This window comes from Ixodes scapularis, unplaced genomic scaffold (genome assembly GCF_016920785.2).
Source record: "Ixodes scapularis isolate PalLabHiFi unplaced genomic scaffold, ASM1692078v2 PGA_scaffold5__190_contigs__length_132052651, whole genome shotgun sequence".
Classification (NCBI taxonomy): domain Eukaryota; kingdom Metazoa; phylum Arthropoda; class Arachnida; order Ixodida; family Ixodidae; genus Ixodes; species Ixodes scapularis.
This window is the reverse complement of record NW_024609880.1, coordinates 121,709,764-121,781,852: the sequence shown is the minus strand read 5'-3', so window position 1 is coordinate 121,781,852 and position 72,089 is coordinate 121,709,764. Positions and strand designations below refer to the sequence as shown.

The 72,089-nt window shown below is 46.0% G+C and overlaps 2 protein-coding genes across 2 annotated transcripts; one reads left to right on the top strand and one right to left on the bottom strand.

The window, feature by feature from the left end:
* Positions 1-13,874: 13,874 nt before the first annotated feature.
* LOC121837970 lies at positions 13,875-40,734 on the top strand. The gene is made up of 6 exons (XM_042293912.1): positions 13,875-14,069; positions 20,666-20,823; positions 32,223-32,302; positions 36,145-36,246; positions 36,338-36,481; positions 40,403-40,734. Exons 1-6 carry the CDS (start codon positions 13,875-13,877, stop codon positions 40,732-40,734), a joined length of 1,011 nt encoding a protein of 336 aa, XP_042149846.1.
* A 23,478-nt stretch (positions 40,735-64,212) lies between these two features.
* Positions 64,213-67,551, bottom strand: LOC121838227. The gene is made up of 3 exons (XM_042294324.1): positions 67,356-67,551; positions 65,208-67,015; positions 64,213-64,707 (listed from the first exon to the last, which is right to left on the bottom strand). The coding sequence occupies exons 1-3, from the start codon at positions 67,549-67,551 to the stop codon at positions 64,213-64,215; spliced, it is 2,499 nt and encodes an 832-aa protein (XP_042150258.1).
* Positions 67,552-72,089: the final 4,538 nt, after the last annotated feature.

Sequence of the window (72,089 nt, the reverse complement as noted above, 5' to 3'; positions counted from 1 at the left end):
GTGCACCTTGTCGAATGACGAAGGTCGGCAGGGCTCTCGAGAAGACACGGGGGATAGTACCACCTCGTCCTTCGAGGTGCTCGATCAGCGCGCGCAACTCAGGATCATCGCTTTGACGTCGTGCCATGTCGTCGGTGTTCACTGCGCCTAGGAAGCAGTCGCCGTAATTGGCGTCGCTACTCCTGGGAGATGTCTCAACAGGAGCTCTGGACAGGCAATCGGCGTCGCTGTGCTTGCGGCCTGACTTGTAGACCGCAGCCATGTTGAACTCCTCCACACAGAGACTCCATCGAGGGAGATGTCCTGATGGGTCCCTTGGGCTCGCAAGCCAGCAGAGTGAGTGGTGGTCCGTGACAACCCGAGAAGGGCTGCCGTATAAGTACGGGCGAAACTTCGTGATTACCCAGACGACCGCAAGACATTCCTTTTCAATCGTGGAGTAATTTTTCTCCGCTTTGGACAGTGTTCGACTTGCGTAAACGATGACTCGCTCGGTGCCTTCTTGCACTTGAACCAGTACCGCGCCAAGTCCCTCGTTACTTGCGTCCGTATGAATCTCGGTTTCCGGTCGTTGCTTCAGCTCGTCGAATGCGTGCTGATGCTCCTCGGCCAATTCGAACTTCTCGGCGTCCTTCGTGAGCTTAGTGAGCGGTGCGGAAATCCTTGCAAAATCCCGCACGAAGCGTCGGTAGTAGGCTCAAAGTCTAAGGAATCTTCGCACTGCCTTCTTGTCTGTGGGCTTTGGAAATGCCGTGGCGGCACGAGTCTTCTCGGGGTCTGGAACGACGCCTTTGTTACTAACCACGTGACCGAGGAATTTCTGTTCGTAATAGGCGAACTGGCACTTTGATGGCTTGAGGGTGAGTCCGGCGGTCTTTATGGCTTAAAGGACAGCTCTAAGTCGTCGCAAGTGCTCTTTGAAATCACTTGAAAACACTACAATGTCCTCAATTTAGACGAGACAGCTCTGCCACTTCAGTCCTGCCAGTACAGTGCCCATGACACGCTGGAACGTTGCTGGCGCCGTGCATAGTCCGAAGGGCATCACCTTGAACTCGTGCAATCCGTTCGGCGTGACGAAAGCTGTCTTCCTCCGGTACGTTCGTCGACTACGATCTGCCAGTAGCCGCTCTTCAGGTACATCGATGATAAATATCGAGAGTGGCGTAGCCGGTCTAGCGTGTCATCGATACGGGGGTGTGGATAGACGTCTTTCTTCGTTACGGCGTTCAGCTGCTGGTAGTTCACGCAGAACCTAAGAGTTCCGTCCTTCTTCTTAACCAGCACGACCGGAGAGGCCCACGGACTGCTTGAAGGCTGGATTATGTTGTCATTCATTATTTCCTGCGCTTGCTCTTGGATGACCTTCCTTTCTTTTAAGGAGACTCGGTACGGCGATCGGTGCACAGGGAGTGCCTCGTCCTCGGTAACGATGCGATGTTTCGCTACGGCGGCTTGGCGCACCCTCAACGACGTCGCGAAGCAGTCGCTGTATTCGGCGGGGAGGTCACTCAGCTGGCGTCGTTTCGGGTTCGGAAGCTTGGGGTCAATGTCAATCTACGCTGGCGGCGTAGTGTCTTGCTGAGGTGGGGATGATTCTTCAGAAATCACGGCGATTTCGGCGGAGTTTCGAAGTTCCTACACTTGGCCCAAAGCGGCACCTTTTGTGAGATGCTGCGTTTCTTGTCAAAAGTTCGTCACGAGGACCACGGCGCGCCCATCCTGAAGTTCAGCCACTCCTCTTGCGATGCCTATTCCTCTTCCCAGGAGCAATTGAAGGTTGCCTTCCAGATCAACTTCCCCGCAGGTCGCTTCATCGGTCACGACGGGTGCGACAACACTTGATCGCGGCGGGAGGTTCACGCGGTCGGCAGCGACTCGAAATGCGGCTGACGCTAGTTGGGGTTTCTGTGAAGGCGGAACACTCTTGCGCAGAGTCAATCTGTTCTCACGAAGGTCGATGACGGCACCGTATTCACACAGAAGGTCTATGCCGAGGATGACATCTCTGGAACAGTGTTCTAGAATGACGAACTTCACAAGGCACGTCTCACCGTGAATCTCGACGCGAGCAGTGCATCTCCCGACTGGTGTAATGAGGTGTCCTCCGGCGGTTCGTACATCAGGTCCATCCCACGGCGTCGCGACTTTTCAAAGGCGGCGAGAGAACCCCCCACTCATGACTGAGTAGTCTGCTCCGGTGCCCACAAGTGCCGATGCGTCGTGGCCGTCGATGACGACGTTTTGGTTGTTGGACACTGTTGCAGGCGCGTCGTTGTGATGCGTGGTGTCGAGAGAGTGGGAGCGCTCCGGCGTTCTTGGAGGCTCTTTACTTCGGCGGTCTTCGGCAACGTCATCTTTAGGCGTTGCCGCACTTAGTTTTCCCGACAAGACAAGGGGGACAGGCTGTCACGGCGCGACCGGCGGAAAGGCGATGCGGAACGTCTGGGGGATGAAGAAAGAGAACCCCGTGGTGCCTTTGGCGCTGGTGACAGAGGGCGACGGAGGTATTCCTCGATGTCGCGAGGGCGTTCGCTGTACTTCGGGCGTGTGTTGTTCCGGTGGAACCCACGCAGGCCCATTTGTCGGTAGAGACAACGACGGTAGATATGGTCGGCCTCCCCACTGTGGTAGCAGATGGGTCGTCGATCCGCTGTCCTCCACACGTCGGTTTCCCTCGCCGCGGGCTGTTCTCGGCTGTCGTACTGACGTCCTTCGTCGTTGCGTCGGGGGTACGCCTGCGTTGGTGGGTCTCGTCGTGGCGCCATTGGGTAATGTGGAGCAGTTGGCGGCGGTCGTCGGGCCACTGCGGCGTAGGTCAGCGTCGGCTCATCGGCTGCAGCCAGGGTGACAGGGGCGTCCGGAAGGGAGGCCCGCTGAACCTCGTCCCGAAACACCTCAGCAATGGAGATTGAGGCCGGGCGCTCAGCAGTCGGCAGAAGTTTCTTAAGCTCCTCCCTGACGACCTCGCGAATGAGCCCGGGATGCCACGGGCAAGCTCGCAAGGGGACTGCGGAACCGCGCTAACGATTGGTAGCCTCTGGTAGTGGCTGGCTCGAACCTGCAGAGGACGTTCGATGTTCGTCGCCTCCGTGACAAATCTTTGAACGGACGTCGGTGGTGTCGTACGGTTCCACCAAAGATGTCTTCCTTCACGCCATGCATCAAAATGTGCAGTTTCTTTCCCTTGGTGGCCTAAGGGTCGGCACGTGAGCGCAGGCGAAGCACGTCTTTGCAGCAGGTCTTCGGTCCGCTCCCTTCGGTGTTGACTGGCGAATGTTCGCGTGCGCTCATCTTTGCAAAAGTCCCACGAGGTCAACGAAGCTTCATGGTTTTCGAACCAGCGCTTTGCATTTTCTTCAAGCGAGAAAGAGAACTGTTGCAGGAGCTGTTCGTCACGCCACCCGTGATGGCGAGCCACGAGTTCGTTCTGGCTGATCCAATCTTCGACGTCCTCGTAGATCTCGCCGAGGAAGGGAGCAGGTGTCCGCGAAGTGATCGGCCGGACGACGATGGGCGTGGTGGTCATGGTCGGGATCTTGTTCTTCGGTTCCGCGGGCAAGAGGCCAAGTTCGAGGGACTCACCTCTGGTCACTTCCCCGAACTTGGTCTTCTTTCGGCTTGGCGTCTTCGACGAAGGGTAGCCTTCCGGGGCTGAGCACGTCGCTTGGCCGGGATGTCTTCGGAGGGGTACGCTTAACGGGCATAGCATGCAGTACGCCGCACCTCCAATAAAATGTCGCGAATGACAACTGATGAGGCGATAATAACTGAAGAAATTAAACGTTTGATGGGGAGAACGTTTTCCCAAAAGTAATAAAAAGGGACAGAAGAAAGCAGAGCGTCGCGGGCGTCGAAGTCGGCGTGACAGCAGAGTCAGACCGCATCTCCTCAAGAGCTGCGGTCTAATTCGGCGTCACAGAAAATTGTAAACGTGTTTAATTCTTGTCTAAACATTTTACCGCCGTTATTGCCAAGCTTTCATTTTTTCATTAACTGGATGTCTTGGTTGCTCCCGCTCTTACGGTTCCGCGAATGATTCTGCGCCATAACCGATACAACTTGTATCAGCATAAAGTGTATACAATAGGGTACTTGCGTCTTGAAGGTTTTTTTAAACCTTTTATTCGAGGATTCCGTGTCGACAAGTGTGTGTTTTGTCGAGAACTAAAAAAGGCAAAGTCAAGAGGGGCCTATTGCCTGAGCGAGTCAATCAATCATTCAGCGTTTCAAAATCGATGCATGAGTGTGTGTCAACTTTCAGGAACAGAAATTTAAGGTTTTGTTCCAGCCACATTATGCACTAATTTTTTTTTATAAATAAGAAGAATCTAGTTGCGCGGACAAGGTCAACATTGGTTCACGGCTCTCTGGTATCACGCAGGAGATCGCGATTCAGGAAAACCGATAGAACTAACTTATCGACGAATTCCAGCCACAACCGTTGGCTGAAATTAGCCTTCAATTAGGTGTTGTAGATGATAAAATTGAGTCAGTGTCACCATTTCAAAATATCAATATTAAGATAAATTCCTTTACAAGAAGTTACAAGCTGAAAGAGCAGTTATCAAGAGAAAATTGGCACGCACCTTGCAAACGTACCCCATTTTCATCGGAAGTACAGCCTTAAGGGGTGTGCCCGCTCCATTCACAAAATGTTCCGGGCACAGTCAAGAGCGTGGCGATGGGGAAAAGTATTTTCCGTTTACGGAAGCAATCCATTGCAGCCGGAGATCGGGGTCATTTGCAAAGCAATAAAGGTCAAAGACATTGAAGCCGCACTCGCCTTGCCGGATTCCGTGCAAGCTACATAGGTCCTCAGACAGTATTCGACATTTTCTCTCGTTATTTGTGCACCTTATAACCGAGCAATGGTGTCTCGATGACCGGAGACTGTCGACATCCAAGCCCATGGCTCTAATTAAGTTTGGGAGTTTAAAACAGGGAAGAAAGCGCGAACGAATTCCTGGAAATGCATACACTACAGGGGCGAAGCCTCTCACCCGGGACTTCCAATTTTTTTAACGCCCCAGCAAGGGGCAAACCGCGGTAGCCCTTTCCTCTCTTCTCTCTCGCCCACTTTCAGTAAGACCATCTATAGCGTGACCTAGAGCCACACAATGAGCTGCGCTTAGAGTTTCGGCACTCTGTTCCCCGAGATTGTTGTGGGTGCCACCATTTTGGGTCGTATGCAGAGCAGACTCAGCTACCGATCGTCATGATTCGAAAGTTCGACCTCCTCAGCATTAGATTCGGTGTGAGGAAGCTCATGGAGCATTGCTTTGGTCTGTGGCGAACTGTTTAGACATTCCTGGAAGGTGGGAAATTGTGTCCTGAGATTTCAGATAACGCTTCAGATAATCGGCAACCAAGATTTTAAGCCACTATTTGGCCAAGTGTCGTAACTCTCAAGCGCACCTTATTTAGTGGCACTCACGTGACCGAAATTACCTTTATTTTCTTTGCGGCGCTCTCCTCTTTCTTTCTTTTGCACGCGCTAGAAGTCTGATTTTCTTGTGACCCCGCTTTTATTAATTGCAGCAATAGCATCAGACTCGCCTGGGCAGAATTGACTTCTTTTAGAGCATACTGACATCGGAGTAACGTACGTAATTCGAAATTGCCTTTTGCTTCTTCATTCTCAGACGATCTTAACGGGGATAGCCAACTCGCCTATTGGACAAAAGGGTTATAAGCAAGACATTCATGAAAAATGGGAATTGCGACAACCAAACGAATTGATTGATACAAACAGTGAAGTTGAAACATAGCTATGTACTGAAATTTTTGTACATTGCCATTTTAAATATACAGCGCGAAGGTACATTCGTGTATTGTCTGGCCTAGATACGTTGTGAAAAAGGGTTTTCTTCAAGAGAGCCCCAAAATTTCAACCTGAAAGCTCTAACACCTTTCCCTCGTGAAGAAAATGTGCTTCACTCATAAGGTGACACCTATTTTTTGACATTGAAAGCAGGGAATACCACGGACAGTTTCTTTGTTTTTTTTATTGGTCACCTCGCACAGAGTTAGGCAAAACGAATGCGCTGTGGAGAATTCGTCAGCTAGTGGAGACTCCGAGCTCGCCAGGGGCGCTGCGATCACTTTCCGCCCGCTCTCCGCGGGAGTTGCCAGTACTGGCTTACATGGTATTTGCTTGAAATCTCATCGAAGGTGACGGTCGTTCCACATATTCTTGTGAAAGTTTAAGTCATACCTCCCTTTGTGTATGTAAGATAATTGACAGTCACCTCTTTCTACAAATTCTTATTATACATGGAATAGGGTATTCGAAAAACGATCATTTAAATTTCCTTAGAACATATTAAACTGTCGTATTAGGGAATAAAGAGGGACCCATATATATTAATATATATTTTTTTTTTTTTCAATTTCCTCTCCGAGTTTGGCCGGTCAACTAAATTGGTTGTAGGTAACATGACGTCAATTTTCCCGCTAAATTCAGTGGGGAAAATGAAATGATCTGTGGGTCTCTTGAACTCAGGTCCCGTAAGCATCACATTTCCCGCTAAATTTAGCGGGGCATTTTCCGGGCATTTCCCGCTAAGTTTAGCGGGGAAACTTCAGTAACGTGACCTAAACACTAATTCAGATTGCCCGCTAAATTTAGCGGGAAAGGCGCGGACGAACGGACGGACGGCAAAAAAGAAATTGGGAATGGAAGTTTTCATTAAAAAGCACTTCATGCAATAAAATGATACTCCAATCTCTTCAAAGTCCAACGTTGGGCGACGACTCAAACAATCGAGTAAGTGGGAGTTCTGTCTATAGACGCGTCAATCAGACGACGCCATTGTCCGCATTCCACTGCTGCACCTTCCGTGCAGCAGTAAACACACGTGTGTGTTTACGCATGGAATTTCGTAAACAGGAGAAGTGCCTTCAATCTCCAGCTGCCGTGCGGAAGTGAAGATTGGGCGCGGCGGTCCTTGGTTAAATCCTGGTACGTTCCGGCATATCGGCGTGCCGTCGCGTACAACTACTGCGCGACGCACGTTAAAAACTCATCTAGCACGGGTACCGGACTGGGTAATTTTTTTTTTTTCATCTCCAGCAGGGCCGGCTTCCGATGCTGCGTTCCAGCTTAAAGGGGTTATGACACGTCAAAAATAAAATATGAGATAACGGTACTGCTAGGACCCATTGTATGTTCCTATAATCCTTCTAAATTTGTTTTGAAAAAGGCGCGATAATTTCGTGGATAAATCGATTTATATGCGGGCCCCTCGGAGGGGCAGATCCGGGCGGACCTGGAGGCTGATGACGTAGCCAGCCTCCAGCGCGGTGTCTCCTTGCACGCACTCACAGTCTTGGCTCTCTTGACGTATCGAGCAGCTTCCTCGTTTACCTTCCACGTTTCGAGCATGCGGTCCGTGACGATTACGTCCACGGCATCTCTCGCCTTGTCGAAGTGTTCGACATTGATCCCAGCAGCGATGAAAGTGGTTGCTATCAAGAGGTGTTGGAATTCTGACTGCGACCCACTGGCGACCAGCTCCAGCGACGACGAGTAACGGACGAACTCGCCGTGGTCACCGTCGTCCGGGAATATCTCGCAGGCGCATGCAGGGTGGAAGGTCAACGAGCTGGGGGGGAGAGCGAGAATAGCTTTCGGGTTACCGAGTTGTGTGAGCGGTTTTGATCGTACCGCGACGAGGAGAGCTTGAGCAATCATGGGGGCGCCTAGAATGAGAGAGTGTTCATGGTCACGTGTTTTATGGACACCATGGTGTGACTAACTTGGACAGTGTTGCCTGGTCGCCAGATGAAAATGATAAAAATTTGTAAATTGAATATTGCTATTACCAGAGCTCTAAAAATCGCGTAACTTGGTGTATATACTAAGTAGCCTATGAGCATTCTATTTCAAGAATAATCTATCCGTTTAATTTTCATGTCATAACCCCTTTAAGTCCAGATGCAGCCGATGAGACAAAGGCGAGCATGTGGTCTTAAACAGTGCGTGCGCTGCACGAGCGCGAGTGCTTGGCAGAGACGCTGAAAGCTCGGAGCTCGCTCTCGTAGCATCCGCTGCGCTCACACTGAAACAGACATCGAAACAAATAAGGGAAAAAAACATTTTTTTTTTTTTTTTTTTATAGAGGGCATAGATAAAACACTTACACTTTTTAGGGGCGAAGCTCCGTAGGGGCGAGCCATGTCCGTACGGTCCGTGCGCCGTCGGGTGCAAGTGCTCCTGCTCGTGAGCTCACGTGCTCCCGTGCTCGTGTAGGGCAAAAAAAAAAAAAAAAAGACACAACCACATCTCCACGTGGTGAAAGATGTTGAATTGGGGCGAAGCTCTGATGGTTCTTGCCTGCGTCGACTGCGAGCCGCAGCATGCCGAGCCTTTCGTTCGTTTTTATCCATGTCAGAAAGAGAATGTGTGGTATGGAACGTGGTTATACACGCATTTGAGCATTTGACCCCAGCGTGACATGGATGAAAACGAACGAAAGGCTCGGCATGCTGCGGCTCAGCGTCTGCGCAGACAAGTACCACCAGAGCTTCGCCCCAAGCAACATCATTCACCCCGTGGAGATGCGGTTGTCTTTTTTTTATAATTTTTTCACAAACACAAGAAAAAATCGCGCAATATTTATGTTGTTCAACGATATTTAGGTGGAAGACACGACACGCTCTAAGCCCCGCCCACAGATCAGTGGCCCCGCCCATTACAACTGGCCAGTGTGTCGAGCCGAAATTTTTATCGGTTCGGTTCCGGTTAGGGGTTCACGGCTTTCGGTTTAGCTCCGGTTCAGTTCCGGGGAGCGAAAATGACGGTTCGAACCGGTTTGAACTGGTTGGTACCGGCTCGAATTCCTGAATCAGGAATATATTTCCTGCGTTCTTTTGGCAATAGGCACAAAAGGGAGTTTTCGTAGAACGCGTTGCCCCCTCCGCTAAGCGTTCCGCAACGAAGAAGTTGCTACTGCGCCTGCGCGGCGATACCCTTGGCTGTGGAGTTCCCGCTAACGTAGCGGGTTGCGGAGGGCCTTGCGGGACGGCAAAAACGATCTACGAAAACTCCCTATTTTCTAAAGTAAAACGAGTAACTATATTGGCTTTTCGTCGTTCGTAGAATCCTCTTTTAATTTCACAGACCAAAAATAAATTGCGGTAATTAATTTCGATGAAACAGTCAAATAAAAGCTACATTACCGTATATAACTCAACATCTCTTTTTTTTTTTTACCGAAGTCGTATATATTTTACCTGAATCGGAAAATTCTGTCTGGTAGGTCGCCTAAAATACTCGTGATTGTTACAACTTTACGTCGCAATATTAAAAGTCGAATCCTATTGTGCTTTTGAACTTAGGAATTAATTACAGCACATAATGTTATAAAATGGGCACGTCCTCGCCACATATATTCTGAAATCTGGTTTACAAAATACGTTTCACAATTTATATTATGACGACGCAACTGAGTTAGAAGCAATAATATTTTCGAAGTGTTAGGAAAGCTTTAGAACAGACCCCTTTCCGTGTACCTTCTTTATAAACACTGAGCGTATATAACAACGCCTGCTTTCCTGGCCAATATTGTTTGCACTCAGCACCATGATGCAGGCGAATATTTCTGCAGAAAAGAGTGACCTTCGTACCCAGATCGGATCTAACCTAAAATAGCGCGTATCAAAATGAACATTTTCGACATGGCTTGGCGTTGCAGGTTTGTTCTTGACAAGATGCCGGTCAATTGAATTTTCAAACAAGCATCACCCTTGTTTGTTTGTTTTTTGTTAAATCGAGTAATAGTTGACATTGCAGCTGTTTAACTGGTCACTCTCTGAGGGCCTGCGTCCGCAATCGTCATATTTTTGACACGCGCCACTGTGTACTTTGTTTTTGTCCAGCCCACAGACACTAAAAATTGTTTTCCATCACATAAAAGAGGCAACATACTTCTATATGTTTCGGAAGTTGAATATGGGTCAGGGAACTCTCAGATCACTTATAGACGTGTCTATCAAGGATAAAAGTACCGTTAAAGATTTGCAGAGCATATTTCGGATAATTTGGGGGAGCATTTTCTTATGATGTATATCTTTAGGATGATCAGTCCTTTATTTATGTCGTCAAGTTTTCAGGCAGTAACAAAATATTTTTTATTGTCATTAATAAATATGACTGCATGAAGGTCATCCTCCCGTGTCGCTTATGGTCCTCCTGTGTCGCTTGTAACCGACACGGGAGGACGATACTCGAAAGTACGCCATCTCTTATGTCTGCGGAAATGTTTTTTTTTTGTTTTTTTTTTCGCTCTTTGATAGTGTGAAACACCGGGCCGCTGGGTACGCCCGAAAGGACTGTGTGCTCACATTATAGACCTGAAGGCCAATACACAAAGTGTGCAGAAAGAGAGATAATAAATGGTATTCTTCTCCAGAATCCGATACACGAAGCCTTACTGCAAAAAGAAATATATTGAGATGCATGTTCTAAACATAAACACGCTTGACGGAACTCTGTCTGGTTGGGCCGAAAATTTGAGAAATACAGACCTTCATCAACCAAGTCCTAAATATTTAGGAGCCCCTCCCTCCGCCCCCCCCCCCCCCCCCCCCCATCTCAGGGTCTACAAGATGTCGATTCATTACTAGCTCGCCCGCACTCCCTCACTGCTTACACGTCATTTTAATAGATCCGGCTTTATAAGTCGACAGGTACTTAAACACCGGCGTATGTCGACGGACTAGGGCACTTGAAGAGGAGAAAGTGAGTGAAGCACACGACACACCGTAGATGGAAAAGAAGGTGCTGCCCTCAACATGCAAATAGTTGACCCCGATGAAAAATACGAATTGGTTTTGAAACGTCGGGCTCTTAACTGTTAAGGACATGGTTGGTTATGGTCTGTATTTGTCTAATAGAGATGCGTGCATTCATTTGTCTAATTACAGATAAATAGCGCAAAGAAGAGGCAACATATTTCTAATTTTTATTACATTAGGACATCGGCTTGCACGAGCTCGAAACTTCGCAAAATACTGTCTCGGGAGGCTAAAGTTATATTCTATTCTACTTGCGCTGGTTCTGGAACTCAATTTACAACTCTGTGCTATATCAGTCATGCGCGCTCCAACAATTTATTGGGCTGCCGCAGTTCATTGCAACCCCAGCGCGTGGCCATGATTAAAATTGGCGGCATTAATCAGCTCCAGATCACGTGGCCGCTTGCTGTGGCTGCCAGTTGAGGGGGTGAAAGCTGCTCCTTTTTCTTTAATTCTTTTCCGGGATTTCTATAGCCAACCTGCAACGGCCAGGCGGCGCCAGCAGGGTGAGAGCGCGGGGTTATACCCTCTATCGTTATAACTTGGCAAAGGGTAAACAATAAGCCCCACATTGCATGCCGAAGGCTTCGAAATGCGCGACGTATACGAGCGCAACGCACGCATTTTGGAGCATGACGCAGCGAAAAGCCTGATACTTCTTCGGAGTTTAGGAGCGCTCCGGTGATACGCAGTCGCGTTCCGATTGGCCCGCCAGGGCCGTAGCGTCCGCTCCACTGGCACGTTACGCGATCACGGCTTCCTGGGATACCCAGTATTTCTTGCTTCAGACACTAGGCTAAGCGGCGCCACCAGAGTAAAAGCTCACGTTTGAACAATGCAGCCGCCACTCCCAGGGGTACCCACTATTTCTTGCTTCAGTCGCTAGATGGCGCCAAACCAAACAGCATTGCAGGTTGCCTATTGCGTGGGGTGAAAAACGAACGCGTGTTTCATAGGCAATTATCGTCAGGGATCCGTTTTAAGCGGTATTTCCGCAAAGTACAAAAATTGTTGCATCGTCCCTTTAAAGTATGCGTGAACCGGCCTATACGGCAGCTTGCAAACAGCAGTGCGTTAGCGTGTGCCAGCCGCCGAGCCTTTAAGCTCTGCTGCGGTGCGCAAGTGAACATTGAACACGTCTGTCAGCTTCTGTTGATTTGCGGTAAAAAGTGTCCGGGAGGAGTAAAAAAAAAGCAACGAAATAAATATGAAGTCATTGCATCTTTTCTGTTCTTGTTATTCTTTCTCGTGCACGCACCCGCGAGAAAAGTGATTGAGCGCCATGACCAACTAGATAGGGGGGCCTAGCGAGATAAACTGGCAGCTGAAAGTGACCCCCATCTGGCCGCAGCCGTGTTGCACATTTTGTGCCACTTGACACGTGACCTTGTAGTTTTACGTCTCGATTTTGAAAAAAGTACCACGCACAGATAATTACTTATTGATCTTTAATAACAGTACTGACGAGATAAGTCATGTTTTATTTATTTTAAGTCCGAAATATGCTTTTACGACAATACCTCGGGCAGCTTCGCCATGGCTCCGATAGACGCCGTCAGCCACGGTGCTGTATTTTAGGGTTTTTATCGGAGATGGACTCTGATATATGCGAACAAGTGTATTGAGAAATAGCTTCTGATGTTTTTTACGGTGATCACAATACAAATCTTGGCGGAGTTTTGCGTAAAAGCCTCAGGATTTGGTACAGTCACGTGTATAGTGGTCAAAATTGTACAACATGGCGGTTAGCAAGGGGGGGGGGGGGATACCTCTAAGCCCCTCTGCCTCGTAGGTCATGACGCACAATTAAAACACGGCCTAAAAATATTCTCTATGGCAGTCCAGGTGCACTGGAAATCTTTAGCTAATAGACTTTCGAAGCGAAATGACTGTAACATACCTGGGGAAACTTGATGCGTGCACGCATTTAAGTCTGCACAATAATTTCTTTTTGGTCAGTAAAAAGGATACCAGCTGTCTGGGCTAGATAATTAAGTCACGAATGTCCCCTCTTAAGTTCAGAATGTAAACATAAAGCCGGGGTTACACTGTTAATGCATCATAGAAAAAAAACTCTGCACCAAGATTTGAACACGAGCCATCGCGAGATCCCTGCTTCGAATGCCGAGTGGAAATGAGTTCAGGGAGGAAACTTGGGCAGGTGGCCTTCGAACCACGAACATTGCGGTGACTCGTGTTTGTATACTGTCGTTTGAGTGATGAATGAGCGGAGTGATACCGACCTTACGGATATCTTTAAAGCGTCGCCTAAATTCGTAGGGTAATTGACGTTATACCAGAGTTCCGAATTACGTTTTATTATTCTAGCGTTCACGAAATTTTTGCTTTATAAGCTAGATATATAGTAGTCACCGACGGCTTAAGAAATACGGGGCGTGTAACTTGTTACCTTAACTCCTCTCGTTTCGTGATTCGTTCTTGCGCGTGGTTATCAGAAATTGCCGAAATCTAATCGGTTTCGGAGCAATAATAAAACTATTGGGGTCCTGGCAAGCGCTGCGTTGTTTAGGACGTCAGTGACCATAATTACCACGTCATATTTCCTTTCCTTGTTTCTGATAATGATATACCCACGCCGGTGCAAGCTAGGAAGCGATAAAAACTGGGTGATTGTATTGATTTGGAAGACGCCCATCCATAGCAGAGTTACTGTTTTTTTTGTTTTTTTAAATCTTGTCAGCTTAGTTTTGAGTTCATTCCCAGGACGTAGTACGGCGAAATGTGACTTTGTTGATTCTGTCGCGTCAAGGCTGTTTCAGGCGTTTGTGTGAGCTGCAACCAGAGAAACCAAGGCGACGAGGGAATCGGAACAACAGAAATTTATAATTGCCTTCCGAAGCTACTTCTAGCATTTTTTTTTTACTTCGTTTTGTATTACGAACACTTGTCTCACATGTTAACGCAGCCTCTGTGAACAATGCTTTTCCCTCAAGAGAGTCTCGTCACAAACGTCAGCTTTGATCCGGTACAGCTGTATTTTGATATAACAACATAAAAAATAGGAACTTATTTAACACCTAGGCAGTGTTCAGTCAATTTCAAAAGAGGAGTGAATGCAGAAAAAATACGTTGTAATGGGACTCCGGTGCGCATTGTTGTTCGCATATTTCGCCGCGGCAGAGGTCTTGGCGCAGTACCACAGATGGACACCGAACTTTCATTGGACGGAAAAAATGACCATAAAAAACCCGGAAAACAACCCTACCTTCAACAACCCAGATCTTGGGTCTCTGCAAGATGCATGGAAGGTATGTGATTATGATAAGAGGAGGTGGGGGACGAAATAGAGGCTGTCTTCTTAAGGCTCTACAGATATGTTTTAGAAAAAAGACACGAAAGCTATGCTCATGCGGACTGAAAGACATAATATAAGTCGGTAAGCGTCACGATAAATCAGTTAATTAACAAAAATTTGATCATCAACATTTTTATTGATTGAAGAGAAAGATATGATTCCTATCAGAAACATTCTGGGTATCATCGAAAACTACTAAATGAGTAAATACCAGAATTATTTGGAGCGCGTAGGAAGCGCGCTAAAGTTACCATCTTTGAGGTGTTCTGGAGACGACATGAGGTCCGAAGTCTTCCGGTTTAGAGGGACACGCCCCCAACGATGACCGAAACCTAAAGACGGTATTGGACGGAAAGGACACCTGGTTTGGCACCAGCAGTGGCTTCGGTGTGGTTTTGGTCACCCTGGGGGCCGTTCCACCGACCGCGTCCTCCACTTCCGGCTTCACTTGGGATTTTCTCGTATGGCTGGCTTGAGTCGCTCTATCGCCTCTTCTTCTTCCTACCTCCATGGTTAGAATAGAACTTCAGTGTACTAGAGTACGAGGAAGTGTTGGGAGCGGAGCCATTCGCGTGAAGCGCGTGGTGTAGGAACCAAACCGGAACCAAACCGTTGTTTTCTTTTTGACGGAACCCAACGTTACTAAAACACTCAGTTGCGAAGCTCACCTTCGAAACCTCGACCGCTGGCGTTCACCGAGACCGAGATAAATACGATAACAGCGCCGCCCTTTAGAAAGGAGTTGAGACATAGAAGTTGCTTTATACCGCTAATAATAGAGTCAGTGAATGTTCCCAGAGCACCGAAACTCTCGGGCTCGAGGTGCCACAAAGGCTGTTCAACCCCTTTTTTTTTTTTTTTTTTTTACTGTGGTTAATATGTGCTTTTAGAAAGCATTTTTTTCTTTTTTTTTGCGTCAAAACAAACGGAAGAAGTTCTTTTCTAGGAGGATTTATCGGAGATTAGTACAGAATGTAAGGCACATGATGTTTTTTTTAAATCTTTACTTCACAAGGTTTTTGTTGCATAATTTATATTGTTTTTAACAACCATGTCTCACCGGTGATTTCAGGTAGCGCCTCCCAATCTGGGCGCGTCCTAGCTTGGGTAGTAGTTCGGGACGCGTCCGCTTGGAAGATTGGCGTGGCATCGCTGACGCCCCATCCACCGTATATATTTCGGCGCCAAAATGGCCGATTAAAACCAAAATACATGAGTAACAGTGGACGCTATCGAACGCGATACCCTTGAACCAATTCAAGCAGCCGTGCAGTTCCCCGAGTGGCCGCTGCGGGAGAAATGGTGGCGTTACGATCGCAATTAGCTCGGTTCTTGAGTACTGATCAGTGCCACCTTTTTCAGATGCAAAAATGTTCCAAAAGCCGGGATTCATGATTAAAAACAAATACCTCCGACTTGCATAACAATATCAACATTTATCAGACGTTTCGTCTCCTATACGGGAGACATCATCAGTGCGGCCTGGGAACACCCGACTAGCTACCAGAAATCCAACGCTTCTTCTTCCTTCTTTTCATCCGTGGCGCTGGTTCTGCCGACTTCTTCGTCATGGCATACGGGAGACATTATCATCGTCTGCCCTCGCTTCAACTTCTTTTTATGTCCGTCCTGGATGGTAAGTTAAATGACAAGTTATTTCAGGATGTCGGTGTATACGTCGGGGAGGGGGCCGCGGTTAGAATTGCAGGCATCTACGACCGATTGTGTCGTTTGTTGATTCCCCCACGTACAACCTATCTAAATATCTAGTAGAGCTGCTTTCTCCCATAACAGGGTATAACAACTTTACAGTTATAAACTTTCGAGAATTTGTTGACCTAATTCGAGGTCATGTTCCGGACAAGGGAGATGTAATGGTCTCGTTTGATGTCATATCTTTGTTCACTAATGTTCCGACCACTCTTGCAGTGGAAGTTGCCGAAACACGCCTACGTAATGACTCCACACTTTCGTCACGGACATCTCTGACAGTTGAGGATATTATTATTCTTTTGCGTTTTTGTCTAAATCAGTCGCATTTCACCTTTCGTGGACAATTCTATCGTCAGATTGAGGGTTGCCCAATGGGTAGTCCGGTATCTGTGACCTTGGCTAATCTGGTAATGGAACACATGCTTAGAGCATACCGCGTTAGAAGTAAAAGCATGCCCTGTCAAATTCTATCGACGTTACGTAGATGACACTTTCGTTATTTTAAATGAGGATCACGTCGATGACTTCCATGCAACCCTAAACAGCATTGAACCTTCAATACAGCTCACGCGAGAAGTTGAACAAAATAGCACGTTACCTTTTTTGGACGTAACTGTTTGCCGAAGTGACACCGGTCAGATTGAAACCACCGTGTATCGTAAACCTTGTGATACCGGTAATTTTTTTGAGTTTCAATTCTCACCACCCTGTAGAACATAAGCGAGCCGTTATAAAAACTTTAATTAGCCGATCAGAACATTTGCCTTCAAATTCAGATTTACGAGCATCGGAAGTTCAGACTGTTATCGGATCCCTTTTGAGGCGCGGGTATTCACAAGGTTTTATTGAAAACACACGTAAACAGATGCTGCAGGGAAGAACAAAAGCGACTAATAATTACAAAGCAGGCGTGGTGACTATCCCTTATGTAAAAGGCGTCTCAGAATCTATTCGTCGGTCCCTCCTGCCACTAGGTATACGAACAACTTTCAAACCCCATATAAAATTACGTGACCTCATTTCGAAGCCAAAAGATCCAACCCCTCCTGAATCTCAAAGTGGTGTTGTATACAAAGTGAACTGTCAGGACTGTGACAAGTGTTACATCGGAGAAACTGGCCGCAAACGGAGTACCCGCCTCAAAGAGCACAAAAGAGACGTGAAGAAGGCAACACATGCCACAAGATCAAAAACTGAACTGGTGGACCGTTGTTGGAAGACTGGTCACACTTTCGACCTGGCGAACGCTGTGACCCTGGCACGCGAACAACGGTGGGGCCCCAGAAGATTTCTGGAATCATGGTGTATTCGCAGTGACCCATCTGCCTGCAATTCTAACCGCGGCCCCCTCCCCGACGTATACACCGACATCCTGAAATCACTTGTCATTTAACTTACCATCCAGGACGGACATAAAAAGAAGTTGAAGCGAGGGCAGACGATGATAATGTCTCCCGTATGCCATGACGAAGAAGTCGGCAAAACCAGCGCCACGGATGAAGAGAAGGAAGAAGAAGCGTTGGATTTCTGGTAGCTAGTCGGGTGTTCCCAGGCCGCACTGATGATGTCTCCCGTATAGGAGACGAAACGTATGATAAATGTTTATATTGTTATGCAAGTCGGGGGTATTTGTTTTTAACCTTTTTCAGAGCAGGCTTTATGTCAGTTTCCCAACTGAGTTTTTCTAGTAATACTGGCCGAACCGAAATTTTCGCCGCGATCTTGAAACTGAACCGGCACTGCATAGGAAACACTATAACAGTAACCGGTTCAGAACGGTTCACGCTATTTTTTTGTATTACAAAATGAATATTTGAAAAATAAAAATTGGGAGCTGTATTCGTAAGTAGTGATCAAATTGTCATATTACAAATTGCAATTTATGAGAGCTTGTGGGTTTTCGTGGCGCTTTTGTATTGTCACAATGATTAATCATGTGTCGTGTGGTCACGTGGCGTCATGGTATCAAGGCATGCTGTCAAGTAATGTCAGGTCACGTGTCCTCGGGAAGTAGTCACGTGACAAATGTCGAGTTAAGTTCATAACTTCATTAGATTTATTAACGTTGTTGATACCGTGACGTCACATGGCGTTACGACCTTTCACCGCGAGTCACGTGGCACCTTGACTCACTCGAGTTTCATGAGGCCGAGCCGACTGCTCCGGTTCGTGACAATTAGCACCGCCAAACATTCGGGTAACGGTCCGTGTTCAATCAGAGGTGAGAATAGCCGAACTCTGGCAATATCTAAAGCTCAACCCATGCTTTATTCTTTGCCAACCCCAGCGCATGCCTTTAATGAAGACCTGTCCGCTCGTTCTGATTGCGAGTTGAGGAGGGGAAAGCTGTTTTTGTCCTTTATTTTTTCTGCGTCAGCCATTGAGCGGAGAAGATAACTAGTGGGTGTTTCTGGAAGTTACCAACGTCAGGAATTGACTCTTTTCGGTATATACTGAAACTACAAAAATTGCTGCAGGACCCATTTTACCTGTACACATCATTGGGGCACCATAACATGTTTTCGTTGTTGCTGAACTGTTTCAGAAAGTTGTCCCCGAGAAGAGAAGCATTGAAAGGGCTAAATTTTACTCTTTGATCCGACGGTAAATAGAACTGCAAGTGTGTACGGGAGAGATACCTGAAAAGAAAGACGACCCTAGTGGCCTCAGAGGTACAGCCGAACGTTGGCAGCCGCTCAAAAACTCACAGGAATGTCGTTCTCAAGTTCTTCCCAAAGCTTCGACCACCTCCATATGTTGTATATACTTCACAGTTTTGGGGAGTAAAATAAAAGAAATGGAGGATCCCTGTTAACAAATGAGACAAATATAATACAGAGGAGGGACTCCCTTAAGAATAAAAAGTATTCTCTGCAGGACCTCCGAAAAAAGAAGAAAAAATGAAAAAGGATTACAAATCTCTGTAATGCGAAATTAGAGCGCAGGTCTTGAGGAGGAGGAAAGAAGGGCACGGAGGGGAGGGCATGCCCTTCCTCCCTCTCCATACCCTCTCCTCCTCTCATCCTCCTCCTCCATTTCCTCCTCTCCTCTCCTCCTCCAATTCAGTTTCCTCGCTAAATTTAAAGGGAAAAATGACATCACATGACTTGGTGTCACATCACGTATGAACAAATTCAGTTTCTCCGCTAGATTTAGTGGGAAAATTAACATCACGTGCCCTCAACACCAATTCAATTTACTGTTAAATTTAGCGGAAAATTGAATTGGTGTTAACGGCACGTGAGGTCAATTTTCCCGTTAAATTTAGCGCGCTTACGCCGAGGCCGACAGCGACGCCTACGTCAATTAACCAGGAAACGAACGCTTAAGAGCTGCGCTCTAAAACAAAATGGAGGAAGGTAGTCTTAAAAACATACTTTGTTCTAAAGTTTTCTCTGTTGCGCATCTTCGGCACAGAGCAGAAAGCGCTATCCCGAAAACTATTTCGTTTGCAAAACCACTCCTTCAAGAAATGTCCGAAAGCGCGTGTTCGTGTTGCCAGACTCTCTCGCCGATTTTCACGACGCAGCGCCAAGCAAGAATAATTTGTGTATCTCGAATACATGATCTTGCACTGAGCGCGAACCTTCTGCAGCGTGCATTTCGCATTACTCTATCTTATTTTTTCAGCGAGAGCAAATCGCAATGACTACCAGCCTCTAGTGCGATGACGTCTGTATAATCAAAATTATAATTCATTTCATTTACTGTCTCTTCGAGATTGAAGATCGCAATGTTTTTTTAAATTTCAGAATAGAAGGTAATAGTACGAATAATAATAATAAAAAACGATATAGTTACTCGTTTCACGATTCAAACAGTGCCTATTGCTAAAATATATTCGCAATTTAGCGGTTCAAACCGGTTCGAACCGGTTCGAACTTTTATTTTTGCTCCCCGAAACTGAACCGGAATTGAAGCGAAAGAACTATGCACTAAGTGCGGACTATGCACTCGATGAGGACTATCTAAGCAAAATCTTTTATTCTGACCCCAAATTAACCCCTGCAGACTATACACCGGGTGCCGACTATAGACCGAAAAGAACGGCACATTATCGCCCGATCATTTTTAGAAACCATACTACTTTATTACAAAAAACGAAGAAAGCAGAAGTAACTAAATTATGATTAAGCATAAATCCAAGGAGCGGTAGAGAATCCTCAACTATCGTTACGTAAAAGCATGGAATGACCGTACGCAAATTAAATTTCTAAGTATGCATTTTAGTACTAAAACAAATATACCTACATATGTGCGTGATAGAGATGTCTACAATTCGCTGCGTCGTTTGCAGGTGTTACTTCTCTGTAATCATATAATTATGCTGTACGGCTACACAAATACGCTACTGCAAGTAATGTAATGGCACGCGCTCATTTATGTTGTAGTCGTGTTGAAGCCAGTGTCAGTGATAGAAGCGTTCGATTTGTTCTTTGTGTATGAGCTTTCATTGAAGGGTATGCATTCCTTATAGACGAACACCATTACTTTGTTGTGATTTAGAGTGGGCCAATGCCTGATTTTTACTGTCGACAGGATACGAATGCTTAAATGTGAGTAATACCCGTGCCCACACGGGCAACTCGAATTCCATTTACAACAAATGACATTTGAACGATCGGCCAATCAGCGCGCGACACCCCGAGCGCGGTGCGTTCCACGCGTCACAGATCGCGAACCCATTCGTCGATCACACGAATCCCATTCGTTGTGAAGGGCATTCGAGTTGCCCGTGTGGCACGCGTATAAGTGCCCTATTTAGTTGGCCCTGCCATGCGTCTTCCCGTAATATTTGGAAAAATAATAAGAAATGTTTCGTTTTGATGATTGCAGGTCCTAGAAGAAACGTCAGATAATACGTATTTTTTGTTGTTTCGCTCGGACGCTCCCGTTTTTGGGAAATGTATCTCTGCAACAGCAAATATTACAGACAAAACGAACAAAACCGCAAATTACACAATAATGAGTTACGATACGCAAGACCAGGAATAGTAAGTACTTCACTCATCAGCTAAATAATAATAATAATTTTATTATTATTCATTCTGCTTTCATGTTTGTTTTCGATATTTTCGGGCTCGTCAAAGCCAAAGTAGGCTTGTGGGACATGGCCCGGAAGAGGCAGTAAGTCCTTATATACATACTTAGTTAACAAACCAACACAAATAAACAATCATATTTTTTTCGGGGGTAGGGGGGGGGGGGGGGGGGGGCAGGAGCGGGAGCAGTCAGCCACTTTGTACATGGCACGCATAGAGATTGGCAATCACAGTGGACCGGTATAAACATTGTAGAGATATATGCCGGTAAAATAAAAAGGTTCCGACAAGGTTGCCAAAATAAAGGTAGGCAAACGAATAGTTAATCTAGGATCCAATCAATCAGGAATTTTTTTAGTTGCTTTTTTTGGTAAGTGTAAAAATGCCACCAGGAAGTGAATTAAAGATTTTCGGGACTTAAATATCACGAGTAGCTTGACCGTAGCGAGTATAAGAACGAGGCACAACATAGCGAGGACAAACTTTTTGAACTCGAAAAGACATGAATGTTTTTTTTTGTTTTTTTTTAAATCATTTATCAAAAAGTGGCGCAAAATTACTGAATACACGAACAACTTTTGGAAGGAAGGTAACCCAAGATACTCAAAATATTTCCGCATTCTGTCAAATCACAGTTATACGCCAAGCTCTTCAGTAAGTTCCGCAGAATATTATTGATCCGTACTTGCTATCTTATGGGGCAATTGGAAAAAAATACCGAATTCCATGTCTTAAAACGCCGTATGCAAAACTGCTGGCAATATCTCTGCGCACACAGATCGGCGCGAGATGTCTATTGGTGTACAGAAGCCAGGCAACACTTCTGAGTTTGCTACAAATATAGGACAGGTAGGTATTCCAAGCAAGATCGCTGTCAAAATGAACGCCAAGGTATTTCACTGAATTGACACAAGAAACCGCCATACAGGAACAAGAAGCACAATCGGAGGTGTGAAGTAACAGAGGAATTTTCGTCACAGTTTGTTTTAAAAAACTTCTAAAGCATACTAAACTAGTTTTTGAGGCGTTAACTTTGATACAGTTGTCAAGAAACCAGTGCATAGCAGTGAAAACAGCTCGTAGTATTCGTGCGGCCCTCCGCGGCGGCGGACCTATTGGCACTCACGGGCGGCGCAGGTTCAGGTTCTGCCGCGCCCTACCTCCTATATCATGTCACCATCAGGGTTGTAGGCTGACCTGTTAGTAAAGTCGCGCCGGTTGCTTCCTTGACGCCGCGTAGACGGCAAAGACCGATCCGCGGGCTTGACGTCACGGAGCTGCGGCGGCGCTGCGATCGCGCCGGAGCCGGGTAGTGTAGGCAAAAGCGCGCACGTTTCGCATGGGCGTCATAGCATTTCTGCATGCCGCGAAGCTGTGTTGCCGTTCATTGCACCGAAATGTGCAAGAAATGCAGCGGAATGAGTTTCCCCAACTTCCCGGCAGACTCTGAAAGTCATAGAAGTTTGATAACCGTGAATCGAAAAAAATGGTCGCCTCGCTGGAAAGACCGTTTGTGCGGCAAGCACTTTCTTGAAGGCAAGTGCGGCTTTCATTTCAATCTCCGTCCCGAGGCTTGCTTATGTGCAGGAAAACCGTTGTCTGTTCGAGATCACCCAGATTTTGTTCCCATGGTGTTCGCGCACAAAGCACCGGCCAAGCGCTCGTCGGAGGCTCGCTTGCCCGTGCTACCCAGCAGAGGGGGATCGGCGACAGAACGGCAGTGTTGTAGGGGTTACCGAAAAAAAAGTAACGAAATACGTTACTTGTTACTTGCAACCAAAAGGTACGCGTTACTCAGCTTCGTTACCTAAAAATAAAAGGAACGCGTTACCGTTACCGATAAAAAGTAACACACGTTACTTCGCGTTACCTTCTTTTAAATTATGATTTAACACATTTTATGGTTTTGACGATACAGGTCATATATCAAGAAACATTATGTTCATGCAGAAACTGAATATAATTACTTTATCTCTTTTTACGGTTTCACCTAAATACTCATGAGAGAAAACGTAAAGAAAAACATGGCTTGACGCCTAAAACACGGAAAAAAATGAAGTGTAATTTCTTTAAGACTTGGAAAGTAGTAACGAGTAACGTAGCTTGGCAATCACAGTAGGGAGTTGTAGTAGACCGTTTTTCTCCTCCGCTACGGTACCCGTGAAGAGAACGCCACAGCTGCGCATGCGCGCCGCCACCCTTGTCTGCATAGTTCAAGGTGTCGTGGCGGATTACGGACTTCTATCCGGGTGCTTAGCGGCCTGCGTAAACGGTCTTCTACAATTCCCCAGTAACGTAAATACGTTACCCGTTACTGTGTCGAAAACGTAACGAGTAGGTTACTAAGTTACTGAAAAAAGTAAAGCGTTACCGGCAACGCCGTTACTTGTAACGTGTTACCGCCAAGACTGCAGAACGGACAAAGCGCTACTGCTTGTCATGCATTGTGGTCATGAGGGTAAAAAAAATATCATAACTTGACTTGAGGACGCTGTGTGTATTTATTTGACTATTAAATACACTTCCGCAGTCCCACAGTCTGCTGATCCCGCCGGCAGTGCGGAAACCGACTCAAAGTAATCGTAGGCCTCGAGAGACTTGTACGCCTGCTCCGTGTCGGCCATGAACTGGCTTGGTGAAAAAACTAAATAAACGACAACGGGAGCAGTTCACGTCGGTGGCAGGAACTTTACGTCGAAAGTCCAGCAGGCCTTGTTTACGGCGCACGGATCCTCGTAGACAACGCCGTCCACGCACAGTTTGTTTCGATACCGCTGCCGTTCAGGCTCGGGCAGCGAGCTCAAATAGTCGGGCATAGCCTACGACATACTTTGTCAAGAAACACGACGGACAAATAAAGATGCAAGCGTCCCTGCAACGTCAACAACGAGCGCACGCCATAGAACACAATGGCGAAAACAAGGAGAGCCGGGCTGCTTTTGCCCACATAGCTACCGCACATGCGCGGCCTTCCGGCCGTTTTGGTAAACAGAGTCGTTCCGCGTGTCGGTCATCTTGCACCGCGAAGCATGTTACAGGGTGGCGTACCTCGATCGCTCCGGCCCATGGGCATTTTTGGGTCGGTTGTACGAAAACGCATACGAAATTTTCTCTACAAACTACCGTCCACCTCTGTGCTGTTAATTTGTCTTTTCCTGACCACCCCGTAGCAGTTTTACGCTTTTTAATAATAATGAAATTGTGAGGAACGGGAAAAGGAAGTTGGCGTTTATATTAAAACAGTGATGTCATCCAGCGCCTTGTGCTGGTTTGCTACACTGTGTAATGAACGGAAAAACAAAGAAAAAATAGAAAGGAGTAGAGAAAGGTAAGAAAACAAAATTGATATAAAGGAAATATGAGACAATATAAAAAAGTAATACAAGGTAAAAATTAAAAATAATTGTAGATGTGAGTGTTTCAATGGCAAGCGCCATTTATCACTTCAAATCACTTTAGAACAACACAGCCTATGTTGTAAACGAGTATTCTTCAAAAACTTCAGGAGAGCTTCTGTGGCCTTATAACCGTCAGAAGATGTCATCCAGGGACGAAACACGATGTCGATGCTTATTTGTTTTTCCTCTTTGATGTTGAGGTGTTTTTTCATTAACTGCCTTTCATGGCTGTACTCCTCGCATTCGCAGACTACGTGTTGGATGTTATGGACGCCGCCGCACGATGCACATTCAGGAGACTGAGCTTTTCCGATTTTGTGAAGGTAGCTGTTGGTATACGCAACTTTAAGCCGCAAGCGGTGTAGCACGGTCTCCGTTTGTCTTGGTAAACCTCGTGGAGCCCGAAACTGTAGCTTGGGATCAATATTGTAAAGATATCTGTAGTGGTATTGAGGGTTTTCCCAAAGAGACGATTTTTTGCTTGGCCAATGTTTCTTATCATGTTATTTGAATCTGGTCTCGAGAATGGAATAAAGACAATAATAATGCTTTCGTGCGAATCTCTAGCAGCTCTGTCGGCAAGAACATTTCCGGTTATACCGGAGTGGACAGGAACCCACTGTAGAATAAAATGGTGTCCCTGGCACGAAGCTTGGCAAGCTGCTTCCAAAATATCTTGCGCAAGCTGTAGATATGGGCTACCTGTTTTCATCGAGGAGAGGGTGTAGAGAGCGGGCTTCGAGTCAACATATATTGCCCGAAATTTAGGCTTTTCAGTTCCCGCTTGTGTCACTGTTGCTCGAATTGCTGCGAGCTCTGTCGCCGTTGATGAGGTGACGTGGCTCAGCTTTGCTTTTATGGATGTTCTCATAGAAGGAATGTAGACTCCCAGAGCCGATGAAGACGTCATTGTAGAGCCATCAGTGAAGATGTGGCGGAATGAGTTGTATGATTTATTGATGTATTCAAGAGCAACCTGGGTGATCATCGGCGCAGGCATCTTTGTTTTCGAAGTGATCCCTGGGATACTTGTTCTGATCTCTAATTGGGGGTACTTGCACGGTGGATATCTTGGAATTGTAGCCGCTTCAAATGATCTGGGAATATAATCCTCCAAAAGCGTGACTACTTGGGAAAATCCCGAGGATGGTCTCTCTTTTGAGATATTTGCTAGATGATGTTTATGTATTCGAGTTTTGTGACGAAGATGAGCTCGCAACGTTTCTTGTGTCCTTAAAATGGCGGGTGAAACTGCTCGTGGTTCGGCCAGTGTTCCCACATTCGATGTGCATTTCGGCAATCCTAAGCAAGCTCGAAGAGCTTGTGCTTAAGCACTTTCGAAATCTTTAGGAAGACACCGTGATACATTATGCATAACAGGAAGACTGTAGCGCATAAGGCCGAGAAACAGAGTATTGTATCGGGCCCTTAGCGCAGAGGCAGAAGATCCCCATTTAGTTCCACTAATCATTCTGATTATATCGATAAACGAGGTCAGCTTTTTCTTTAGGCGCTTTATGTGGGGGCTCCATGTCAGTTGCCTGTCGAGAGTGACACCCAAAAATGTGTGTTCAGTGACCTAAGGAATTGGTTTTCCATCGATCACGATTGGGTATTTGTCCGTGTGTTTTCTGCTGAATGCCATCACCGCTGATTTGTCCGGTCATATATGCAGACCCCGCTCGTGGATTTAGCGTGCTGTGATGATTATTGCTCTCTGTAGTCTTGCTTTGTTTATGTAGACAGACCTACTGCACGGCCAGGAACAGATATCAACAGCGTATATAGATACGTGAACGGTTTTAGGAAGTATATTAAGAAGGCCTATTAGAGAAATGCTAAAAAGCATGGGGCTAAGAACCCCCCCCCCCCCCCCCCATTGCGGTGCTCCCCTCTTGATTTCACGAAAACCAGTGTTGCCCTCCGGCGTCGATATGTACACTTGTCTTTCTTTAAGGTAACTTGCAATCTACGTATATATGCGTCCTCCATAGCAAATGGCCCCCAGATCGTGAAGAATGGCCCCGTCTTCTACAGTATCGAATGCCGATTTTATGTCCACAAATACAGCTTTTGTTATCTTGTTGACAGTCTTCGTTTGTTCAATGCTTGTCACTAAATCAATAACATTGTCGATGCTGCTTCTTCCGCGTCGACATCAATTCATGGACGAGGGATATAATCCTCTATTTTCTAGATCCCATTTCATGCGGGCTAGCAACCATCCATTACTTTGCTCATGCAACTTGTTAATGCAGTTGGACGATACGACTTAATATCTAGGGGAAACTTTCCAGGTTTGAGGATTGGCAACACACGAGCAATTTTCCATTGCCTCGGTATAATTCCTGTTTCCCATGAGGAGTTAAAGGCCTTTAACAAGAAGGTTCTAGCCGCTTCCCCAAGGTGACGTAAGGCTGAGTATCGTATTCCATCCGTGCCCGGGGACGACTTGACGTTAGATGCATAGAGTGCCATATCAAGTTCTTTTAAAGTAAAATATGCCTCAACAGCATTGAATACACTTACGGATGAGTGGTCATTTGTCGTATTCACTCTGCAGTCGATAAGAGTAGAGCAGGAGGGGATCTTGACACAGAATTCCTCGGCTATGGTTACTGCTGAGACTTGGCGGCTCAAAGCGATGGCCCGGAAGGGACAAACTTGCTGTGGCCTAACACGCAAGCTTCGCATCATGGGCTATATGCGAGTAACTGGCTTTCTGGGATCAAGGCCGGCACTAAGAGACCTCCAACGTTTTTTGGAAGGCTTGTCCAAGTGTTGTATAACGCGCTTTTGTGCTCTCCTAGAAGCCCTGACATCCTCAGCACTCTTAGTTTTTCTTGCCCTGCGCTCAGCCCGCCGGCGGATGGCCACGCAGTCGTTCGTATTCTCTATGAATAGCTGTCGGGGGGTTTGTCATATTGACGGTTTAGGTCGCTTCGGAGGTTGAAGAGTTGATGGCCGCAACAAATCCTTCTGTCTCAGTTAGTGTAGTACAGGCGGACTCCAGTTTTGTTTTGAAGATATCCCAGCCAGTATAATGCATTGTGGTACGCCACTTCAAGCAATGCTATCCTTGAAACGTAGTGTAAGTGGGCACGTGATCACTCCCATGAGTTTCAATATCAGCGAACCACCTGGCTCCCTCAGCGAGACATGAAGACACGATTGATAAATCTAGAGAGCTACTCGTAGATGCACGTCTGAAATACGTCGACTACCTTCATTAAGAATCGCAAGGTCATATTTTAGTGTAACGTCAAATAAGGCTTGTCCTCGAGCATTAATTTTTCTGCTTCCCCATAATGAGTGGTGGCTATTGAAATCTCATGTCAGAAAATGGGGTGATAGGATTTGCTGTAAAATTGTATCCAGGCTCTGAATGTCCAAGGCTGCTCGAGGAGGTATATAGCTAGCAATAAATTTGAATGAAATGTCTTCTATCTTAACAGTCGCTGCAATATACTCATTTGTAGGGTGCGACGGAATAACGTGTTGAATATAGGCCAGGTCCTTTTGAATGCCGACCAAAACTCGGCTAAGACCAGTTGTTCTGTGGGAATGAAAAAACTCGTACCCTGATAGTCTGATACTGTGCGTCACTCGCGACTCTGATATTGCGATAATAGAAACAGGATATTTTAATATGAATTGTCTAAAATCCGAGAGCCGATGTCGAAGGCCTGTCGCATTCCACTGAAGGACGGTGGCATCTCTACGAAGCTTGTCTAATGACACCAGATCATAACAAGCGGAAGTATGGCATCTAGCATGGTTAATAGTGCTTGGGCTATAGGAGAATCCCATGAACGAAGAAGCTTACGGACAACGTTGGTGATGGTTTGGAGACTGACCCTGGACATAGGTGGTTGCTCCCTGGTTGATGCCCTTGACTGGTCCCTCCTGGGCTGCCTATTTTCTTTATCTTCGACACGCGAAGTTGATGCAGATCCAGGAAGTGCTGGAAATTTTTTGTCATCCTTTAGCTGCAAAGTAGGAGCTGTAGCTTCTATGGATTTTGAATAGGTCTTGCCTTTTTTCACGATGGATTGCTGCGTTGACGGGGAATCTCGTTGAGCACGAAAATCGTGAGGTGCGACGTCGTGTCTTGCTTCGTTGACTGCTGTCTTTTCATGGCCAGTGGATATCTGATCTTGTGTAGACCGTAGAGCCTCTTTTGCTGAGGTATAACCAACCTTAGCTTCGCTCTTGTACCTGCATATTTTCTGCTCTCTTTTGTATGCCGGGCACAAACGAGATGTAGAGTCGTGTGCTTTGTGGCAGCTCATGCAGAGTGGGTCTTACGCTTCGCACTTGGAGCGATCATGGGGTCCCCCGCAGCGAGCGCATCGCGATTCCCTTGTACAGGCGGTTCGAACGTGCCAAAAACGGTTACATTTGGAGCATTGACGTGGTTTCTCGATGTACGGTTGTGTTTTGTATTATGTGTATCCAACTGTAACGTACTCTGGTAGAGTGTCCGTGCTAAAGACGAGCTTGACGGTCTCGGATTTACCCAGTCGTCGGATGGAGATAACAGGTGCAGTAGTGCGAACTGCCAGTTGAAGTTCGACCTTGGTGAGGTCTGCTGGTACTTCGTAGATCACCCCGCCTGCCGATTCTCGTGGGAGCGGTTCGTAAGCCAGGACAGCGATCCCGTCTAGTGTGGTGAGTGCAAAGAGAGCTTTCGTAGCGTCTTTATTTCTGGTGTCAATTGCCAGGACGTTGAGTCTTCGGTTTGGCCTCACCAGGATCACCCCGTCTGGAGCAGTCATGTCCAGTTTTTCTTGAATTTTCTTCGGGTTAATGGTTGCGATCACTTTGTCTGGATCTTTGGGTCTGGCTACCACCGTGAGGTGGGGATCAGTATGATTCATAGTCTTGACGGTCTTGTCGCTTGACTCCGAACTAGATGAGGCTTTGCGTCTCTTTCGGTACTGAACGAGCTGAAAAGGTGTCGAGTTGGCGTCCAGCTCGTCAGAGATGCTCTCATGGTGAGAGACTGTGCTTGAAGCGCTTGACATACCCAATGATGGCCGCTCAGCCTGTCCATCCAGTTCCATTTCGATCGATGGTGAGCCTTGGCCGGCGGGATGACCCGCCTCAGCCATGGTCGGTGACCGTTGCGTCAATAGCGAGGATCGTATCGTCTTTACCTTGAATTACCAGCGAAAATCTTGAATAAAGACACCATATAGCAGGAAAACCTCGATAGCAACCAAGGTAAATCCGACTTGTTCTTTCCTTGAGTCGCGAATCGAAGAACGGGTAAGTGCACGCCCCACTTATGGCAACCACGTTCGCGTCAATTCGGCCATATTTCTTAAAAGCCACAAAATATTGCATTACGTTCTTGCAGGCTCTGTTCGTACGTATTATAAACGTAAATTTCAGAGAGTTTAAATGATATCAAATATGGCATTTTCTAAATTAATTTAAAATAATGCATTTTTAATTAAATGCCTCTGTGTGAGCAATTCTTGTGAATTCCTCCCGCTAACCAGGAAAACAATATTTCACGCAAAGCTTAACTATATTCAGAGCAGCACACTGGCAAAGGTTTAGGACCTTAGCTTTTTTAGATACGGAGAAAAATATTCTTCAATCCAGAGCGTTACTGCCGGAATTGTTTTTCTCAAAATAACTACCCTAATACTCGGTGATTAATGCTTTTTGTCAATCCTTCTTATGCCTAAATTATCAGTGAATATTTCTAGACCGGTAGCAAGAACAGTAATTTGGGAAATGCCGCCCGAAATGTCAACATCGGGCAATACGCAAAATGCGCACGTGACTGAGAGGGGGTACTTACAAATTTTTTTTCGCCAAGACAAAGACTTTTTTTCTGAAAGCAAGGATTGGTTTTATTGTTCTGGGCATGAAGCCAGCAAAATATAATTTTTTCATCAAATTTAAAAATGGCCACCGGAGACGTTTGTTCGATCTTTTCTGAAAACGCCCAGTAGTTAAAAAAGAAAAAAAAAAGTCCCGAAGACCAAGATAAGCAATTTATGCAGAAAATTTGAATGGTTAACGGTATGCACACACACACACAGACACACACACACACACAAAAAAAAAAAAAAAAAGAAAACAGTATCCTGAAACGCTGCGTTCAAATAATCGGTATTGTCCTCTAAGAGAAGTTGCCTGGCCTTCTCAGGTACACAACCGTATTGCGATTTGGATATCATGAGGTGTCTGCCCAAAATACTGCTCATCACAAAAATAGGTGTTTCTCTAACAGGTTTACTAAGACGGGAAATATTGATATGGAGCGGTAATTCTTTATCACATTTGGTTTTCGCCCTTAAAAATGGGTCAAGCAATAGCCACTTTGATCTCTTTCTTAATTTTACGTGTCCTTATGAAACCGTTGGTCATAAAAAGAAGCACGTGTTTTAAAGAGGCAAAGTTAATTTGGAGAAAACCAACGGTAATTCCATCGGCTCCAAATCATCTAGCCCACTTCATACTAACCAGAGCCGACTTTCAAAGCTTCTTCATCCATATCATGAAGAAAAGCAGACGAGTTCTTTGTATCTTTCAATGATACTTCCTAAACACAGCCACTAGGGGATTTGTCTGAAGAAGTGGCGAAGAACGTGTTAAGCTTTTCCGCGTTCTCCTTACTATTGTCGAAAAAAATTTGAATATGACGTCACCAATTGAACGCTAACTGTAGTGATCTCTAAGACCTCTCACAAGGGACGAAGTTTGTGAAATATTAGAACGATTTTCTGCCAACCTTTTTTTTTAAATGAATTCACTTAGAGAAGCGTACGTGGGCATTGACATTGTTCCTGGCGGCATGAAATTCCGCGCGCAATGGGACATTTTGAGACCCAGCAAAAAAAATGGGGTCGGCCATTTTTTGCGAAATTACTGCCGATTTCAGTGTTGCTTCTAACGTCCCGACACAAATATGGTAAGTACACGAGGACACCAGTCTACCGCCCACCATCTCTTATATGGTTGGTGCACTGAAACCGCTTTCAAAACCTACGCCAGCAAGTGTTAGGGTAGTCACAAACATCGGATGTTTAATCTTTCAGCAAATCTATGTTGATACATCGTACGATGCAAAATAATACTCGACAGCAGCTCGCGCCAAATGTCGCTGTGAGCTCATGAAGACATTGCCCGTATCTTTTCGAAGGAGGTCTATAGCGAACTAAAAGACTAAAATAGTGGAAGGAGGTGTCAATTTTCAAGAAAATACATTCTGCGTAACAGAAAGTTACTTCCTGACTTCAGACATAGTTATTCCCTTTTCGAATTTACTAGCATTCCCCCTTCAATTGAATACTCACGAGAAAACTAAAAGGAATTGTAACCCAATAACTGGTAAAGATCCCACAAAGCTTCCAGTTCGTTGGATTCCGTTAAAACAAGAGCGTTAATGCGAGGCATAACTTCAATAACCATCACTTTAAGACACTCCCAGTACTTTTTCAAACTTCAAATGTTAACGTACAGAACAGAAATTGAGTGGTAGGGTGCAGCGAGCAACCGCTTCAACTTATCGAAGTCCTTTCACGTATTGAAAGCTACTGCTGCTAACTAACACAGTTCTTTCTCTCCAGCTCCTGAACATTGTTGATACGGACGATGTGCACATTTTCGATTTTCTTCGTAAATTCCTCCCGACTTTACCCACAGAAACTACTACTGCATTCCCTTCCCCTTTACTCTAGCATTCCAGAAAAGTTCCCTGCATGACAAATGCGGGTGTTCGTTAAAAAGTACTCTTGAAAGAGCGTCCGAAGAAGGCAGCTTCGGCAGTCTACTGCGTTAGACAAAGGCAGCTTGCTTAAGGTGTACCCACTAATCTTTCTAATCAGAACTCGGCGTTCTGTCGTCCCCGTACGGTCTCGTCCACTTTTCTCACTTATTTTCTCGGCACATATGTTCTAACATTAACTTGCTCGTAAATTATTTTTATTTCAGCGAGAATATCACACTGCAAATGAGAGCTCTGAATCAAACTGACTACCAGCTTGAAAACGTTATAAGGGCAAACTTCAAAGGTATGTATATACTCCAACCATGCTTTAAAAAAGAGGGGGGGGGGGGTGGATATAGCCTGAAAGGGTAACCTTTCAAGGCTTCATTCAAATTTATTCAGATTTTAGAACGAATTAGTCCAATTGGGAATTATAAATTCCGAAGTTTCAGCCTTACCGATTATACAGCATCCTACGCTTCTCAAGTTATAGAAAAGACGTGACTTCATTAGGAAATGTTTAAAAAATTAATTTTGTAGAAATTAGTACAAGTTGAAGTTCAAATTGTAGCAAAGGCAATTCTAGAAAAGAAAAAGGAAACAAAAACACCCAGAAATTAAAACAAAAGTCACAGAAGTTTTATCATAAAAGATAGAGTTTTTTAGTTTTTTTAGACTGAGTATTTTAATTGGTTTTTGTTTTTTATGAAATTTTAGTTCAAGACATTCCTGCATTTAGTTTTTACGCTATCAGAACGTCAAATGATGCATTTCATCCTAACATATTTCCTGCTAAAAAGTGGAACTGAGAAAAATGCATTTGAAGTTTCAACTTCAGGTTTCTCTATTTTTTGAGTCTGCGGCATACAAAATTCACCTGAAGCATCGAAAGCACCTTCCTTTTTGAAACTTCATTGTCCCCATGGAATTAACTACCAGCTTGCGTCGTTTGTGAGCAAGCTATTTTTGGTAGCAGGCATTCCTCGACAGATAAACTGCCGAGAACCATGAGGCAAATGATACCAAAAAGCAGGAAAGTAGCAATCTGATCTGGTTTGGGAGATACTGTCAAAAGGTCACTGCTGAAGATAACAAACTATCACGTCACGGGGCAGGACCAATTGTAAGGCCCTATCTTGGGTCTCAACCAGTAAGATTGCTCATACAATATGTTTTACATTTTGTCTGTTTGTATTTATGGGGTTGTCCTGGCCACTGATTCTTTTAATCTTGGGAAGCTGCGACAAGAGAGATTTAAAGGAGAGGCGCTTTAAAGGAGGGTTAGATGATCTGGCTATGTTACACGAGAACGAAACAGGCCTAATTACAAAAGTGCGAATTTTCTTCTTGCTGCTCAAATAAAACTCAGCTGTGTTTGGACATTCGTGTTGTCCTATACCTCTGCTTTCCCACTCTACAGGGTTAAACGTGTCAGTTCTTCAAGAGCTCGCCTGCATCCTTGCATTAAAATTTGTTCAGACCCGTTACATTTGTGTCGAGATACTCTGTCATTTTGTTATGCGCTGGAGGACACATTCAGTGAAAAAGTTTTAGCAGGTTTCATTCACCATCATCGTACTGGCAGTATTTACTACATTGCGGTCATATGTTAGCCTGTTTCAGACGATCGTCTCATGACTTTAACTACCAAAAGTGGTAACCGTTTGCTTCAATTCCAAAAGTGCTGCTCTTGCATCTCCTCAATCTTGATCTATTAGCATTTTCAATCAAGTCAGGCTCAATATTAACACATTCTAGTGTCATGAAAAGCCAACCCAGTAATGATTCAAACAATTTTGTCCACAGGTGCTTCCAGTAAATTAAAGTGCTCGGAGATGATGCTCAGAAGTGAAAATTCGGAAAGTAACTGTAACAAAGCCAAGTTATCAGTCACACAAAAATTACTAAGTTCCATTTATACCGTATGTAAACTAACGCGTTCAATGCACTTCAGACGTACCGAAAAATCAGTTTATCAATTCATCAAACAGTGATTTACTAGAAAGGTGCAAACAAGTAGTGAAAGGCAGTAAAAAAAAATCAAGGAACGAGCTTACCTCATTCAAAAGAAGAGAAACAAAAAATGAAAGACGTTTACAAATCTCTAATGCGAAATTGGAGCGCAGCTCTTGAAAGGGCGGACGAAAGGGTACGAAGCGCAGGGTATGCCCCTCCTTCTCCTACGTACCCTCCACTCCTCCTTTCCTACTCCCGTCCTCCTCCTCTTCTTTTCCTCCTCCCCTCCTCCTCTATACCCTTCCCCCTCCCACAGTTTTTTCGCTAAATTTAGCTGGAAAAATGGCGTCACATGACTTCTTGTCACGTCACCCATAAACAAATTCAGTTTCTCTGCTAGATTTAGCGGGAAAACTGACATTACATGACCTCAACCCCAATTCAATTTCCAGCTAAATTTAGCGGGGCTGTTACGCCGACGGTGACACCGACGGCGCCTCCACTATACGGGGAACGGGCGCCTAAGAGCTGCGCTCTAAAACCTGTCCTGGCCAATCTACGCCGACTCTTCAGAGACAATGCACGCGTAGAGAGAAGATCTGCTCACAGATGTCGTATACGCCGCGTCGAGAGAGCGCTTACCGTTGATTGATAGCAGACGATCGCACAAAAGAACTGGAATCGGCCGGTGCTCCCTAGGCGCTACGTACGCCATCTGTTCGCCGCACTTCTCACTACGCGTGCATCGTCTGCTAAGTGACAGCTTATGGCCTATTCGTAGGGTGTGCATTTTCCGGTTTTAACAGAAAAACACCGATAAACATCCGTCGGTGACGAAAATATAAAATCGGTTAAAACCGAAAAACACCGGTGGTTGTATATTTACGCCCTGGTTAAAACCGAAAAACACCGGTCGTTGCTAGTTTCCGACCTAGCGAACCCTTTCCCCGTAGAGGTTCGTCAAACGTGTTATCTCGTGGATACTGCATTCTTCCAGTGTTTATACATGGCTTACAGGTGGCGTCAGTGCGCCCTCCTTTCTGGGGGTCAAAAGCGTCTAGTGAACCCAGTGGAAGCTAAGCTCTCATACGCCTTTCCTCTATTGTGTCTCCCATGGCCCCCTTTTGTGGAAAAATTAACACAGTGGAGGGTAGGCTCTCACGTGCCTTTTCCTCATTGTCTCTGGCCAAGTGATGTCGGTGCAAGCCATGTATTCAGAGGTTGCTGTGGTTTTACTGGAAGACACTGCCAACGTACGTTGTCGTACAGGAGTGTGCGTTTTCATAATTGCGGGTTGCGAACCGCAAGGAACGTGCTGCCATGACGGCAGCACGTTCCTTGCGTGTAGATGCAAGCATGAAAGTATGCTTGCATCTACTATGATAACCAAGTGTGAGAAATAGTTGCTTCCTAGAGAAGTGTATGAACTATGTGAATAAAATCGGAACTCTCTGTATGTGATCAATCGCTTTTTTTCACCGTTATTCACCGATTTTAGCCTTGTCGTGAGACGTTCCGCCGAAATACACCGGTGTTTTGAAAACAAATAAACACCGAAAAACATCCGCCGATTTTTCTCACAAATAAACACCGGAAAGTACACACCCTACCGGCTATTCGTCCGGGGGCACGCCGCACCCGTCCAGTGCAGTAAACACTTTCAACTTTAGTACACGAAAGAATGGCGGGGAGAGAAGGTAGCTCCCCTCTCCCATCTAGCCTTCCGTGTACCACGAACCGCACTGCACCGGTGCCATGCGTTCCCAGACGAATTGGCCATTAGATTGCCCAGTAAATATTTTTATTTTCTTTTTAAACGACTAAAGATCATTTCTGAGTTTTTTTTTTGTTGTTGTTGATGTTTTTCGCTGTAAAATGTCACCTCTTGTTTGCACCTCTGTAGAAAGTCGCAGCGCGATACGTTGAGTAACCGATTTTTGCAGGCAGTCTAAAGTTCCTTAGAAGCGATAGTTTACATGATGCTGTTACTAAAATGTTATTGTAAGTTGAGAAGTATTTAGTTAGAGAAATGTAACTAGCTACAGTAACTCAAATAGTTGTAATTACTTTCTTTATTGCTTCGCTTCACTGTCAGGTCAGGATTAGCCTGCAACCTGGGAGGATTTCAGTTGCCTAATCGTCTAAACGATATCAAAAGTGCGTTTAATTGCTTTTGTACCCCAAAATCAGGAACACTCCCAAATGCTACTCCAGTTCCCCCAGGAAGCTACACGTACGCTGAAAATGATAATTCCACCTGCTATTCCAGAAGTACTCCCTTTCCTGATAGGGGTAAGTTCAGGTTTTATGCTCGACAAGCGTAGACCTTGTTTCTGTTGGTGGTGTATCTAATTTGAATCACGAAAATTATTTTCTCACCCAGGAAATGCTCGAGACTATAGTGGTTCTACGGGGAATGTTCTAGATGAATTGTTCCCCTATCCGAAAAGTGCTGACGATTTTGACATGTATGTCGTATACAACGAGCCGCAATGTTATATCCTTAGGAATCCCGCAGCCTCACTAGGTAAGGTCATTAAAGCTTCAGCGAAATTAATGTCACATCGTGTTGTATTTCGCTAATTTAGATCAGTATAGCAGCTACAGTTTGCTTTATAACAGACGAAAAAAACAACCAAATTAAGGTTGCTTAGCGCACGAATCTTGAAGAAAACGAGTTGTCCATAAGGTATATTACGAAGGATTTATTTTGCGATGTTTTTATTCAGATTTGCGCGTAGACGCGTCCTACGTGCGTAAGACACATTTTACGTTTTGTGGTATGTTCAGTTTACATAGGTCGTGTCTAAACCCGTTGGTAATCATCAATGCCTCAAAGGTTCATGTTAACCAGAACAGGGGTACTCTTGGTACCAAAGTTTTGTTTCAACTAAAAACGAGTGCACCAAACATTGCCCAGTATCGCCCACAATCAACATTTGTTCAATTACGATTGCAGACGATGACTTCGCGGGACTGCAGTGAAATGTCTTATACTGCTGGTGTCGTGTGTGATTTCAAATACATTCAGAATGCTAGTGGAACTTAATTTCAACCTAAGTTCGTGCTAAGTGGGAAACTTGCAAGATAATTGAGAACGAGAGGTGGGCCCTAGTACAAAACAACAACAACATAATAGATGTTTTATGTATCTCTTGTGCAACAAGAGATGCATATGAAGATTTAATTTAGGAAGAGAACACCATCTGCCATCTAAGCTTCCCTGCGACCAAAACATCTGCGTCTATTCTTTTCTCACCATAGCTTGGCAAACGGCTAAGGCTACTGCCCGAGTGCACCAATCAGCGCGTAAAAACAAGACACGTGACTATACTCTATTTCACTATTTGAACGCAGTCCTGTCAAAGCCATGAGTAAGAGAGAGGGAAAGCCACTTTTGTACTAATTTTTTTTTTTTTTTTGTGAAGGGCTAATCTTCGAATGGGAGATTAACAACGTATGGGACACACAAAAGAGGGTTCGGGTTAAGAGGGAAGTTCCTTCGTCCTTTCCTCTCCAATTTCTCGGGTTGCGCTCTCTCTCTCTCTCTTCTGTCCTTGTTAAGGGCTGTCGGGTGCTTCACCGCCGTCACTTTGATTGGCTCGAGCGGGCCGTAGTTTTCGCTGTTTGCCGAGCAAACGTGAAACAATATATACAAAAGTTGGTTCCTGGGCTTCGCGGATGGTAGTCATCCACGTTTTGTACCGCCAGCCTTGTGTCTGTTGCACGAGGGCTAACTTTAGCGCACCTCCACACTTTACATGTGCATTAAATCCTTCAATTTTATAATGTAGTAGTATTTTATGACCCACAGCAAGTTTCCAATGGAACCATAAGTTTATTTTCACTGACTAAAAAGCTACCAAGCAAGTTTTAGTTTTTCGGTTTTTTTTTTTTGTTTTTAGTCCTACTTATCGTGACGATTAGCCCACTATAATATGACCCCCCGATTTTAGAACTCATCTGCACAAACAGGATAAGTGTACCTTTCATGTATTTTGGTATATGATCAGATTAAAATGAAACATCCTGCATATTTAACACATTCTCAAAACTGTCTGAGAGCGTGGTAGAAGTGCAGATTTCTACTTTTTTTTTAAAATAAATATTAAATTAATTGCAACAAGGTTTAGTCAAGTCTGAAACTGTTGAAATTAATTTAGCAGACTGAGTGGCGTTGGCCCTTTTAGTTGCAAACTATGGGCAGGTCGATGCCATTTCTTTTGACTTAACCAAAGCATTTGGCCTTGTGCACCATGATCTATGTGTGCACAAGCTATCGGAATATGAGGTGTGTTTGAGGTTTATTCAAATCTTTCCTGGTTCATTCGTGGTTTCATCAAATCTTTCCTGGCGCATCAACAACGCTCGTGTTAAGAGTGTGTTATCGAGATCATACATATAATCTGGCGTTTCCCAGGCTCTATTCTAGGACCCTTGCCGTTGAACATTTTCCCAACGATGTTTCTCTTTGTGTAAAACATTCTAATTTGCTTAAGTTCTCTGATTATATTAAGACTTTACACGAGCCAAATCACATGTTGATTGTGAACTGCTGCAGGACATATCTGCTACCTCATCATGGTGCGCAACAAAAATTACGTCTAAACAGTAAAAAAACACTTATTTTTTTATCACGCAAAAAAGCGTTTAAATTTTTGTATAAACAAGAGAATCAACCGTTGCGACGTGAATATTGCGTGCATGACTTAGTTGTTTATGTTGATCCATCCCTTAGTTATATGTCAAATGTGCTTAGTTTTTTATTGTGACTTTTAGGTTCGTGTTCGATATAACCCGTCATTTTAAAGAGACTTCATGTCTCGTCAGGCTTTATGCATCTGTTGTTCAATCGAAACTAGAGTTTGTCTCTGTAGTTTCGAACTGTCTGAGACAGACCAGAGGCTGCTAGTCTAGGACGTGTGCAGAGAAAGTTGGCACATATAGAATACGACTGTTATTACGGCACCCGGTTCTTTTGTAGCTTCGAGTCAATGTTACTTCGGCTAAACTTGCCGTTACTGGCGCCGGAATTTTCGAGATTATGTACTTTTGTTTAAAACTGCACATAGCAGAATACGTTGCCCCAGACTTGTTTCTTTGCTTTTTTTAGATGTACAGTCGGGGACAAAAGTCCCCAGGACGCGGGAGCTGCGACTGAAACGCATTTCTCTGCCATCTGCCGGCGGGTCGCCTGGTTTCGAGATAACACAAATGCGCATGCGCGTCCTACTGCGCCTGCGAACGGCTGACGAGCGTCTGCTACACATCCAGAAACTGGAGCTACCACCTGCGGCAATGCGCCGCATTTCGCCGTATCAGCGCACCTTGCTTTATAACTAGTTGAGCGTATCACTCGGTTGAGCTGCCGTGACTCCTTGCTTTACAGATGCCATGTCAGTAAGCGCTATCTCCGAGGCGGTACCACGCGCCCGATTCCGAGTTAGGCGCCCGCCGCAGAAGAGCGGGAAAACATACATGTTTGTAGGCACAGTAGGACGCGCATCCGCTTTTGTGTGATCTCGAAACCAGGCGACCCGCCGGCAGGTGGCAGAGCAATGCGCTTCAGTCGCAGCTCGAGCGTCCCGGGGACGTTTGTCCCCGATTGTACCTCCTGTGAATTGTCGTCACCACAACATTATCTACGTACAAGACATGTGTTAATTACCCACATTTTACAAATTTAAAGATATTTTATTGGACTGAGTGCGGTGGTTGACATTTTCGGGAAAGAGTTAGATCTGAAAAGTATAGAAATCATCCACATTTGATAACATCAGTGACCGGAATTTCTTTCTGATTTGTTATCTTCGGTTTTTTTTTTTTCTTTTTTTTCATGAACGTGTATGTGTGGGTATGAGTGTGTACCAGTACTAAGGCGTCGGTTGTTTCTGGACACAACACAAATAAATATCTAACGAATACCTAAAAATATAACGTTTAAAAATATAACAGGGACAGTTACGGTACCCTGTGTCAGAATAATCGGCTGAGTTTTAACAATCAAAAAAAAATATTCAAAGTTTACTCTTGCATCTCTCTTTCAAGAAAAAATTTATACCCATTCAATGAGATATTCGTATTTTATTACTTTATTGGCGGGTGGTAAATCGGCTTGGGTCTGGCGTTTAAAGATATGACAGAAAACACTATGCTTATCTAAGCTTTGTTTAACTTAGTAGCGGTTTGTGTGACGACGTGATTAACGAAAAAAAAACTAAAAAAACGTAACAAAAACCGACAGACAGAAGAGTAGTACACACGACAAAGGCTGACTGACAACTGACATTTTTATTTTATTGTGGGAAATTACACCGGCTCTCCACGCCGCAACTGATCTACGTTTTCATTTAGAGTCACTTGCTTTCGCACGTTTAAGTGCTTTCACAGTAGCCCAAAACTGTCTGTACGATGTTCGTGAATAATTGGTATCTCGTCGATTTTATAGGATGCGACTTGTGGCTGCGAAAAACCGAGTTGAAAACAATAGTGGATGACCTGGAAGAGGAAATTTTAAAACAAAAAGAAGATCTCTATAAGGAGAATAAGGAAACATTTGGAATCTATGAAAACTGCACTGCGAGAGAAGATCAAATAGCAGACCTAGAACTTTACGTAGAAGATGGCATTGAAAGATGGTTTCAAGACATCGCATGGAAAAAGATTTCCCTCGAATGCGTTCTCGCCTACATGATAACCTGCGGAGAGCCAGTATTTAGAGTTTACAATCCGATAACCTGTAATACCACACTAACAGGGCAATACCTGTCAATGTCTTAGAATTAACAGGCGCGTTTCTCAAGTGCACGTCGGTGGTGAGGAAAAGCAGTGTGTATGCAAAATTGACATTAAAAAAGCGTCTGCCACTGTGTAGTGTCTTGCATCCTTGGAAATAAAATGAGTTGGAAAAAGCACCGCTTTCATTCCGTTCTCACTGCAAAAGAAAAAGAAAAAGACACGCACGGTGTTTTGGCTAACTTGCGCCAAGACTTTAAAAACATGGTGCGCACTCCACGTTTCAAACAAACGCAGTATTGTTCAGTTGAGCGAGTCAAGTTACTTTTTTTAATCGGCCAAACTGGCTATGAACGGAGATAAACAAGCGAACTTTTTCAAACATTATTTTGTGCGCATCCTTTCAATACGAACGTTGTAGGACGCCTTGAAAACCTGTCCAAAGTGTCGTTTTTACTAAGGTAGCCTTTTTGTGTCTAATATTTTCAAGCGGTAAAAAAGAAACAAAAAAAGTGAAAGCCGTTTACAACTCCCTGTAACGCCGAATTAGAGCGCAGCTCTTGAGGAGGAGGAGGGAAGGGTACTGGGGGGGTCAAGTGACCTTGGGTGGGGGTCACGTGACCTAGAGGGGTCACGTGACGATGACGATGACGATGACGTCATCAGTAACGATGACGATGCGGATACCGATGACGTCATCAGTGATGATAACAATGACGATGCGGATGCCGGTGACGTCATCAGTGATGATGACGATGACGTCATAAGCGATGATGACGATGACGATGCGGATGCCGGTGACGCCATCAATGTCGTCACAGATGACGTCATCAGCGATGATGACGATGACGATGCGGATGCCGGTGACGTCATCAGTGACGTCACTGATGACGTCATCAGTGATGATGACAATGACGATGCGGATGCCGGTGACGTCATCAGTGATGATGACGATGACGATGCGGATGCCGGTGACGTTATCAGTGACGTTACTGATGACGTCATCGGGGGTCACGTGACCCCGGGGGTCACGTGACTTGGGGAGCCACGTGACTTTGGGTGTCACGTGACCTTGGGGGTCACGTGACCCTGAGGAAGGGGTCACGTGACCTTGGGGTGACGTTGGGGAGTCACGTGACCCCCATGACCCTTGGGGAGGGGTCACGTGACCTTGGGGTACCTTGGGGTCACGTGACCTTGGGATGACCTTGGGGGTCAAGTGACCTTGGGATGACCTTGGTTACGCCGACGCCGACGGCGACGGCGACACCGCTCAAGCCGGGAACGGGCCCCTAAGAGCTGCGCTCTAAAACTACATGGGCGATTTTTAGAGCGCAGCTCTTAGGGGCCCGTTTCCGGCTTGAGCGGCGTCGCCGTCGGCGTCGGCGTCGGCGTCGGCGTCGGCGTAACCGCGCGGTGCATCATGGGAAATGTCCCATAATGCACCGCGCGAGCCCCCCACCAAGGTCACGTGACCTCGTGGGGGGTCACGTGACCCCCCGAAGTCACGTGACTCCCCTGAGGTCACGTGGCCCCCTCCTCGAGGTCACGTGACCCCCGCCGATGTCGCGTGACCCCCCGATGACGTCATCGTCACTGATGACGTCACCGGCATCCACATCGTCATCGTCATCATCACTGATGACGTCACCGGCATCCACATCGTCATCGTCATCACTGATGACGTCACCGGCATCCGCATCGTCATCATCACTGATGACGTCACCGGCATCCACATCGTCATCGTCATCATCACTGATGACGTCACCGGCATCCACATCGTCATCGTCATCATCACTGATGACGTCACCGGCATCCGCATCGTCATCGTCATCATCACTGATGACGTCACCGGCATCCACATCGTCATCGTCATCATCACTGATGACGTCACCGGCATCCACATCGTCATCGTCATCATCACTGATGACGTCACCGGCATCCACATCGTCATCGTCATCATCACTGATGACGTCACCGACATCCGCATTGTCATCGTCATCATCACTGATGACGTCATCAGTGACGTCACTGATGTCGTCACCGGCATCCGCATCGTCATCGTCATCATCACTGATGACGTCATCAGCGACGTCACTGATGACGTCACCGACATTCGCATCGTCATCGTCATCATCACTGGTGAAGTCATCAGTGACGTCACTAATGACGTCATCGGTACCCGCATCGTCATCGTCACTGATGACGTCATCAGTGACGTCAGTGATGACATCATCGGCATTGGGGGTCACGTGACCCCCAAGGTAACGTGACCCCCCCTGGTTAGTTTAACCCCCCCCCCCAGTGCCCTTGCCTCCTCCTCCTCAAGAGCTGCGCTCTAATTCGGCGTTACAGGGAGTTGTAAGCGGCTTTCATTTTTTTTATTTAACTTTTATTTTACGGAATTAACGCCATAACCAACGTTACTAGAGCACTCATTTGGGAAACTCGCCGTCCAAACCTGGGCCGTTGGCGTCCACCGAGACCGAGCTAAATACGACAACGGCGCCACTCTTTATCATTTGTGTGCACTGTGGTCACATTGAGGTTTTTGAAAGTCGAGTGGCCGCTGCGGGAGAAATGGCGGCGTTGTGTTCGCCATTAGCTCGCTTCTGGAGGACAGATCGGGGCCACTTTTTTAGAGCGGTGCCTATGGCAGTTTCCACACTGAGTGGTTATAGTAACGTTGGTCATAACCATTGCAGTTCGCCAGCCGGTAATTACCGAGGACTATTCCTTTTTAAAAGTTCAAGTCTTACGCTGTGCGGACTATACAAGGTTTTGCATTTTAGAGCGCAGCTCTTAGGGGCCCGTTTCCGGCTTGAGCGGCGTCGCCGTCGCCGTCGCCGTCGGCGTAACCGCGCGGTGCATCATGCGAAATGTCCCATAATGCACCGCGCGAGCCCCCCACCGGGTTCACGTGACCTCGTGGGGGGTCACGTGACCCCCCCCCCCCGAGGTCACGTGACCCCCCGAAGTCACGTGACTCCCCTGAGGTCACGTGACCCCCTCCTCGAGGTCACGTGACCCCCTCCTTGAGGTCACGTGACCCCCCAGATCACGTGACCCCCGCCGATGTCGCGTGACCCCCCGATGACGTCATCGTCACTGATGACGTCACCGGCATCCACATCGTCATCGTCATCATCACTGATGACGTCACCGGCATCCACATCGTCATCATCACTGATGACGTCACCGGCATCCACATCGTCATCGTCATCACTGATGACGTCACCGGCATCCGCATCGTCATCGTCATCATCACTGATGACGTCACCGGCATCCGCATCGTCATCGTCATCATCACTGATGACGTCACCGGCATCCACATCGTCATCGTCATCATCACTGATGACGTCACCGGCATCCACATCGTCATCGTCATCATCGCTGAGGACGTCACCGGCATCCACATCGTCATCGTCATCATCACTGATGACGTCACCGGCATCCACATCGTCACCGTCATCATCACTGATGACGTCACCGGCATCCACATCGTCATCGTCATCATCACTGATGACGTCACCGGCATCCACATCGTCATCGTCATCATTCCTGATGACGTCACCGGCATCCACATCGTCATCGTCATAATCACTGATGACGTCACCGGCATCCGCATCGTCATCGTCATCATCACTGATGACGTCATCAGCGACGTCACTGATGACGTCACCGACATTCGCATCGTCATCGTCATCATCACTGGTGAAGTCATCAGTGACGTCACTAATGCCGCGACGTCATCGGTACCCGCATCGTCATCGTCACTGATGACGTCATCAGTGACGTCAGTGATGACATCATCGGCATTGGGGGTCACGTGACCCCCAAGGTCACGTGACCCCCCTGGTTAGTTTAACCCCCCCCAGTGCCCTTCCCTCCTCCTCCTCAAGAGCTGCGCTCTAATTCGGCGTTACAGGGAGTTGTAAGCGGCTTTCATTTTTTCTACATCGTCCACTGTGACAAGACGCGAAGGATTTTATGAGTAACAGAATCTAATATTAGTGATTTATATGTGATGCAAACTTCTTTGCCAGCTAATGCAGCAGGCAATTGTCAAGGTGTGCTCTGTGTGATCATTTTTACGTTCGGATTAGGCATGCGGATTATATGCAGCGTGCGGACTATAGTTTGGAAAATACGGTACATGGAACGTTTTAAATCTAGCAAAAAATCTTTGAACTTTCTTTTTTAACACTAAAAATATTATACACACGAAGGCTACCTTTATTTATGGAAATGACAGGATGGGATGTTGCTCATCTCACTCTAAAACTTTCGTATAGCGGGGTTTGCGTACAAATTAAGAGTTTAAAAGTTAGCTAGTATTAATCAGCGATCTTAGCATATCACAAGAAAAATCGGGAGTTGCACGAGAGGACTATGAACAATCCTGCATTGGTTCAACAAGCGAAGCTTGCGCCACCTTTCGTTTAAGTCTCGGCACAAGTGAACTGAAACATACTTTATTATACCGCGTTGCTTATCCCTCCACACCAAACCGCACGCCTTCCTCCCGCAACGTGTACAGGAGGCAGCAAGGGCCTTGCTGCGTCCAGGACTACAACACTAAATCGGTTTGAGACCCCGGGCTTTACTCTGTCTCCTTTGCTCATTGGCCTTCGCTACTGCAATTGAAACATTTTTCGTTTTTTCTTGTTGCTTTTTTTGTGAAAAACAAGAAAGAAGACGTGTCAATATTTTGTTTCATCTTGCATTGGATTCTTTACCTTGCCCAGTCTTGGCATAGTATGTTGATTCGGGGGTGGGGTGACATGGTCCTTTCCTTTTGGAATTAGGCACGATCTTTTCGTCTGGCTGCTTGCGTCCTTTGCGATGGTGCGTTTTCACTTGCGTTAGAATTCCTGACACCTAAGGAAAATCGACAGATCGAAAACCCGGATGTTATTGCGGTTTTTGCGCCACCGGCGGCAGTTCTCTAAATTGCTTTCGGAGTGTCGCGTCTGCAGCAAGGAGAGGCGAGATTTGTTTCTACGACGGCAGCCAGCCCTTCTTATTGCTCAGCTTAGATCAGGGGTCAGGCAACACCTCCTCAGCGCTCTTTCCGCATGGCCGAAAGAGAAGTCCATCGGGGCCACTCTAAAGTGAGGAAGAGAAGGAATACGCGAGGGGTTACCGTCATAGCAACGAGTTATTACTGATGGAAGCGTGTTCATTGCCTTGAATGCCAACTCAGCACGACCTTTGTGTTAGGAAGCTGGTTTTCTTAAACTGGCAAATTATTGTTTCGTAAAATCAATAATGTAAAATACAATAATGCTGTAGGTGTATAATTCTCGAGATAGGGTTAAATTTTAAGCCCGAAATTGTGCATGATGTAATTATCCCCACAAAATTGATTATTTATGAAGAATACTTGCCAAGAATTACAGGATGAAAAACGATTGAAAACGGCATTTTACATCACATCATCAATAAAGTTGACTGAGTAAGCGAATGTAGAAACTGCATTCTTGATTGAAGCTAAACGGTTCCGAGAGCTTCTTGTCAAGAGCTACTTGCATCTACACCACAAGTTAAGCTGAAATTATGACAGTGCACCGTAGCCTAGGCGGGAATGCTTCAACGGAACGATGACCTGTGACCCTGTAGCATCATCCGCGTGACGTCTCTCGAAGGCATCACTCTCCGTGAAGTAAAGCTCGCGCACTTGAAAAACAAATTTGCCTTCGTATAAATGACAACAATTTATGAGTACCTTGTATTTGGTTCCCACGTGTCACACGAAGCACGAATGATCCCGATAAATATATTCGTGCACGAACACGCGAGTCAACATATTTTCACGTGCACGTATACACGGAGAGATGTGACTTTTTACACGCGCCTTATCTTTTTTTTAAATGCTTTACAGCATAAGCAAAACTGAGGAAACTTTGCAATTGCTCAGTCGGAGTAACAGAATAAATTGTTCAATAAATGAGCCGTTAACCTGGCCACCTGGCACCGCACTCAACGTCATACCCGACCGCACGAGGAATTACACTGGTTCTGTATAAACAGGCTGTTAAAGTATAGGTAGCTTCTCAAGTCCTTGACATAAGCTGTCGAACTTAAACGAATGCTGACGTACTTTGAGCATTATGAGTCTTTTTTTGTTTTCTAATGACGCCCGACATGACGCCAACCGATGTAAGTCATTTGACGAAAGCTTAGAAGGCTTAGGAAGCGAAAACTGTACAAGAGACCTGACAAATGAAAACAAGAAGCAGTTCTTCTTTTGGTGTGTTGAGACACAAGATTCTCCCTTCGAATGGCTCTTACAATTGAAAACGAGCGTGTAGGTTAATAGATACAAGACTTGAAAGTATGAAAGAGCGAGGACGAGGACGGGAACAGGACATCTTTCATAGCTCCTGCACACGCATGCCGGTTACCGTCTTGAGGGAACTTAAGCACATTTGAAGTGTTTTGAAGTGGCTGTAGCTCAAGACTTGTTCGGCATGCTTATCCGACGAACAAAGACATGCGCGCGCATAAGTTATCAAACGAGGGATGGAGAAAAACAAAAAAACAGTGCGAACAGCTCCGTCGGCTACTCCCCATTTGAATAGTTATAGCGTAGAAATCTGGGCAAGAAGGTGATGCATCGGAAGGAGAATACAGCGCAAACAAATGACGGACCAGTAGAAGAGTATACACACAGACAAGGCTCTGACTTACAATTAAAATTTAATAGAAAAAAAACAACATGAAGGCCACGAAAAAACCCGAACAATCCACCACACCCACGCCACCACACATCATGCTCCATTGGCTGAGATATTCTATTTCTTTTTGATAGAGGCCTACAGAGGGGACACTCACCCTATATCGTGATATTGTCACGGATGGTGACCAAAGAAACATAAATAAACAGGAAGAAATAAACGTTTAATGTGGCGAACTTGTGCCAAAAATAAAAGGGTACAAAAGGTAATAATAGAGCGTGGCGGGCGTCGAAGTCGGCATAGCAGCAGAGTCGAACGCTGGGGCGAAACTGACTGCGGCTTGCCACGGGGAGCCCTTTTTGTACACGCCTGGACTTCTCGAACAATCGACCGTGGAAGGTTCGCGCATCGAACATTTTGACCTCGAACGTTCAACAAAGTTCTCGAATTTCCGAGAACAGTAAATTGCAACAATAAATAAAAGACATGTCGCGACCAGGAATCGTACCCTGGCCTTCCGCGCGGAAGGCAAGCGCGATAACCGTTAGGCCACGGGCGCACCGCCTTCTTGGTCAGCTGCGCTCGCGGAATTATTTCCCCCTTTAAAAAAGTGTAGCGCCCCACGCAGCACAAAACGAAAAACAAAAAACAAACAAAAACAAATCCAAAACAAAAGGATTGCAGTATTGCGAGCCACAGTTCACAGTTCACAGTTCACAGTTCACAGTTCACAGTTCACCCGTCGACGAGAGTGGAAAGTTCTATCGTTCGTAATATGGCTTCAGCCGGACGACGTGCACCACCTCGGGTCGCGGCTGACGTCTTGCAGATGGGCGCGTTCCGTCGGGAAGGACTTCGTAGTTCGGATGGCCGAGGCGTCGGATGATCTTGTAGGGGCCGAAATAGCGTTTCAGGAGCTTCTCGCTGAGAGCGCGGCGCCGTATTGGTGTCCAAACCCATACCCGGTCTCCGGGTTGAAAGTGGACGTCCCGCCAACGAAGGTTATACCGGCGTGCGTCGACTCGCTGTTGGTCTTGAATCTTGATTCTTGCCAGCTCACGAGCTTCCTCCGCGCGCTGGGAGATCAGTTGAGCGTCGTCGTTGCCATCATCGGTTGGCACGTTAGGCAGCATGGCGTCGAGCATTGTGGTAACCGCCCGGCCGTGTACCAGTTGGAAAGGCGTCACTCACGTGGTCTCTTGAACCGCTGTGTTGTACGCAAACGCAACGTAGGGCAACACCTCGTCCCACGTCTTGTGCTCCACGTCGACGTACATGGAGATCATGTCAGCGATCGCCTTGTTGAGCCGCTCTGTTAGTCCTTTGTTCTGCGGATGATAAACGGTGGTTCGTCGATGGTTGGTGTGACTAAGCCGAAGAACCTCTTGCGTCAGGTGTGCCATGAAAGATGATCCTTGATCTGTGATCAACACTTCGGGTGCGCCGTGTCGTAAGAGGATGGACTCGACGAAAAACTTCGCGACTTCCAGCGCTGTTCCCGATGGCAGGGCTTTCGTCTCGGCGTATTACGTAAGATAATCGGTAGCGACGATAATCCACCGACGTACACTCTCCCACATGTACAAGGATTTTCGTAAACGATGTTCACGTTGCAGTTGATATATTTATGTGCGTGCTGGACTGAGCAGTGTTCCTGTCTTTCGTTATGGGAGTTGATTTTTGGACACAGTTTTCTCAGTTTGTCAGGAGCTGATGTTACAAACTGTATGTCATATTTAGACGCTCCTCGTTTCAAGTTGTGTGATACTTTGTGTTGGTAGGGTATCACTGCCGGACGGCGTGCCTTATCTCTTCTTCTTTCATTGTGAGTTGTCAGGCTTTCTGCTACATCGAACATTAAAGAACTGGTATACCCAGATTCATGCAGTTTTTGAACTTGTGCCTCAAAACTCTGTTTGGCTTTGTGCTCGCATGATTTTTGCAAGGCTGCTATGAAGCTGCTTTTTACAATTCCTCTCTTGATTATTTTAGAATGGGCCTAATCAAATGGTAAAAATGATTTTTCGGACCGTGGTTTGTATGTCCAACGTGTATGGTTGTCACTGAATAAACTGATCACTTTACCCAGGGAACTCGGTTCTATTTCAAGATACGCGCAGTCATTTCAAATACCATTCATAATGCAACTTTTGAGTATATAAGTAAAAAAAGTATATGTCGCTCTTTACAGACTAAATCAGAACTAGCGCTTAAAGGGGCGGTAATATATTTTCGTACTTTCCGCAAATACCGCTTAGAATGAGCTCCTGCTCGTTTATAATTAATGAAGCACGCGTTCGTTTTTCCCCGCACGATATAAACGTCGCAGAAAAAAATAAAGAAAAACGAGCAGCGTTTATTCCCTAAACTCGCAATCAGAACAAGCGGCCACGTGATCTGGAGCCGATGATCTGCCGCCAATGCTGATCAGAGCCACACGATGAGGTTAGCAAAGCACAGGACACGCGCTAAGTTCTAGACATTCTTATGTATCGGCGTTGTCATTACCGCGATTGGACAACGATCGCCACTACCCGAATGCTTGTCGAGCTATCGAATATCACGAGCCCAAATCGAGTGCTCACGCAATGCTCGGGTTCAATCTATGAGCCGCATTCAAATATCCCCACTTGGGGACTACGGCGACAATGTGCCCCCCCCCCTCCCCCCTCCCTCCCTCCCCCCCCCCCCCCCCCGGTCTACGTCATCAAGTCTTGCGAAGGAGAGATTGAAAGAACAAGCTCGCTTTTATCCTTGAAATTACACCGCAACAAAAAGCTTTTTTGGTCAGTTGCGTCGTGTGCGAGTATACCTGGCTCCTACTAGCGCCAGTAAACTCGTGCACCGCCCATTTAAAGGGGTAGTGCAATGATTTTAATGATGAAAGAATCGGCAGTTAATTTTTTATATTGCGTATTCAAGCACAACGAATGACATGCAACAAAACGATGAATAACTGAGGAAAGTTAAACGTTTAATAAAGCGCATTTGTGTAATATCTAGAAAAAGAAAAAAAAAATGAAAGCTGCTTACAACTCCCTGTAACGCCGAATTAGAGCGCAGCTCTTGAGGAGGAGGAGGGAAGGGCACTGGGGGGTGGGGGGGGGGTTAAACTAACCAGGGGGGGGGTCACGAGACCTTGGGGGGTCACGTGACCTTGGGGGTCACGTGACCCCCAATGCCGATGATGTCATCGCTGACGTCACTGATGACGTCATCAGTGACGATGACGATGCGGGTACCGATGACGTCATTAGTGACGTCACTGATGACTTCACCAGTGATGATGACGATGACGATGCGAATGTCGGTGACGTCATCAGTGACGTCACTGATGACGTCATCAGTGATGATGACGATGACGATGCGGATGTCGGTAACGTCATCAGTGATGATGACGATGCGGATGCCGGTGACGTCATCAGTGATGATGACGATGACGATGCGGATGCCGGTGACGTCATCAGTGACGATGACGATGACGATGTGGATGCCGGTGACGACATCAGTGACGTCACTGATGACGTCATGAGTGATGATGACGATGACGATGCGGATGCCGGTGACGTCATCAGTGATGATGACGATGACGATGTGGATGCCGGTGACGTCATCAGTGATGATGACGATGACGATGTGGATGCCGGTGACGTCATCAGTGATGATGACGTCATCAGTGATGATGACGATGACGATGTGGATGTCGGTGACTTCATCAGTGACGATGACGTCATTGGGGGTCACGCAACATCGGCGGGGGTCACGTGACCTCAGGGGAGTCACGTGACTTCGGGGGGTCACGTGACCTCGGGGGGGGGGGTCACGTGCCCCCCACGAGGTCACATGACCCCGGTGGGGGGCTCGCGCGGTGCATTATGGGACATTTCCCATGATGCACGGGGGTCACGTGACCTGGGGGGGTCACGTGCCCCCCACGAGGTCACGTGACCCCGGTGGGGGGCTCGCGCGGTGCATTATGGGACATTTCCCATGATGCACCGCGCGGTTACGCCGACGCCGACGCTGACGGCGACGGCGACGCCGACGCCGCTCAAGCCGGAAACGGGCCCCTAAGAGCTGCGCTCTAAAAAAAAACGAACCGTACATCTTGCGACGGGGGCAATCGGGCGACTGACTCGATGCAGCAAATCATTGGACAGCAATGAAATATAGCTCGATCCATCCATCCAGTAATGCAACGCCAAATAATGAAACGCCAGCCACGGCTTAAACTGACTCACACTGCCCCATTTTCTTACGTTGCGTTACGAAATATTACGTTGAAGTCACCGGGACCTGTGTGCTTTATATTAAGCGAGGCTACCAGTTCAAGGAGAAAGCATGGCACGCGAAATTCGAGACATAAATGTTTCGGTGACTTATACTAAAATGGGGCAGTGTGAATGAGCCATTAGAGTTGGTCCGCGGAAGGGACGAGGTGACATGTCGGCTTCTTTAGAAAAAGATGAGCGGTCTGCCTTTCCTCCAGCTCACTACGAACACAACTTCTCACGCGAACTAAGCCATAGGCAAAGCGAACAGTCACGCAATGCTCATGTAATATTAGGCTCTAGGAGAACTCGTCACAAGCTCAGTCGTCACAGGCAGCTGTTCATGGGTAAGCTCCTCCGATAGTCCAACTCGTCAGAGCGCATCTAGCACGAGGAATTATTGTCATACCGGAATACTCGTACTTGACTTTTTACACAATGCCACGAGTGAATATCTGGAACAGTGAGATCCACAATTTGAGTTACAAGCGAACTAATTTTAGTGATACACATTCCTGAAAATCTCACATCGACTTAAAATAAAGCAGCAAATAAATACATATGTTCGTGATCGTACATTTATTTATATAATGAGAAAAAAAAAACCCAGGCTAGGTGTGAGAGTGTATCCTACGGTATGACATATTAAAAGCCTAGTAAATCATGAAACTAAACTTGTTTTAGTTGAATTTATACAGATTACACAAATGTATAAAAACAGATCGATGAACGTTCCTGGCAATACTAAAAATTGTGCCGATTACGGAAGCGATTTTGAATACAAAGAGACATCTGGCATCAAGTAGAAACCCTCATTTTCCAAATATGCGCTGCTACCCAGACACAGCGTTGCCAGGTTGGAAAGATGATTCGGCACCAAATTCTGGCCGAAATTTCACCAGATTACACCAGCACTGAAATATCGCGTCTATTATCTCCAATTCCTTCAGCTTTTTTTACGCATGAACACGCTAAAGGATAGCTTTCAAGAGGTTCACAAGAAAGCAGACATATGGCGCATCAGCACTGTTACTTTTTAATATACCATGTTTATGAAATGTTGGGGCTAGGGAACCTTCATGTGCGCTTTGCTAGGGTGATGCTACTCTTTGTAATACCACTCGCCGACAAACCAGAAGCCATTTTGGTCCTCGGCGATAATCCGTGGGCTTATAACCCTCCCGGAAACAAGCACTTTATCTCACAAGTTCGGAGCATCGTTGTGGAACCCACGGAGGGGGGATTAGCATTTCCCCCCTCGGATGGGAGGACCGATGTACACAAAGGCCACTTTCCTGTGGACGGGCAAACAATAAGGAACAAAATGGCGGTGGACGAGGGTGTGGGAAAGGGAAACGGGCAGTTGGCATCACCCTATGCCAAGCGCACATGAAGGCACCCTAGTTGGGGCTAGCTGAGTAGTCCTTAGACGGAAAATTCAAATTAATGAAGGCCACCGCCACGTAAGAAATGGACACATAATATTGCAGTTAAAGACTCTCGCACTCTAAATAAAGCGTACATTCTCTGCTCAGTATTAAGAAAAAGAAACTCTAAGAACTAAGTCCAAATACGACACCACGATAAAGTTCAGTTCATAACACGTTTTGAAGTCAAGCGTCAAGAAACAAACTGATATGCATGACATCCAGTCACATAACACTTAACTTCACACAAAGTCCAGTAATACTGACACGGAATATCTCTTGACACATAAAGCACATCTATCGCTCATATCCATAAGGATATGGAACATACACCAATAGGGTACATAAATACACTAACAAGTGCCAGAGCTCACTACACTGCTTCGTGCATCTCTGACGTAAACCTTCGAAGCGTGTCATCAGTTGCTAAAAACTACTCACAGCAGCCAGACTTCAATGAGAATGTTGTGCGAATGTGCACAATAGCGTCCAGCATCGCAGACATCTCATTTCTGTACTTGGTCCTGATGCAGGAGACTTGGCTAAAACCCGTTTCCACTACAGCATTCGACAGTGGGCAAGACAGGCAAGATAAGGCATATGGGGCTAAACCTTTGTATGGTCTCTCTCCTAGCCCCGTTATCGTACTCGAATATTCTACTCCAGAATAACGTGCAGTCATCCGGCACTTTGCCATCAAACACGCAGTCTTCAGCCCAGATGTGCGTCACAATTTTTCTGTACTGTTGTTCCCAAATACCTTGCTCTTCCTCCAAGAGGCGGTGAAAGGGAAGCTTCTCAAAAAGGTAGCGTGCCGCTTGTGACAACACTTTTGATGGGTGAAGGGAAGGAATTTGATCAATGAAAGTGACAAACCGTTTCTCAAGATTTCTCACCATTTTTCACCAGACATGGTCCTGTGTAACCGTTCCGGTACATCGACACGAGTAGCCTTCCAATTTCACCAGATTTTCCAAATCTGGTGCTGAATTTCAACACCTGGCAACGCTGCCCAGACACGCGAACAACGTGCGCGTAATACCGCAACCTGCACCCCCCCCCCCCCCCCCCCCCCTCTGATTCGTCATCCAAAACGTCAGCTACATCCTCTTTGCCCACTTAAAGCGCGATCCAAACCTACATCCTCTTTGCCCACTTAAAGCGCAACCAAACCAGCACGGCGGGACCACCACGGACGCATCAATGAACCCCTTCTTATTGCTCGCACAGGTCACGCTGTGGACTGCACTTGATTGTACATCACGGTGCAATGCGCCAGGCAAGTTCGCTGCGTTCATCACCGAGCAAGACCACGTGGATACAGAAGTGGGATGTGGCTTGATGACTCATCCACCCTTCCAAGCTTCGACAACAGCGCCATCTTCAACGGGGCATATAGCCATGCACGGTCTTCAAGGCTTCAGAGGGCACGGCGGGACCACCACGGACGCATCAATGAACCCCTTCGTATTACTCGCACAGGTCACGCTGTGGACTGCACTTGATTGTACATCACGGTGCAATGCGCCAAGCAAGTTCGCTGCGTTCATCACCGAGCAAGACCACGTGGATACAGAAGTGGGATGTGGCTTGATGACTCATCCACCCTTCCAAGCTTCGACAACAGCGCCATCTTCAACGGGGCATATAGCCATGCACGGTCTTCAAGGCTTCAGAGGGCACGGCGGGACCACCACGGACGCATCAATGAACCCCTTCGTATTACTCGCACAGGTCACGCTGTGGACTGCACTTGATTGTACATCACGGTGCAATGCGCCAAGCAAGTTCGCTGCGTTCATCACCGAGCAAGACCACGTGGATACAGAAGTGGGATGTGGCTTGATGACTCATCCACCCTTCCAAGCTTCGACAACAGCGCCATCTTCAACGGGGCATATAGCCATGCACGGTCTTCAAGGCTTCAGAGGGCACGGCGGGACCACCACGGACGCATCAATGAACCCCTTCGTATTACTCGCACAGGTTCGTAGAAACTATGGAAAATGTTTTCGTAGTAATAATAGAAATATTATTGTCCTGCCGTGCCTGGCAAAGTGTTTTTCGCTGATTGATGAAGCTCTAAGTGTTCTGATTCTACTTGCCGGTGACGTTGAGCGAAATCCCGGTCCTGAGGTTAAGCAACTTCTTCAGGAAATGCGTTCAGCTCTACAGGCTTCAATCGACAAAGTTTCTTTGCAACAGTCCACAATGGAAGAAACAATAAAAACTAGGTTTGCTGAGTTAAACGACTCGCTTAAAGTCTTAACCCAGCATACCGAAGAAATTAATCACTTAAAGTCAGAAGTCTCGTCTCTTAAGAAAATAATTACTGAGCAACAGCAGAAAATGGAAGATTTTGAAGATAGAAGTCGCCGCCGAAACCTAGTTATCTTTGGCCTCCCAGAAATGGAAGGCGAAATCCCTGCTCGTTTAAAGCAGCATGTGTTGGAAGATATTTTTTATACTAAATTGGGTGTTACAGTACAGTCAGTAGAAAGAGTGCACAGGATCGGCGTAAAAAGAGCCGATAAGACAAGACCCGTCATGCTAAATTTTTTTGACTACAACGAGAAAATGCATGTTTTGCAGAGTTGTCCTAAACTAAAAGGTTCAAATATATCAATTAGTCACGATTACTGCAGAGCTACACTTAACAAGCGGTCAAAACTGTGGCAACATGGCAAAGAGTTCAAAGCCCAGGGCCGCAAAGTGACTCTGGACTACGACCGCCTTCGGGTGGATGACACGGTTTATATTTGGGACGATGTTAACTCGTGCCCAAAACAGGTTCACTCTACCAATTTCCGTCCGAAACAAGTTCGCCAATCCAACTCTGCTCAGGCATCTTCTTGAAACGAGTTTAAAACGCTTCGGATAAGTGTGCTGAACGGAAGAAGTATTGCTAACAAATCCCAACAATTGGAAGAAGTTCTCCTGCTCTACGACCCTCACCTACTGGCGGTTACAGAGACATGGCTGTCACCAAATATTACTGATTCCGAAATTATACCCCCCTCACATAAAATAGTAAGACGGGATCGTGTAGGACGTGGTGGAGGCGTAGCTATAATAGCAAAGAAAGAAGTTGATATCATTAGGCTTGAAAACATTCCGGAACACGAAAGCATTTGGTGCGAAATCCGTTATCGAAATATTTCTACTTTATTTTGCGTCGTCTACAGACCGCCCAATAGTCCTGTATCATATATTGAATTGCTGGGAAACTATCTTGATCGCATGCTCACGCCTAATAAAAAATGTGTGCTCACTGGCGACTTTAACCTACCTGGGATTGACTGGAATGCGTTAGCTATCTCGGGCTATCATGACGTCGAGAGCGCACGCCTGCTTCTTGATTCTGTCTTTTTCCACGATCTTAAACAGATAGTCACTGTTCCCACTCGAGTCACAGAGACAACTCAGTCAATCCTAGACCTTATTTTTATCAAAGATTTTCCCGGTGACTGTACAGTCTCTACCGCAGATGGAATCGCCGATCACAAACTGGTAAATCTAAATTTGCTTATCAAAAAAACAACACCAACGCCCCTCCTTAAGACTTTCATTGATTTTTCAGCTGCAGACGATGAATCAGTTCTTGATTGTTTACATTTTTCTTTCACGAATTTTGAGCGTATCGATGACGTTTCTCTTCTATGGGAAACGTTCAAAAGCCTCGTCACGTCCTGCATAAATCAGTTTGTTCCGATCCGTCGAAAACCAATCAGAAAACACAATCCATGGATTAACCGTGAGATTATTCACATTAAGAGGCGTGTCAAACGCAAACGAAAGGCAAAAATTAAAAATAGCTCAGAGCTGAACGTCCTGAATAATGAATTACTCAGTAAAATACGCATCGCACCTGATAAATTTTATGGGCAAACTCTTACTTCCTTTTTATTAGAATCACCTCAAAAGTTTTGGCGTTTTCTATCTGATACTAGTGAACGAGTCGAACAACTAAGAATTAATGGTATTGTGTCAACTAACGGTAAAGAAATTGCAAATGAGTTCAATGCCAGTTTTCACAGAGCGTTTACTACACCCGATTCCCTTTTGATTGAGAATGACAATTATGCCTCTTCATCTGCTTCTGTTAAAATGCCAGATGTGGTGCTCAGTCATGAAGGCATATTTTCGCTTTTGTTGAATATCAATGTAAAGAAATCATCCGGTGCTGATGCTATACCTAATTCCTTTCTTCATCGCTACTCGGAAATAGTCTCCGAGTACCTTTACGTGCTTTTCAGTGCCTCACTTAATCAATGTTCCTTACCAGCAGATTGGCTAACGGCTAGAGTAGTTCCAGTATTTAAATCAGGTGACAAATTAGACGCCGGAAATTACAGACCTATTTCTTTAATAAGCACATGTTGCAAGTTACTTGAGCACATAATCGCTAACCATATATCTCGTTACCTAGAGTCGACCAATTTTTTTGACAAGAACCAACACGGATTTCGTAGAAACGTTTCCACAACGACTCAGCTAATATCTGTAGTCCACGATTTTGCAGCCGCGATGGACAATCGTCACCAAATCGACGCAATTTTTTTAGATCTATCTAAGGCGTTCGATCGCGTGCCTCACAATCTGCTCATTGATAGATTGAAAGAGGCAGGACTTCCTGATAGGCTGGTTCGTTGGATACAGGCCTATCTACAAAACCGCTCTCAATTCGTTGAACGCGATGGCTCTAAATCTGATAATCTACAGGTCTTGTCGGGTGTACCACAGGGCTCCGTGCTCGCACCGTTACTTTTTTTGATTTATATTAACAACATTTCCAAAAATATTGATGAATGTGTTAGTGTTAAATTGTTCGCGGATGACTGCGTAATGTATAGCCTTGTCAAAAGTTCTTCCTGTCAGACTACATTGAATGAAAACCTTTGTAAACTTGCGGACTGGTGCGACCTTCAGAAAATGAAAATTAACATCTCTAAAACCGTCTCAATGACACTGACTACTAAAAAAAAGCCCCTTTCTTACGTTTACCATATTGGCAACCAGTGCATTCACGAAGTTTCCTCTGTAAAATACTTAGGTCTCACAATTAAAAACAACCTAAAATGGGACCAGCACATCAAAAACATATGTGCCAAAGCGTTCAGAAAGCTATGCTTTCTTCGAAGAAAGCTCAAAGGGTGTCAGTCGGCTGTGAAACTTGTAGCTTATCGTTCTCTGGTTCGCCCAGTTCTAGAGTACGCCTCTATTGTGTGGGACCCGTATTTGATGAAAGATATTGCGGAGGTGGAGCGGATCCAACGTCTTGCTGCAAGATTCATTCTATCTGACTACCGCACTTCATCATCAGTAACTAACTTGTTAAAGCAGCTTGACCTCGAACCGCTCCACCTTCGCCGACAAATCTCTAGGCTGAAGTTTCTTTACTTACTTTATAACAATTCATCTGGTCTATCAAGTGACACTTATCTTCGCCCTGTGCCACAAAGGTCAGCTCGACTAAATCATTCCAAAGTCATATCCCCATACTATGCCAGAACTAACCTTTTTCAGAAGTCATTTTTCCCTAACACAATTGAACAATGGAACTGTTTGCCGTCATTGCTTATGGAATGTACTCATGTCAACCAATTCGATCACTTGTTAACTAAACTCCTTTTGTAACCCTCCCCTGCTTGGGCAGCGCCGCTGCCTGCAGTATATGTAAATAAAATAAAAAAACTTCTTTTTGCGCCTGTAGGTCGTGCGGCTGCGGATGTGACGCATTTCGTGGCGTTTTTGCTGTTTCCGGGCGCGCTTCTGAGTCAGAACCGCGCTCTTTGGTTAGGACGGGCGAAACTTCGGGCGAGCGCGCACGCGCGCAGAAGCAAAGTGCAACTGCGACAGACTGGCCGGCGAGACGACGAGAGAAAGAGTGAGAGAGATCGCGTTGTCATGTTGGAAGAGAATAAAAGTCACATCCGCAGCCGCACGACCTACAGGCGCAAAAAGAAGCGTTGGTTTGGAACTTTGGATCGCGCTTAACTGCAGTGACCTCAATATGGCAGCGGCAAATCCTCCTTTGCCCCAACCGTGGGTGCCCCGAAGTCGGTACAAATAAAACCGTCTTTTCTTCCGCGTTCCGTTCATCCCATAGCAAAAACTACGTTACCCGTCGGACCAATCAGCCGCCTCTCTCTTATCACCTGACTTGGCTCTCTGCGCGTGGGTATGGCCGGGAGTGGGATGACGCCAACAATGAGAGGCATATCACTGATCCAACGAGGACCATAGCTTCCGCCACAATCCCAATTTCAAAACGGATATTTTTTTTTCCATACCTAACCCGAGACTGGTGTAGAAGCAGAAACTTAAAAGTAGAAGGGACAGAGACAAGTGAAGAAGAGAACGTCTCTTCTTCATCGTAACAATGTTTTTTTTTTTTTTTTTTTTTTTTTTTTTTTTTTTTTAAAGCGGTTGTTTTTGTCGTTTTTTTTTTTTTTTTTATTTCTCCTTTTTTCGGTGTTTCGACGCCAACTTCTGTGAGCAGGGTGCTGTCGTCTCATCCCAAGATAATGGCGACTCCGCACAAAGACATCTCTCAAATGCGTCACACTGCAGAGCGGATCGCACGCTCCGGATATTGCCACCTTGTATGACCATATCAGTGTTGCGGAGTTGCCACTCCGGAGTTGGAATGATTCCGGAATCATTCCGCGTTTTCACAACCCCGGAATGGAATGGGAATGGAATGGCGGCAACGTGGAGGGAGCGGAATGGGAATGGAATTAGGTGCCTTTTGCCCGGAATAGAATGGGAATGGAATGGGCCAATTCTTTTTTGTGTTATACGGTTAGCTAAACTGAGCCAGTCAGCGAGTCACCTGCTCAGAAATAAAAAGAGCGGGAAACTGCTAGCCCGCGTAAAGCCCTGACAGACTTATACGAAAAAAAAATGCAATACAAAAAGCAAGTGTCAAAGCAAAGAGCGAAGGGCGAGAGGGGGGTAACGTGGCGCCTTTCACGGACGCGCAGGCGTCGGGCTTTGATGGCGTTACACGAGAGCGAAACAAGAAACCAAGCGCCAAGCAAAAGAAAAGGGAGCGGCAAACAAAGAAACCGCCATCCACAACTCCTCATCGTACTTCTTGTCATGCTTTTTTTGTTGTTGTTGCGACGGTTTGTAGAATGCACGCGCGCGCAGAGACTGAAGGCCGGTTCAGACATTTGCGTTTGAGTGCGTTTGACTGCGTTGAGTCGAGTACCGAAAGCGAGTCACCGGCACATCTGTGTTTCGTATGAAGCGTGGAATCCAATTCAAGGAATCATCTTGGCACGCGATATAAGCAGCAGGGATGTCCTGGTTTCTCGCTGCCGCAACGCAGTCAGACGCAGTCAAACGCAACTGTCTGAACTAGGGTGCCTCAATGTCCTTCTGTTTAGGGTGATGCCACCCTTTGTAGTACCGGATGCCGACAGCACGCGCTCACGGGCAAAATACAAAGAAATCGACGAAAACAAAATGTCGCCATAGCACAGTCAGCGCCACAAGCGCGTGCAGGAACACGCTCTTTCACGCGCTTCTCAACAAAAAATAAATATAAACGTGAGTGACAAAATGGCGAGATGCCACCACCCTAAGCAAAGCGCACATGAAGGCACCCTAGTCTGAACCAGGCTTGAGATCTGGGAGCGGAAGCGACTCATAACTCGCAGAGCTCTGATAACTCGTTGACTCGGGCGCCGCCGAAAGATGATCAGGTATTGTTTTCTTATAGTTCGAGGAGCGTTGTTTAGCAGGCAGACAACCCTGCTGCCTTCCACGTTTATTCGTGCGCACTCCTTTGAAGTGCGAAATGTGGGTTTGCTTCGGCATTCAAACAAAGCGAGATTCACTTCCCTCTTCTCCTCTTGCGCTTTGCTCCGAGCCTTGTTTTTTTATACTGAATTTCTAGTGCAAGTCTGCCTTTTACTTTCTTCTTTGTCCCGACGCTTGTTTTCTGTATGATGTGTTTAGTGGGTTGGGTTGGGGTTACAAGCAAGTTAGCGGATTCCCGTTCATTTCCTTTGACTTTCGTCTCTGCATACTTCGTTTTACCTTGCGATGGACTGCAGCGGACGCTACGAGTCACTCTAGGCAATCCAGCACCGTGAGCGGGACTGCAGGGTCACGCGACACTCAGAAGGCACTGGATTGGTTTCGATGGCTCTCGTGCTCTGTTGAGGTCCATCGTAAGGTGAAGTAGACTATCGTCACCGCTATTGGTGTAACCGAACTGACTAGACCTGCAGAAAGACCGTCCCGCTCCAGACGAGGCGTAATCGTTGCTGCGAGGGCAACTGAGAAGGAGAGCTGGGTGCTAGCTGCCACTGAGGTTGTGGCTTCCGCGCGTCTTGGCTGTCCGGTCTGCATTCGTGCTCCTTGTCCTGCACCCTGTTTGAGGCGGTGAGAAGTCAGTTGGATGGTGGTGTTGAGAAAACACGGAGAACGTCAATTCGAACGGTGTGGTTTTACCCCGTTAATTGTATCTTGATGAGAAGAGCTTTGTCAACGCTGACTGCCCGACCCGTCGCCACAACGCGAACAACCGACACCGAGGTGGAAGAATGAATTGGTTGGTACCGTCTGCTGCCTGAAACCGCCGCTCGATCAGCGCGAAGAGGAACATCACAATTCGGACGAGAAGACAATATAAATACAGATCGAGTCATGGCATCGTGGAAGAGATTTTTCGACATTAGTTGCGAAGAAAATAAACAAGGTGCATGCTAAAATTTGTGCAACGAAACTATACACGGTGCACTCGGCGTATATCATCAAACTTTATTCGCCATCTGAAGAGGAAACACGAGAATGAGTATGCGAAGGGTGGAAAAGGGTAGGCGAACCAGCCAAAAATTGAATTGAATATGATAAGAAATATCGAGATTCGTAAAGCAAGCGTGAACTTATGCGTTTTAAAACAGGTTTCGTGACATGATCTATACGGTCCCTCGAGCTGCGCCACAAAAGTTGCATTCTGTCAGAGAATGTGTTCTTGCCGCCGTGCAGGGAGTCGCTTCCAGCAGTGTACTAGCCGTGTTGCTGCATTTTGAGAATACAGTAATATAGCTTATTCCTGCGCCACGCACGAGCTACATATTTTTATCGTCTTATCAAACAAACACGCTGGCCGCGTGTGTCCTAAAAGTCAAGTGCAAAAAGGTTAAAAAAAGAAAAGAAAATGAGTGGATTTAAGTTATGCTGTTTGTTGCGAGCCACGTGATAGCGAGACCGATGTCTTAAACACGCATCGACATATCAAGGAGCTTTCTCGATGTTTGCAGTACATTGTAAATAAACACTTTGTGCCACCAGCGGTCTGCTTAATAAAATCAATGCTTTTTCAAAAGATTTAGCCTTTTTTTTTTTTTTTTTGCTATTGTCTCTGCATTTGATAATGTGAGTTTTATGCCGCTTATGCCGGCAACACAATGTAGCTGTCAAGTGCCGATTTTTACGTTTATGAATTAAAGGAATGGAATGGAACGATTCAGCCATTCCAGGAGTGGGAATGGGCCTAGTGTCTCCATTCCTAGGAATTGAAAGGAATTGAATTATCAAAAACTCTAATTCCCCGGAATGGAATTGCAATGGAATAGGGGTGCCCATTCCGCAACACTGGACCATATGATTAGTGTTCTATAAAAAAAAAAAACTTAATTCGAATAGTGTGACATTGCAATTATGTTAAAACAATCTTGCAGTGCTACACAAGGCAAAAAAAAAAAGTTCCGGTATGACCATTTTTGTTCTACAAAAATAAAATAAACTTTGCACACCACCCGTATGTCTTCGCTATTTCCGACCTGCCCTCTGCCTATATATTCCGTACTCTTGTCGCTGAAATCCAGTCGACCGTCAGCAGTATATCGAGGCGTGCCGATTTTCAGCAGTTGCAGCAGCTCCGGCCCAGCAGAATCTCATCTTCGCCCCTGAGAACGTAAGCCAGAATTATACTTTTTTAGATAAAAATGTTAGCCCTTTTTCTTTTTTAAATCTCGTTTCAATTCATAGAGCATGGTAACCTAGCCTATATGCGTACTTCGAACGTTCGTAATATTTATTTCTAAAATTAATTAATTAATTCACTCCGTGACGCCTCGCTTTTCTTAGCTCTGCTGGTAAGCGAGCCATCTCTTGATCGAGCGGTCTGGTGTTGTATTTTTTGCACTCAATGCATTTGCTTAAAATCTTTTTGATTAACTGCCGTCCTTGCAACACCCAGAATTTCGTTCTCAGGCGCGCCAGCGTGTCTCTTACTCCTCCGTGCAAGGTGAGATGGTGCACATGCCGCACCAGAATCTCTGTGAAGTGACTGTTCTTCGGCAATATCGCTGGATGTCGTTCTTTAAAACCGAGCTGGCTCTCCTGAAGACGACCTTCTAGCCTGAGCACCCCATCTTTACACCTGAAGACTTTCGCTCCATGTAGCAGCTCTGCATCTTTTCCCCCTCTCACCTTCGTTGCGACTTCCTGGTTTAGGAGTGATATATTTTGCTCTTGTTTGATGAGATAGCGCTCAGCTTCCTCCAGTTCTTCAGCTGTTATAGGGCCTGTAGTATTGCTTCGTCTTGTCCTTTTTATGTACCTGAACACCCAAGCTGTCACTCTCAAGAGCCTTACGTACGAGCTGAACCTTCGAGAGTCGATTATATTGGTGAGTGTTAGGTTTACCACGCACAGTTCTGTCTTCACTGGTTCACTTCCTTCTTCTCTTATTTTATACTCATATGGTGGTCGTGCTTGGCTCTCGACTAGCCATTCTGGTCCTTTCCACCATAAACGTGAGGTCACAAATTGGCAAGCCTTTACTCCTCTCGTTAGGAGATCGGCAGGATTTTCTGCACTTCGTACGTAGTTCCACGCTTCTGGTTCTGATCTCTGAATTATTTCCTTCAACCTGTTTTCGACAAACTATTCCCTTCTTTTACTTTCTTTGATCCAGTGTAGCACAATAGTGGAATCTGTCCAAAAGCAAGATTGGCTGATCCTCCGAACTAAATTTTTAGTGACATACTCATTCAGACTTGCTGCCATGGTAGCGGCTAAAAGTTCTAACCGTGCTAGTGAAATTGCTTTTAGCGGAGCAATTCGACCTTTCGCTAGAAGCAGTTGCGCTTCCTTGTTTCCATCTACGTAGGTGGTAACTATTTACGCCGCTGCGCCGTACGCAAATGGGCTTGCATCTGAAAAGAAATGTAGGTCGGCTTTCTGCACCGATTGTCGTTGATTAGCGTCATAACATCGGTGTACGCTGACTTGCTTTAGGTCCTCCAGCTCATTTATCCATGTCGTCCATTCCAGGGTTTCCTTCTCTGGCAGTGGATCGTCCCATGTGATGCCTTTCTTCCAAAGTTCTTGAAATTCTTTCTTAGCTCTCACTGAAAATGGTGTGAGCATTCCCAAGGGATCAAACAGTCTTGCTGTTATTTGCAGCACTTGCCGCTTGGTAAGAGTTGCTCCCTTGAGCCTAACCATCCACTTTTCGACTGGAAAACTGAGCTCGTCCGATGTATTGTTCCATATTAGGCCCAATACTCCGTTCTCTTCGGCTTTGGCCACCTCCATGTTGCCCTCATCGTCATGCACAAATTCATTTTGCACTTCCTGATTATTCGACACCATTTTCGCAAGTTCATTTTCGCTCTGGTGAAGATACATCGGGCTTCACGGTACGTTTTTGTAGCCTCCTCTGCAGTGTCTGCTCCAAGTAACACGTCGTCGACATAAATATTCTTCTTTAATTCGGCAACTGTTTCCGGAAACTCGTCCTCCACCGTTTTCATGTGATATCGAAGAGTCGCTGCGAGGAGAAAGGTGCTTGGTGCAGTGCCAAACGTCACTCTCTTCATCCTCCATACTTCCATTTTAGGGTGCTGCTGCGAAAGGCTCGGCTTCTCTTTCCACCAGTACAAGCGGAGCGAATCTCTGTCTTCCTCGTGTATGCCAATCTGTAAAAACGCCTTTTCCACGTCCGCCACCATTGCGATATGATGATGTCGGAAGTTCATCCGTAAAGCCACAATATCTTTGTTTAAGTTTACGCCAACTTTTAGATTGTCGTTTAACGAAGATCCGGGCAAACCGCTCGATGATGCATTGAATACTATGCGGATTTTCGTGGTGGCCTTGTCATCTCGCATTACGGCCTGATGTGGCATGTAGTAGCATAGTCGCCCGTTTGTGTCCTCATCTTTCACCTTTTCTGCAACGCCGGTGTTTAGATATTCCCGTATCGCTCTGTCATACTTCTCAAGTAGTTCCGGATTCTTCTGTAGCCTTCTGGTCAGTTGGTTCAGCCTTTTTAAAGCCAGTCCTCTGTTGTCATCTAAGCTAACTGTTGACTTCCATGGCAGTCGGACGTGGTACCTGCCTTCCTGGAAAGTTACTGTATCTTCAAACTTGGCGAGTATGTCTTCGTCGTGGCCGTTTTCTATTGGACTATCTTTGATGCCTGCTGCTTCCAGTTCCCAAAATTGTTTCAAGGCGTTGTTGACCTCCTCGACTGTTGCAGTTACGTTCAAGACCATGATTGTGGAAGAAGTCGTCAATTCTGAATGAACTGTCATCGGTCCTTGAATGGTCCATCCAAGCGCTGTTTCCATGGCAGTGATTCTTTTGTCTAGCTTCTTAATTCGTCCAGTGCACATCTCCCAGTAATGATCCAAACCAATCAGAATTCTCGTAGCTTCGTTATTGATTACTTTTTCTGCGTCGTCTGCTAGTGGTATGTTCATCCTTTTCAGGTTCCTTTGAATATTGATGTCTGGCCTTGGCAGCGTCTCTCTTGAGATGACTTCCACCTCTAAGGCCTCTATCAAAAATTCTTCTGTCATTGGCTCTTTTTTCAACTTCACCTCCACTACATTGAGTATTCGCTTCACCTCTTTTCCCCAAAATGATCCAATAATGAGTCTTTCTTTTCTGAGAACTTTGCATCCCAATTTCTTGGACAAGCTTGCGGTTATAAACGACCGCTGGCTTCCGCTATCCAGCATCACTCGACAATAATCTGATGCTAATCTTCCTTCTGTCCAAGCGACCGCTGTTTGTAGTAACACGCACCTGCTGCTACTGCAGATCTGTTGTGAGGCATGGAAATTGCTTGCCCTCTCCGTAGACACCTCTTGATCGTGGTACAATGTTGCACTACTTGCGTGTGCGCTTTGATCAGGTGCGTTTACTGTTATGCGTTGAGTGGATGTGCTTTGTTTGATTCCTTCACCCTGCTCGTTACGGCGGCACATTGATGTTCCGTGCCTTTGCTTGCAGGCCTTGCAGGTTATCCTGGCTTGGCAGAACCTAGCTGTGTGGTTTGGCCTTGTACAGCGAAAACACCTTCTGTCGACTCGGAGTTTTGACTTCCTGTCCTCATATGATTGCGTTTTCGTGCAGTCTTCAGCGTAGTGACCAATTTGACCGGAGAAGAAGCATTTACGCGCTGCTGTGCTCTGGAACGTTGACGCCCATGCAGAATATTTTGCAGGTGGGGATGGCGCTGTCGCGTTACTATTTCTCGTTTCTTCTTCTGTCACCTCTTCCCTGCATCTCACTTGATGTTTGATGTAGTCAATTAGGCTCTTCAACATTTCCTCATTTGTTCTTCCTGAGGTCTCGTCCGCTTGTTGTGACATGGACGCTACTGGATCACGTGACCTTGATTGTTCCTTCACTTTGAAGTCTACCAGCATGTCTGTTGGTACTGCTTTCTTCAGTATTGGAAACAGCATTGCAGCATATGACCCGATAAGTATCCCCATTGATTCAAGCCCACTTGTGTGCACCTGTATCTTCTGGTACATCCGAGCTAGACCATTATGGTCTCTGCAGGATTTCACTTGATCCAGGTTGATGAGAGCATTCATATGTGCCTCGATCAAGTTGTCTTCACTCCCAAAGTTGTCTTTTAATGGTTTTATCGCCTGTTCATAGTTTCTTTTCGAAAACTGCAGCCCTTCAATGGGCAAGGAGGCTTTTCCCCTAAGCACCGTCATAAGGTAATTAAACTTATGTCCGTTTGACATCCCCGGTATTGAATGAATTGACGTTTCGAACTGATGCCAGAATCGCTGCCACATATTTGTTTCCATCGAACTTCACGAGTTCGAGCTTTGGCAGCTTCACCAGTTCATTCATCTCACGCGGTGCGTTTTCTCTTAACGCGGGAACTTGGTCACCATGTTCTCCTCTCTGCATACCCTGCGTTGTGTTTTGAATACTGACTTCTAACTTGGAGATTGCAGTTATTACCTTGAGATCCTATTCGATCACCCTCTCATATTCTGCGTCCGCACTTTCGGCCGTCAGAAATTGTTCCATTTGAGTGTTCGTCTCTTTGAGCGTTTCTGCGACTCCTTTAATCAGATTAGCCGATAGCAAGAGATCGTTCTTGTCAGCATCTTCTTCAATTATTTTGTCGGCGTCCGTTATTAGGTGAGTTATTTGCGTCCTTAGAGCCTTTCTCTTTTTGGTTAGAACGTCCCTGCTCATTGTCAAATGTTCAAAGGGCTTACGACTGCTGAGCACTGGTGTCCGGTCCCCGCCTGCTGTTCCTTGGCTGTTCCTCCTGTTCTGTCCAGGTCCTCGTCAGCCGCTCCTTCGCCGACTTGTTCTGTCCACGTTTCTTCGTTGGCGAAGCGGTAATCCTGGTCACGGCACCATGTTTCGGCGAGGAAGCCAAGGAGCCGTTGCGGTTGAGACCGTTTTTAATATCGGCCGATTGATGGTAACAGAAATCAAGCCCCTCAAAACCGTCGACTCGGTACCTCTTCTTTCCTTTTAGCTCTCTTCTTTTGGACCGTCGTCGTCTTCTTCTAGTTATAATCCTTGATATCTTGCAAGATATTTTATAGCGGAGGCCTAAAAATCCGCTTTGATATAGTAACGTTTATAAATTTCCTAACCTGAGCTTGAATAAAACAGCGTTAAGCGATTACTAAGTTATCCGATGAATCCACGTTCAAAAGAATCTTTAGTATTCCTCTAACACGCGTGTTATTCATTGGCCTCTTTATAGAGTAGAATAGCACCGGCGTTACTAGTGTTCTCTATACAAAACATCTGCTTAGTTTGCAAAGCTCTCGGAGTCGGGTATTTCAAGTGAAAATCTGAGTGAGAAGGTCTTGTGTTTTAGTTGCAAATCCAGGTTACATGCGTAAGCATATACACATATATTTGGAAACAACCATACCGCCATCTTGATCTTCAGATCTACCGATACACTCCAAAGGCAATGTTGTTATAATTTGTTTGAAGCTTTGTGTTCGTATTATTTGCCTTTAAATGAGGAAAATATAAGTCTGTCAGAGCTGACGGATCTGTATAAAATAAAACCAATATTCTTTCTCAGCCTCACTAAAAAAAAAAAAAAATCTTTGCCACAAGCAGTAAGCGGCTGGTTGCTTAGAACATCTCTTTTTGAAGCGATGTGCTCCTGCGCCCGACGGCTGGACCGCACGACCAGCCGACCCAGTTGACCGCCGCCCGCCCCACACTTAAAAGTCTCTCTCACTTCGAGGGGAGAAGGAAGGGGAAGACGAAGGGTGCTTAGCGCTCATCGTCTCAGCGCGTCCGACCCCGCTCCCCGCTTCTTCGCTTGTAGACCGCTCAAAGCGCCATCTGGGGGTTCCTTGGGGAACTAAAGCAAGTGTCTTCCAATCCTGGCCTTACCCGAAATTTGCCCCTGCGGACTATATATAGTCTGGAAAATATGGTACAGCAGCAAAATGCAACGCTTTCAGAAATGTCCTGTTGACAGTGAAAAAGATTTTTTTTTTTTGTTTTATCACAGCCACGGGTACGTAAACACGCAAACTTGACAGTATGAAAGTTCTTTCCATGCTTTTAACATGGTGACATGGGCGCGGACTCGAAGTATGACCGGCAGGACACTTGCAGATGATGTACACATCTTGAAAAGCAAGGACTGTCAAAGAAATTGTAGGGCCGAGAACCCCGACTATTTCAGAGAACTTGCACAACAGATCAGCTGTTCATGATACTCCAAGTCTCACGAAAGATGTCTCCCAGATCGTAAGAAAACAGTCATCACCTAAGCTTATCGGTCTTTAGCCAAGCTATTCTGAATCTTGGGGTACAGACTGAACCAAAACATGTAACTCGAAGACAGAAGAGACTAGAAGTTGCCAATCAACTAACGATACTTCTAACTGGCTAAGAACTGGGCACATATAGAGAATGCATAAAAATACGAGGAAAGGTCACTTATATCTTCGAGCGAAGGAGTGAAAATTAGTTTAAATTAACTAAGAATCTTTCATAAGCAATTAAAGGGTTGGTAGGTTCCCTGCAATTAGTCTTTATTCAACACCTCAGCTGGCATCTCGTCTAGTAACTTGTTGCAGGATGAGCCTCAGCGTCGTCCTTCCAAGTGTTCACGATGTGCACGTAAATCCTCGCTGACGTTGGCGGAATCAAAACTGAACGGCCCACACTGAAAAATAAATTAATAATATAAGATCTCTGGTGTGATCAGCGGAAAATCGACACGAAATAATAAAAACTATTATTGCCCCTAACAAATGAATACCTAATCAGGCTTTTTTTATATTTAAAATAGGGGGGGGGGGGGGGGGAGGCTGGTTGAGGCGGTTTGGATGTGCATTCCTTGTGTGTGTTGTTTGGGAGGGGGGGATGCATGTGTATATCATAGGGTCGCACATGATGGCACAAACAGCTAAAAAAACGGGAACGGCGATTAAGAAACACACATGGCAGGACAACGCTGTACTCGCAACCCCCAAAAGCCCCTCCCCTAGCTAGAAGTCTGCTGACGAAGTAAGAACGGCAGGGCGTCTCTTGTGAACGGCCGAGCTCCAGCACTTCTTCGTTGCCCTTCGCTGCGATTTGGCTGTACGTGCAAGCTCGAGGCTCGCGAGATCGAAGCTCTGTCGAAGGTTGGAAGCTAGTGCTGGAGGTGGGGGTAACTGCAGCTCCTCCCCGCCGGTGATTATAGTTCAAATATTCGTGCCAAAGGGATCCAACATCGCGATCGAGGCCCCGTCAAACGCCTCGAGGGAAAAGACAGACGCGCACGAAAATCAAATATTCCGTCACGCAGGCACTGCCAACTGACTTTCCCGCGTTCGGTAGTCATGCTGTTTTTAGTTTTTAGCTAGATATAGCGGGGAAATTTTTGCGCTACATTTAGTGGGGAAATTTTTCCGCTAGATTTAGCGGGGAAATTTTTCCGCCAGATTTAGCGGGGAAGTTTTTCCGCTAGATTTAGCGGGGAATCTTTTCCAATAAATTTAGCGGGGAAATTTTTTCCGCTAAATTTAGCGAGGAAATTTGTCCGCTAGATTTAGCGGGGAAAATTTTTCGCTAGATTTAGCGGGGAAATTTTTCCGCTAGATTTAGCGGGGAAATTTTTCCGCTAGATTTAGCGGGGAAATTTGCCCATAATGCACCGCGCGGTTACGCCGAACACCTCGAGGGAAAAGGCAGACGCGCTCGAAAATCAAATATTCCGTCACGCAGGCACTGCCAACTGACTTTCCCGCGTTCGGTAGTCATGCTGTTTTTAGTTTTTAGCTAGATATAGCGGGGAAATGTTTCCGCTACATTTAGCGGGGAAATTTTTCCGCTAAATTTAGCGGGAAAATTTTTCCGCCAGATTTAGCGGGGAAGTTTTTCCGCTAGATTAAGCGGGGAAGTTTTTCCGCTAAATTTAGCGGGGAATTTTTTTCCGCTAATTTTAGCGGGGAAATTTTTCCGCTAGATTCAGTGGGGAAAATTTTCAGCTAAATTTAGCGGGGAAATTTTTCCGCTAGATTTAGCGGGGAAATTTTTACCGCTAGATTTAGCGGGGAAAAGTTTCCGCTAGATCTAGGGGGGGAAGTTTTTCCGCTAGATTTAGCGGGGAAATTTTTCCACTAGATTTAGCGGGGAAATTTCCCAATAATGCACCGCGCGGTTACGCCGACGCCGACGGCGACGCCGCTCAAGCCGGGAACGGGCGCCTAAGAGCTGCGCTCTAAAAAATGCTGTCGACTCGCCCAACACGCACACACATATTGTACCACCGTCAATTGCCGTTGCCACAGTCACTCCTGATATCGAAGCCGGGTAATTCAGACTTAGTAGGACGCCCCCCCCCCCCCCACACACACACACACATACCCCTCTTTCTCCCTCCCCTTTAAATAATATCGAGAGAACTTTGTGAACATATAGGCCCAGGAAGTTTTCACATATTCGACATCAAATGGAGTACAACCAAGTATCTAACCACGTCTCGTGTGAACGACAAAAGCGAGTTTAGAAACTTGCCGGTGTCGTTCAACGTTCTCGGTCTGCGATCTATGTCGACGTATTTGATTCACGACATGTACTACTTCGAAATAGCACCCCCAATGTTTTAAAGGAACTTCCTATAGTTCGACAGGAGAGGAGTTTGCTATCGCATGTAAAGTGATAATATTTAGTTTTGGGGCGAAAGACGAGATCTTTCGCCCCAAAACTAACCCCAAAACTTTCGGTTTGTTCTCACTTATTTTTAGACTATTTGAACTATCCCAAGTTTCTAAGTTCTTTATGGTGTCAGCTACGCGCACAACGTCCTTGCCGATACTAACCGAAAAATGAAACATAGCAGAATGGTATCACTCTCGCAAGACTTCATACTTTCAAAGCTTCTTGACCCGGATGGCCCTTCTACGCAAATATACATGTACTCAGAGTAGCAGAGAGGGAAACGAAGGAGGGGGTTAAACCGCCAGGAATATTGCCGCGCGCAGGGGCTGAGAAAGCAAGGCTCAATCACGAACCTCTAGAAAGTTCTCGTTTATTCTTGTTCCGGACGTAACTTCTATCGTTCATCCCTGATTTTGTTGTTCCAGAAAGTGCGTGTTCATTCTCGCCCCGAGCGCGCTACGCTCGAACCTTCTCCGCCGAATCTTCGAGATAGTGACTCACCGTAGATAAGAGGCCGCCCGCGACCTTGTCGAGTCTGAGTCGAGAGTTACGATTCAACCACCGACGGAGTTCCTCGCGTCGACAGCTATAGT

What these genes read in the sequence shown, in the direction of transcription:
- LOC121837970 (XM_042293912.1), top strand. Translation starts at nt 13,875, where the DNA reads ATGCAGAAAAAATACGTTGTAATGGGACTCCGGTGCGCATTGTTGTTC. An exon ending in GATACGCAAGACCAGGAATA is followed by an intron (nt 20,824 to 32,222) that starts GTAAGTACTTCA and finishes TTTTTATTTCAG; the next exon opens with CGAGAATATCACACTGCAAA. An exon ending in GAATCCCGCAGCCTCACTAG is followed by an intron (nt 36,482 to 40,402) that starts GTAAGGTCATTA and finishes TCGATTTTATAG; the next exon opens with GATGCGACTTGTGGCTGCGA.
- LOC121838227 (XM_042294324.1), bottom strand. Translation starts at nt 67,551, where the DNA reads ATGAGCAGGGACGTTCTAACCAAAAAGAGAAAGGCTCTAAGGACGCAA. An exon ending in ACAATTTCTGACGGCCGAAA is followed by an intron (nt 67,016 to 67,355) that starts GTGCGGACGCAG and finishes TGCCCATTGAAG; the next exon opens with GGCTGCAGTTTTCGAAAAGA. An exon ending in ACTACATGCCACATCAGGCC is followed by an intron (nt 64,708 to 65,207) that starts GTAATGCGAGAT and finishes TATCTTCACCAG; the next exon opens with AGCGAAAATGAACTTGCGAA.